This window comes from Anomaloglossus baeobatrachus, chromosome 4 (genome assembly GCF_048569485.1).
Source record: "Anomaloglossus baeobatrachus isolate aAnoBae1 chromosome 4, aAnoBae1.hap1, whole genome shotgun sequence".
NCBI classification, from domain to species: Eukaryota; Metazoa; Chordata; class Amphibia; order Anura; family Aromobatidae; genus Anomaloglossus; species Anomaloglossus baeobatrachus.
This window is the reverse complement of record NC_134356.1, coordinates 8,863,695-8,934,499: the sequence shown is the minus strand read 5'-3', so window position 1 is coordinate 8,934,499 and position 70,805 is coordinate 8,863,695. Positions and strand designations below refer to the sequence as shown.

The window sequence follows — 70,805 nt, the reverse complement described above, 5'->3', positions numbered from 1 at the left end:
ATATACAAGAATATAACTACTATAATACTGCTCCTATGTACAAGAATATAACTACTATAATACTGCCCCTATATACAAGAATATAACTACTATAATACTGCCCCCTATGTACAAGAATATAACTGCTATAATACTGCTCCTATGTACAAGAATATAACTACTATAATACTGCTCCTATGTACAAGAATATAACTACTATAATACTGCCCCTATATACAAGAATATAACTACTATAATACTGCTCCTATGTACAAGAATATAATTACTATAATACTGCTCCTATATACAAGAATATAACTACTATAATACTACCCCTATATACAAGAATATAACTACTATAATACTGCCCCTATATACAAGAATATAACTACTATAATACTGCTCCTATGTACAAGAATATAATTACTATAATACTGCCCCCTATGTACAAGAATATAACTACTATAATACTGCTCCTATGTACAAGAATATAACTACTATAATACTGCCCCTATGTACAAGAATATAACTGCTATAATACTGCCCCTATATACAAGAATATAACTACTATAATACTGCCCCCTATGTACAAGAATATAACTACTATAATACTGCTCCTATGTACAAGAATATAACTACTATAATACTGCCCCTATATACAAGAATATAACTACTATAATACTGCCCCCTATGTACAAGAAAATAACTACTATAATACTGCTCCTATATACAAGAATATAACTACTATAATACTGCTCCTATATACAAGAATATAACTACTATAATACTGCCCCTATATACAAGAATATAACTACTATAATACTGCTCCTATATACAAGAATATAACTACTATAATACTGCTCCTATATACAAGAATATAACTACTATAATACTGCCCCTATATACAAGAATATAACTACTATAATACTGCTCCTATGTACAAGAATATAATTACTATAATACTGCCCCCTATGTACAAGAATATAACTACTATAATACTGCTCCTATGTACAAGAATATAACTACTATAATACTGCCCCTATGTACAGGAATATAACTACTATAATACTGCCCCTATGTACAAGAATATAACTGCTATAATACTGCCCCTATATACAAGAATATAACTACTATAATACTGCCCCCTATATACAAGAATATAACTACTATAATACTGCCCCTATGTACAAGAATATAACTGCTATAATACTGCCCCCTATATACAAGAATATAACTATTATAATACTGCTCCTATATACAAGAATATAACTACTATAATACTGCCCCTATGTACAAGAATATAACTACTATAATACTGCTCCTATATACAAGAATATAACTACTATAATACTGCTTCCTATATACAAGAATATAACTACTATAATACTGCCCCCTATGTACAAGAATATAACTGCTATAATACTGCCCCTATGTACAAGAATATAACTACTATAATACTGCCCCTATGTACAAGAATATAACTACTATAATACTGCCCCTATGTACAAGAATATAACTACTATAATACTGCCCCTATGTACAAGAATATAACTACTATAATACTGCTTCCTATATACAAGGATATACCTATAATGCCGCCTCTCGGTGCACTGGACGTAGATGAGATAGGACACATGGATATTATATAATAAATATTGTATTTCCGGTTCTCCGCTGTGTACATGGGGCGGCGGTCTGTCAGCGGGCGGCGGTGCAGTCACCTGCTGTGTATATACAGAGCGGTGGTGTGGTGGGGTTGGCACGGGCGGGGGGCGTCAGTGCTTGTGCTCCCGCTCCGGTGTCATACAGAAGGGCTCCAGCCGCTCGTTCTCGGGCAGCATGGCGTTCAGCTTCTCCATCAGCGGCACGGTCTGGTCGATGCCCATCTGGATGCGGCGTAATATGGCGGACATCTCGTTCACCTTCTGGATCTGCTCGGCGTACTTGGCGAAGCGTTTCTGCCGCTCCTGCATGTGGCTGTAGAGCGTGTCCACCGAGCCGTCCATCTGCGGGACACAAGGTGACAGTCAGCAGGAGACGTGGCTGCGGGGGACACGGGGCCGGCCGCGCTCCACCACCTACCTCTTTGATGCGCTTCACCAGGGCGTTCTGGTCAAATGCCACGGCCTCGGCGCACTGGTGCAGGTGGTCCTGGTACCGGACGCACAGCTGCAGGACCTGGGGCGAGTCCAGTCTCTCCAGGCGGACATTGGTGGGGGAGGTCTGACCGCTGAGAAGACCTGGGGGAAGGGACAGAAGAGATGTGAACACAGAAAACTACTGCTCCCTGTTATCAGCCATTAATGCTCCATCAGAATGAGAATCCGCAGACTGCGGAGGAAGATAAAATACCAAGAGGTTGAGGGGCCGACGCTCTGCTCCCCGCCAGCACTGACGGAGTTAAACTGAAGCGCAGCCAACACTGAGGTCATCCAAACACAGGAGACGCCCCACCCCCAACTAATGGCTCCACCCCCAGGAGGGACAATGACATCACTCACACTGCAGACTGACCCCTGCACCATAAAAAACCACCCCACTCCTACATGATACACTTCAGTCACCTCCAGAGCTGCAGTCACTATTCTGCTGTCACATCGTGTCCTATCCTCCAGAGCTGCAGTCACTATTCTGCTGTCACATCGTGTCCTATCCTCCAGAGCTGCAGTCATTATTCTGCTGTCACATCGTGTCCTATCCTCCAGAGCTGCAGTCACTATTCTGCTGTCACATCGTGTCCTATCCTGCAGAGCTGCAGTCACTATTCTGCTGTCACATCGTGTCCTATCCTCCAGAGCTGCAGTCACTATTCTGCTGTCACATCGTGTCCTATCCTGCAGAGCTGCAGTCACTATTCTGCTGTCACATCGTGTCCTATCCTCCAGAGCTGCAGTCACTATTCTGCTGTCACATAGTGTCCTATCCTGCAGAGCTGCAGTCACTATTCTGCTGTCACATCGTGTCCTATCGTGCAGAGCTGCAGTCACTATTCTGCTGTCACATCGTGTCCTATCCTCCAGAGCTGCAGTCACTATTCTGCTGTCACATCGTGTCCTATCCTGCAGAGCTGCAGTCACTATTCTGCTGTCACATCGTGTCCTATCGTGCAGAGCTGCAGTCACTATTCTGCTGTCACATCGTGTCCTATCCTGCAGAGCTGCAGTCACTATTCTGCTGTCACATCGTGTCCTATCGTGCAGAGCTGCAGTCACTATTCTGCTGTCACATCGTGTCCTATCCTCCAGAGCTGCAGTCACTATTCTGCTGTCACATCGTGTCCTATCCTCCAGAGCTGCAGTCATTATTCTGCTGTCACATCGTGTCCTATCCTCCAGAGCTGCAGTCACTATTCTGCTGTCACATCGTATCCTATCCTCCAGAGCTGCAGTCACTATTCTGCTGTCACATAGTGTCCTGTCCTCCAGAGCTGCAGTCACTATTCTGCTGTCACATCGTGTCCTATCCTCCAGACCTGCACTCTATTCTGCTGTCACATCGTGTCCTATCCTCCAGAGCTGCAGTCACTATTCTGCTGTCACATCGTGTCCTATCCTCCAGAGCTGCACTCTCTATTCTGCTGTCACATCGTGTCTTATCCTCCAGAGCTGCAGTCACTATTCTGCTGTCACATCGTGTCTTATCCTCCAGAGCTGCAGTCACTATTCTGCTGTCACATCGTGTCTTATCCTCCAGAGCTGCAGTCACTATTCTGCTGTCACATAGTGTCTTATCCTCCAGAGCTGCAGTCACTGTTCTGCGGTTACATCATGTATCATCCTCCAGAGCTGCAGTCATTATTCTGCTGGTATATCAGGTCTTATCCTCAAGTCACCTCCAGAGCTGCAGTCAGATCTGTGGCTATTGCACTTCCCAGAGGTGGCGCTCGCTCTTGATGCATTGAATGTGGAGAGGTTTTGAGTCTGGTGTTTATGGCAGCAGCTCTGGATGTGACTGGAGGAGATCAGCAGCCGCCGGTGGTGAATGGCGCCGTGTCCTTGGCATCTTCCCGGCTGCACATCAAGGGGCAGAGTTGCTGCGTCCTCAGATTAGCGCTATGATCGGGTCGATCTGAAGAAAGTCGCGGCTCTGATCCATAACGTTAATTAACATCTCCGAGGAAAGACATCAGGACATCGCACCCCGGTCTGCAGGACGCGCGCCGCCACTTTAAGAGAAGTCACAGAGGAGCCAATAACAAAGGTGAAAGAAAATAACTAAGTGAACCCCCCCCCACCCCCAGGACTAAACGGCAGACAAGAGAAAAACGAGATCTCATAACATCCCTGCACATAACCCCGCCCATCACTGTAAAGAGAGCTGCAGTGTAAAGCACAGGGGACAGAGACTCGATCAGACGGGAGGTGGAATTCAGATTGCCACACACTCTGGAGCCGCTGATCATGGCGATGTCCAAATAGAGCAGAGCTGAAGTGTGCAGCAGGGGGGAGACACTGACTAAGTGACTAGGCCTCTAATGTACAATGAATAGAAATATAAAAGCAGCAGTCCTATGAAAATGCTCAGCGTAGAAAGGATTCTGACAAATCACAATGAAGTCACTGCCCAGCTATGTGAATAAGAGAAGACATGCAGGGTAAAGCATGGGGGAAGCCTTCAAGGGCTTATCTGCACTGAACAGAGACAAGTGGGGGCAATTCAGGGACAATATCAACTGTGCAGTTCGATATGTGCTATTATTCTCTGTTATCAGTTCAGGATGGGGTGCGGCCGATCATAGCACTCTTCAATAGGATAAAAGACAGGAAATGAAGACACTTTGCTGTCCCTCCCCCCCCCGTATCCCGATACCCCCCCCTCCCCCCACAATACCCCGATACCCCCCTTCCTCTACCTGGGTCTGATACCAACCACTGCTCCACTATTATAGGCTGCAGAATTCACACTTAGTGGATGTTTCTGGAGCTCTGTCGCCCCCTGCTGCTCACAGACACTATAACAAGGGAAGCCCAGAGCCTCCCACCCACCGCTCATCCTGCAGCAGCCCCCCTGTATATCCCTCTGTCATCCTGCAGCAGCCCCCTTGTATATCCCTCTCTCATCCTGCAGCAGCCCCCCTGTATATCCCTCTGTCATCCTGCAGCAGCCCCCCTGTATATCCCTCTGTCATCCTGCAGCAGCCCCCCTGTATATCCCTCTGTCATCCTGCAGGAGACCCCTGTATATCCCTCTGTCATCCTGCAGGAGACCCCTGTACAGCCCCCTCTCCCCCTGCAGCAACTCCCCTGTTTATCCTTCTGTCCTACTGCAGCAGCTCCCCTGTATACCCCCCATCCTCCTGCAGCACCCCCTGTATACCCCCCATCCTCCTGCAGCACCCCCTGTATATCCCCCTGTCCTCCTGTAGCAGCCCCCCCTGTATATCCCCCTGTCCTCCTGTAGCAGCCCCCCCTGTATATCCCCCTGTCCTCCTGTAGCAGCCCCCCCTGTCCTCCTGTAGCAGCCCCCCCCCCTGTATATCCCCCCTGTCCTCCTGTAGCAGCCCCCCCTGTATATCCCCCTGTCCTCCTGTAGCAGCCCCCCCTGTCCTCCTGTAGCAGCCCCCCCCCCCCCTGTATATCCCCCCTGTCCTCCTGTAGCAGCCCCCCTGTATATCCCCCCAGGCCTCCTGGAGCAGCCCCCCTGTATATCCCCCCCTGTCCTCCTGCAGCAGCCCCCTGTATACCCCCCATCCTACTGTAGCAGCCCCCCCTGTATATCCCCCCTGTCCTCCTGCAGCACCCCCCTATACACCCCCCTGTCCTGCAGCACCCCCCTATACACCCCCCTGTCCTGCAGCACCCCCCTATACACCCCCTGTATATCCCCCTGCAGCAGCCCCCCTGTATATCCCCCCTGTCCTTCTGCAGCAGCCCCCCCTGTATATCCCCCCTGTCCTCCTGCAGCAGCCCCCCCTGTATATCCCCCCTGTCCTCCTGCAGCACCCCCCCCTGTATATCCCCCCTGTCCTCCTGCAGCAGCCCCCCCTGTATATCCCCCCTGTCCTCCTGCAGCAGCCCCCCCTGTATATCCCCCCTGTCCTCCTGCAGCACCCCCCCCTGTATATCCCCCCTGTCCTGCAGTAGCCCCCCTATACACCCCCTGTATCGGCCGCCCCGGCACTGACCTTTCAGCAGGGGCTGGAATGTGGGGATCTCCTGCAGTTTGATCACCTCGGGGTCTTTGCTCACGTTGCGGAGACTCTGGGTCCCGGACGCCACCACCACAATGTCATCCATCCTGGCTCTCTGTTTGGCCGGGGAAGGATTCGCTGGAAGGAAACAGTAGCAGACATGACTCTCCTGCTTGCGGACGGTCTCCGGATCAGGCTGCACATACCGGGCGGCGCTCACTCACCGGAGCCGGCCTCTCCGTGCCTGACGTCCGGCTCCGAGCTCTGCTCCGCCCCCATGACTCCTGAAGATGAGTCCTCAGACGGCGCCTACAATAGAGAGAGATGAGCGGGGACACCGGGGACGTCACTGCCGGTCACATCCCGCGCCGCCTCCGGCCATTACCGCTGTACGGGGTCACACGGGCTCCGCTCCGCCGCCTCTAGTCCCGCAGCCCATCAGCCTCACATCCCATAGTCTCCGGACGTGTTACCCAGGTAACCGCCAGCACTGCCGGCTTCCGGCCGGTCACAAGTTCTATTTCCGGGTCAGCCCCGCCTACTACATTTTAACGCTGTGTGCGCTGGAAAGACAGAACAGCTCTGAGATGACAGGATATCAGAGTAATCAAAACACTATCATGGTACTGCCCCCTATAATAACACTATAATGGTACTGCCCCCCTATAATAACACTATAATGGTATTGCCCCCCTATAATAACACTATAATGGTATTGCCCCCCTATAATAACACTATAATGGTACTGCCCCCCCTATAATAACACTATAATGGTACTGCCCCCCTATAATAACACTATAATGGTATTGCCCCCCTATAATAACACTATAATGGTATTGCCCCCCTATAATAACACTATAATGGTACTGCCCCCCTATAATAACACTATAATGGTACTGCCCCCCCTATAATAACACTATAATGGTACTGCCCCCCTATAATAACACTATAATGGTACTGCCCCCCTATAATAACACTATAATGGTACTGCCCCCCCTATAATAACACTATAATGGTACTGCCCCCCTATAATAACACTATAATGGTACTGCCCCCCTATAATAACACTATAATGGTACTGCCCCCCTATAATAACACTATAATGGTACTGCCCCCCTATAATAACACTATAATGGTACTGCCCCCCTATAATAACACTATAATGGTATTGCCCCCCTATAATAACACTATAATGGTACTGCCCCCCTATAATAACACTATAATGGTATTGCCCCCCTATAATAACACTATAATGGTACTGCCCCCCTATAATAACACTATAATGGTACTGCCCCCCTATAATAACACTATAATGGTACTGCCCCCCTATAATAACACTATAATGGTATTGCCCCCCTATAATAACACTATAATGGTACTGCCCCCCTATAATAACACTATAATGGTATTGCCCCCCTATAATAACACTATAATGGTACTGCCCCCCTATAATAACACTATAATGGTATTGCCCCCCTATAATAACACTATAATGGTATTGCCCCCCTATAATAACACTATAATGGTACTTCCCCCCTATAATAACACTATAATGGTACTGCCCCCCTATAATAACACTATAATGGTACTGCGCCCCCCCTATAACAACACTATAATGGTACTGCCCCCCCCCCCTATAATAACACTATAATGGTACTGCCCCCCTATAATAACACTATAATGGTACTGCCCCCCCTATAATAACACTATAATGGTACTGCCCCCCCTATAATAACACTATAATGGTACTGCCCCCCCCCTATAACAACACTATAATGGTACTGCCCCCCCTATAATAACACTATAATGGTACTGCCCCCTATAATAACACTATAATGATACTGCCCCCCTATAATAACACTATAATGATACTGCCCCCCTATAATAACACTATAATGGTACTGCCCCCCTATAATAACACTATAATGGTACTGCCCCCCTATAATAACACTATAATGGTACTGCCCCCCTATAATAACACTATAATGATACTGCCCCCCTATAATAACACTATAATGGTACTGCCCCCCTATAATAACACTATAATGGTACTGCCCCCCTATAATAACACTATAATGGTACTGCGCCCCCCCTATAACAACACTATAATGGTACTGCCCCCCCTATAATAACACTATAATGGTACTCCCCCCCCTATAATAACACTATAATGGTACTGCCCCCCCCCCTATAACAACACTATAATGGTACTGCCCCCCCTATAATAACACTATAATGGTACTGCCCCCTATAATAACACTATAATGATACTGCCCCCCTATAATAACACTATAATGATACTGCCCCCCTATAATAACACTATAATGGTACTGCCCCCCTATAATAACACTATAATGGTACTGCCCCCCTATAATAACACTATAATGATACTGCCCCCCTATAATAACACTATAATGGTACTGCCCCCCTATAATAACACTATAATGGTACTGCCCCCCTATAATAACACTATAATGGTACCGCCCCCCCTATAATCTTCAATGACCTCACCACCCTGCAAAGCCGCCGCCCGACCACCGTGCGGAGCTGCCGGCCTACCTACACCCCACCTACTGTCTCCTCCCCATAATCCTATAGAATGTAAGCCCGCAAGGGCAGGGCCCTCTTCCCTCTGCACTAGTCTGTATACTGTAACTTGTACATGTATTCTGTATGTAACCCCTTCTCATGTACAGCACCATGGAATTAATGGTGCTCTATAAATAAATAATAATATAATAACACTATAATGGTACTGCCCCCTATAATAACACTATAATGGTACTGGCCCCCCTTTAATAAGACTGTAATGGTACTGCCCCCCTATAATAACACTATAATGGTACTGCCCCCCTATAACACTATAATGGTACTGCCCCCCTATAATTACACTATAATGGTACTGCCCCCTATAATAACACTATAATCGTACTGCCCCCCTATAATTACACTATAATGGTACTGCCCCCTATAATAACACTATAATGGTACTGCCCCCCCTATAATAACACTATAATGATACTGCCCCCCCTATAATAACACTATAATAGTACTGCCCCCCTTATAACACTATAATGGTACTGCCCCCTATAATTACACTATAATGGTACTGCCCCCTATAATAACACTATAATGGTACTGCCCCCTTTAATACCACTATAATGGTACTGTACCCCCTATAATAACACTATAATGGTACCACCACCCCCTATAATTACACTATAATGGTACTGCCCCCTATAATAACACTATAATGGTACTGCCCCACCTATAATAACACTATAATGGTACTGCCCCACCTATAATAACATTATAATGGTACTGTCCCCCCCTATAATAACACTTTAATGGTATCGCCCCCTTATAACACTATAATGGTACAGCTGTGATAGTGTGAGAGTGTATTAATGACCTATATTTACTGTGAATGCAAGATGCTCTTTTACGGTCCATGCATGCATTGTTGCTGACCACCCACAAGGGGCCGCTGTTTTGCATCTGCCTTTGACTGTTTGGTTACTATAGCAACAGCTCAACTGTTTTCGGCTGTGGACTTGGGACCCCGGAGGAGGTGCTGTATGTGAGCTGCAGGGAAAGCGAGAGGTGTGCGTAACAGAGAGGAGCCGCCGCAGAAACATTTAAGTAAATTGTGAGAGGAGTCGTGTTGGAGTTTGCTGCGGAGTACCGTAACGCCTGGGAGCAGCATCCTGTTCCGGAGACCGACATGCTTCCGGTGCTGTCTCTACTGTTTACCGGGAGAGGATCGTAAAGTCTGTATTTATGGCACCTGGACACCACAGTACCCGGGTACGGTAGGCTGTGCCCAGACAGTAATGCGGGCACGCAACACTTTGTTTTATTAGCAAAACACATATCTGTTCTGGGTAGGCCGACTATATAGACAATAAGACTTGCTGCCTCTGCACTGTCAAATTGTCACATACAGTTTAAATCCTAGAGGGACAGCGACACATGTTTGCATTGACTTTTGCTTTTCAAGATTTCCAGGACTGTGTTGCAGAGCTGTGTGGTTTGCATTCACACGGTTATCATCTGCGAGGCTTCAGCTAACAAGGGGATTCAGGGGGGTTATGGGTTTTGTCTATGTTTAGGTAGATAACTGGGAAGCTCTTGTGATGTGCCACTGGTAAGTCGTGTTCACACACACACACACACACGCACACGCACGCGCACGCACACGCACGCACGCGCACGCACGCGCACGCACGCACGCACGCACACGCACGCACGCACACACACGCACGCACACACACGCACGCACACACACGCACACGCGCGCACACACACGCACGCACACACACGCACGCACACACACACGCACACACACGCACACAATTACTGCTGCTACACAGAGGGATTACCAGGTAGTAGGCAACTGTTTAGACAACCCCTTGGTTAGGCAGAGGTTGGTGAGCAGGGGGTATAAATCGCCAGTACGAGTGGCGCAGCACAGGGGTGTAGGCTTTTGGACTTGTTAATAGATTGTTCTATTCTTTCTGTTTTATGCATGTTTTTTTTTGTTTTGGGAAAGTTAAACGATCATTTATCAACCCAACTGCTTAGAGTGCTTTTCCTAGTGCGTGGTTTTGCTGTATACTGGGGAGCCCACCCTGTACATGACTTACACAGCCCCCCTATAATAACACTATAATAGTACAGCCCTCTATAATAACAGTATAATGATACCGACCCCCCTATAATAACACTTTAATTGTACCACCCCCCTATAATAACATTATAATGGTACAGCCTCCCATAACACTATAATTGTACTGCACAACTAAAATAACAGTATAATGGTACAGCCCCCCCTATAACACTATAATGGTCTCTCCCCCCTATAATGTCGGCCCCTATACCTCTATAATCGTATGGCCCCTATATTTCCTGTCCCCTCTTTCCCCCTTTGTCTCTTTCCTGTACACGTTTTGAGGGTCTTTGGCCGATTCCTCAGGTTTTCACTTTGTAACCGAGATTGCGATCAGAGAACGAGCGCAGAACATGGAGACACTCGGTACACAACTCTGCGCCATCGCCGGCCGGCCGCAAGGGTCGAGCAGGCACGGGGCGGCCTCCGCACAGAGGATGGGTCAGGGGCGGAGACAAGGTAGCCACGCCCACTTTGTATTCATTCTTTTGTTACATTAGTAGCCATTGCATGAGGGAGGGGTGCTGGGGCTGACACCGGGCAGGGGTGTCAGGGCCATCTCCAGGGAGAGGGGTGTGCTGGGGCCATCTTCAGGGGAAAGGGGTGCCGCCTCCAGGGGGGCGGGGGTCCCGGGGCAGTCTCCAGGGGGCAGGGGTCCCGGGGCTGTCTCCAGGGGGCAGGGGTCCCGGGGCTGTCTCCAGGGGGCAGGGGTCCCGGGGCTGTCTCCAGGGGGCAGGGTTCCCGGGGCTGTCTCCAGGGGGCAGGGTTCCCGGGGCTGTCTCCAGGGGGCAGGGTGTCCGGGGCTGTCTCCAGGGGGCAGGGGTCCGGGGCAGTCTCCAGGGGGCAGGGGTCCCGGGGCAGTCTCCAGGGGGCAGGGGTCCCGGGGCCGTCTCCAGGGGGCAGGGGTCCCGGGGCCGTCTCCAGGGGGCAGGGGTCCCGGGGCCGTCTCCAGGTCGCGCTGGTGGTGACGCAGCCATGACGGGGACACTTACAGCTCGGGGAACGGACAGATTTACACTGAACACTTTATTTCGTCACACAATAAAGTTTCCGCCAACGATTCTGGGCGGCGGCTACAAAACAAATGGTAGGAGACAGGGACATCTTGGCGCACAGTCATTAATTAACTATTACCTTTCAGGAAGAGTTGTCATGTTGACGGGGAACGTATCTGAAGTACATAAATGTGGGGGAATATAAATACTCATGAGACCCCGGAGTCATCGGTGCTCCCCGTCCCGACAGCACTTGGTGCACAGTGAGTGCACACTCCACTGCTCTGAGCATGCACGACAGCGGCAGAGTCCGGAGAGCAGGAAAGTAGGCGGGCAATGAAAACATGGCGGCAGTCACTGGTCCTCGCTATATACAGATTATTATACTACAGTAATGATGGGGGAACCCGCGAGATTCCCCCGGTCAATGTCCGCTTCCTCTCCTCAGGGGATGCCGTCCTTCCTCTGGCAGCACTGCGATGGCGGCTCAGGGGATGCCGTCCTTCCTCTGGCAGCACTGCGATGGCGGCTCAGGGGATGCCGTCCTTCCTCTGGCAGCACTGCGATGGCGGCACCCCCCAGTCGTAGATGTAGGACAGCCGCAGCTTGACCTCCTCGCGGCACAGCCGCCCGTCCTTGGCCAGGCTCTGGTGCTTCTCCAGCATGTCCTCGATGCTTTGCTTGTGGGTGACCACGTACTTATTGTTGCAGCCTCTGGATTTGTATTCGGTATCAAACCGGGGGTCGTGGACCCTCCTGACGTCCAGCGGAGCCAGCCAGGCCCCCAGGGACACGTCCTCGCTCTGCCAGTGCGCCAGGTAGTCTTTGGTGAGGCTGAGGTAATGGACCAGGTCCCAGGAGAGGACGTAGCCCCCGCCCAGGGCGTAGGGCAGGTAGTAGTCACACAGGACCCAGGAGCTTTCCTTCCATTTCCCCAAAGATTTCACCCGGCCGCGGCCCGAGAAGAAGCCCCAGTAATAGCGCCGCGGCTCCTGGGCCTTCAGCTCGTCCAGTAAGATGTCCAGCCGAGCGAACGTGTCGTCATCGGCTTTCATCACAAACTTGTAGTCCACGTGGCGGTCCAGCCACGTGTACATGAGCAGCAGCTTGGCCGTCAGGTTTTCGTACGAGTCCCGGAGGTCGGGAAGGAGGAGGAGGTCGCCGTATCTCCGCTGCTCCATCTCCACCGAAGCCGCTTCCTCTTCACTCAGCCCTGCGCTCCCGATAACGAAGCGGCACCACAGCGCCCCCTTGTGCGAGGAGGCGGCGGACAGCCAGGTGCTGCGGATGATGCTGCGCCGCTCCGTGTACTTGGGCCCACTGGCAATTAGGACCGCCAAGAATGTGGAAACGCTCTTCTCCAGAACAGGGGGTCCATGGTGGCGGAAGGGAGGACCCTGCTGGTGAGGGAGACCCTGGGGAGGTCTCAGGGTCTCCGAGGTGCATTTAGCGAGGTACAGGAGTACAATAGCGAAACAGGACAGGGTGGCGAAACCCAGCGCCGTCTTATGGCGACACAGCAGCCGCAGCAGGTTCATGGCTAAGCTCGGTCACACAGGCGCCATCTGCTGCCCGTTACACTACATCACATGTTCAATGTACAAGTGGGCGGAGCTTCATTTCTGCATTATCCACCAAGCTGTATGAGTAAAGGGGCCGGACATCACTTGCTTGCAGCTCTTCAGGTGCCACTTCTCGGCCGTCGCCACCGTCCTTCTTCAGGCTGTAAGAGAAACACACGAGTGTGGGTAAAGAGGGAAGATCAACATCAGCAGAAAATGGCGACATTTAAGGAAATACGACGTTTCATTGATCGCACCGCACTGTCTGGTGTGAAGAATTAAAACTTCCCAACGTTCCATCTCTTAGTGCCCAAAACGGCCAAACTGGACCGGACCGTGCCTAAAATCCGAGCTAAAATCCGCCTCTCTCAGCTGCACAAAGCAAAGCACCAGCGCGTGCGCAATTTGCAGAGGATTCGGCTTGTGTGTGCAGGCGCCGCTCCACAGGGATGACGTCATCACTCGATGTGCAGCATCAAAGACTCCAGAGAGCGACCGAGGAGAAGAAGGAAACTGGCGCATGCGCTGCTCCTACCTGTGCCGCTGCTCCTACCCGTGCCGCTGCTCCTACCCGTGCCGCTGCTCCTACCCGTGCCGCTGCTCCTACCCGTGCCGCTGCTCCTACCCGTGCCGCTGCTCCTACCTGTGCCGCTGCTCCTACCCGTGCCGCTGCTCCTACCTGTGCCGCTGCTCCTACCTGTGCCGCTGCTCATACCTGTGTGCAGCTTGGATCTAAGCACTGCTTGGACCCGTGCCGCTGCTCCTACCCGTGCCTCTGCTCCTACGCCTGCTCCTACCTGTGCCGCTGCTCCTACCCGTGCTCCTACCTGTGCCGCTGCTCATACCTGTGTGCAGCTTGGATCTAAGCGCTGCTTGGACCCGTGCCGCTGCTCCTACCCGTGCCGCTGCTCCTACCCGTACCGCTGCTCCTACCCGTGCGTGCCGCTGCTCCTACCCCTGCTCCTACCCATGCGTGCCGCTGCTCCTACCCCTGCCGCTGCTCCTACCCCTGCTCCTACCCGTGCCGCTGCTCCTACCCCTGCTCCTACCCGTGCCGCTGCTCCTACCCCCGCTCCTACCCGTGCCGCTGCTCCTACGCCTGCTCCTACCCGTGCGTGCCGCTGCTCCTACCCCTGCCGCTGCTCCTACCCCTGCTCCTACACGTGTCACTGCTCCTACGCCTGCTCCTACCCGTGCGTGCCGCTGCTCCTACCTCTGCCGCTGCTCCTACCCGTGCCGCTGCTCCTACCCCTGCTCCTACCCCTGCTCCTACCCGTGCCGCTGCTCCTACCCCTGCTCCTACCCGTGCCGCTGCTCCTACCCCTGATCCTACCCGTGCACCTACCCGTGCCGCTGCTCCTACCCGTGCGTGCCGCTGCTCCTACCTCTGCTCCTACCCGTGCCGCTGCTCCTACCCCTGCTCCTACCCGTGCCGCTGCTCCTACCCGTGCCGCTGCTCCTACCCGTGCCGCTGCTCCTACCCGTGCCGCTGCTCCTACCTGTGCCGCTGCTCCTACCCCTGCTGCTGCAGGAAGATGGAAAAATCGAGACAAAACAAAATTACGTTTTTATTCGCTGCGTCTCCCCCCCAAAAATATAACAAAAAAAAAAAGGATCAAAACATCACACGTAATCTAGAATCACATTATATATAAATAATCTACAGCTCGGAACACAAAAACCGTCACCGCTCCAGAGAGGGGAAAAGAAAGTTACAGGTCTCTGAAAACAACAAAATCATCAGGTCACAATGACGTCTGTGGAAGGGTCCGGAATAGTATGAAGCAGATTCAGTGATCACTGGAAGAGCCGCGCCCCCAAAACTGCAGCTATCAGGAATGTAAGAAAGTGATGGATTAAGGAAACGGTGAGGAGGACGGGTGATGGCTGCAGCAGCGGTGAGGAGGACAGATGATGGTTGCAGCACTAGTGAGGAGGACGGGTGATGGCTGCAGCAGCGGTGAGGAGGACGGGTGATGGCTGCAGCAGCGGTGAGGAGGACGGGTGATGGCTGCAGCAGCGGTGAGGAGGACGGGTGATGGCTGCAGCACTAGTGAGGAGGACGGGTGATGGCTGCAGCACTGGTGAGGAGGACGGGTGATGGCTGCAGCACTGGTGAGGAGGACGGGTGATGGCTGCAGCAGCGGTGAGGAGGACGGGTGATGGCTGCAGCAGCGGTGAGGAGGACGGGTGATGGCTGCAGCACTAGTGAGGAGGACGGGTGATGGCTGCAGCACTAGTGAGGAGGACGGGTGATGGCTGCAGCACTAGTGAGGAGGACGGGTGATGGCTGCAGCACTAGTGAGGAGGACGGGTGATGGCTGCAGCACTAGTGAGGAGGACGGGTGATGGCTGCAGCACTAGTGAGGAGGACGGGTGATGGCTGCAGCAGCGGTGAGGAGGACGGGTGATGGCTGCAGCAGCGGTGAGGAGGACGGGTGATGGCTGCAGCAGCGGTGAGGAGGACGGGTGATGGCTGCAGCAGTGGTGAGGAGGACGGGTGATGGCTGCAGCACTGGTGAGGAGGACGGGTGATGGCTGCAGCACTAGTGAGGAGGACGGGTGATGGCTGCAGCACTAGTGAGGAGGACGGGTGATGGCTGCAGCACTAGTGAGGAGGACGGGTGATGGCTGCAGCACTGGTGAGGAGGACGGGTGATGGCTGCAGCACTGGTGAGGAGGACGGGTGATGGCTGCAGCACTGGTGAGGAGGACGGGTGATGGCTGCAGCACTGGTGAGGAGGACGGGTGATGGCTGCAGCACTGGTGAGGAGGACGGGTGATGGCTGCAGCACTGGTGAGGAGGACGGGTGATGGCTGCAGCACTGGTGAGGAGGACGGGTGATGGCTGCAGCACTGGTGAGGAGGACGGGTGATGGCTGCAGCACTGGTGAGGAGGACGGGTGATGGCTGCAGCACTGGTGAGGAGGACGGGTGATGGCTGCAGCACTGGTGAGGAGGACGGGTGATGGCTGCAGCACTGGTGAGGAGGACGGGTGATGGCTGCAGCACTGGTGAGGAGGACGGGTGATGGCTGCAGTTCTGGCGATCACTTGTCAGCTTTTATTTTTTTATTTTTGGAAAAAAACAAAAACAAACAAAACATCAGAGGGCGGCGTTATGAAGTGGGCGTGGCCAGCATACTGATAGTAAATGTGGCGCATTGTGTATCAGACATGCGCCATTCACTCCAGTATGAACAGGATTAATGCGGGCAATCCCCCTCCCCCATACGGCAGAGCGGCGCTGCAGGGAGGCTCCACAGCCCGGTGTGCACCGGCCGCTACAATCCCGCCCTCTGCACTGCGGCCGCTGCGGTACTTACCGGGATTCAGCAGAGAAGGAATAAAGCGCCGCTACCGGCAGCAACGTCACAGCGTCCTACATTTGAATGCGCATGCGCCGCTAGGACACATTGGTTATCAAGCAATGGGCGGGCAGTAAGCTGCACGCATGCGTACTGCGATAGGGAGAGGCCATGCTGAAGGAGCCCTGATTGTAAAAGGAGGCGGCCATCATGGGGAAGCCAAGAGCATTCTACAGAATACTGCAGGCCCTCAGTACGGGTGGAGCAGACTGCGGTGTCTCATATTCTCATATTACAGGTGGAGCAGACTGTGGTGTCTTATACTGTCACATTACAGGTGGAGCAGACTGTGGTGTCTTATACTGTCACATTACAGGTGGAGCAAACTGTGGTGTCTCATATTCTCACATCACAGGGGAGCAGACGTGGTGTTTTATAATCTCACATTACAGGTGGAGCAGACTCTGGTGTCTTATACTTTCACATTACAGGTGGAGCAGACTGTGGTGTCTTATACTTTCACATTACAGGTGGAGCAGACTGTGGTGTCTTATAGTCCCACAATACAGGTGGAGCATACTGGGGTGTCTTATAGTCCCACAATACAGGTGGAGCAGACTGTGGTGTCTTATAGTCCCACAATACAGGTGGAGCATACTGGGGTGTCTTATAGTCCCACAATACAGGTGGAGCAGACTGTGGTGTCTTATAGTCCCACAATACAGGTGGAGCATACTGGGGTGTCTTATAGTCCCACAATACAGGTGGAGCAGACTGTGGTGTCTTATAGTCCCACATTACAGGTGGAGCAGACTGTGGTGTCTTATAGTCCCACATCACAGGGGAGCAGACGTGGTGTTTTATAATCTCACATTACAGGTGGAGCAGACTCTGGTGTCTTATACTTTCACATTACAGGTGGAGCAGACTGTGGTGTCTTATACTTTCACATTACAGGTGGAGCAGACTGTGGTGTCTTATAGTCCCACAATACAGGTGGAGCATACTGGGGTGTCTTATAGTCCCACAATACAGGTGGAGCAGACTGTGGTGTCTTATAGTCCCACAATACAGGTGGAGCATACTGGGGTGTCTTATAGTCCCACAATACAGGTGGAGCAGACTGTGGTGTCTTATAGTCCCACATTACAGGTGGAGCAGACTGTGGTGTCTTATAGTCCCACATTACAGGTGGAGCAGACTGTGGTGTTTTATAGTCCCACATTACAGGTGGAGCAGACTGTGGTGTTTTATAGTCCCACATTACAGGTGGAGCAGACTGTGGTGTCTTATAGTCCCACATTACAGGTGGAGCAGACTGTGGTGTTTTATAGTCCCACATTACAGGTGGAGCAGACTGTGGTGCTTTATAGTCCCACATTACAGGTGGAGCAGACTGTGGTGTCTTATAGTCCCACATTACAGGTGGAGCAGACTGTGGTGTTTTATAGTCCCACATTACAGGTGCAGCAGACTGTGGTGTCTCATATTCTCTGATCACAGGTGGAGCAGACTGTGGTGTTTTATAGTCCCACATTACAGGTGGAGCAGAGTGTGATGTTTTATAGTCCCACATTACAGGTGGAGCAGACTGTGGTGTCTTATAGTCCCACATTACAGGTGGAGCACACAGTGGTGTCTTATACTGTCACATTACAGGTGGAGCAGACTGTGGTGTTTTATAGTCCCACATTACAGGTGGAGCAGACTGTGGTGTTTTATAGTCCCACATTACAGGTGGAGCAGACTGTGGTGCTTTATAGTCCCACATTACAGGTGGAGCAGACTGTGGTGCTTTATAGTCCCACATTACAGGTGGAGCAGACTGTGGTGCTTTATAGTCCCACATTACAGGTGGAGCAGACTGTGGTGTTTTATAGTCCCACATTACAGGTGGAGCAGACTGTGGTGCTTTATAGTCCCACATTACAGGTGGAGCAGACTGTGGTGCTTTATAGTCCCACATTACAGGTGGAGCAGACTGTGGTGTTTTATAGTCCCACATTACAGGTGGAGCAGACTGTGGTGTCTTATAGTCCCACATTACAGGTGGAGCACACAGTGGTGTCTTATACTGTCACATTACAGGTGGAGCAGACTGTGGTGTTTTATAGTCCCACATTACAGGTGGAGCAGACTGTGGTGTTTTATAGTCCCACATTACAGGTGGAGCAGACTGTGGTGCTTTATAGTCCCACATTACAGGTGGAGCAGACTGTGGTGCTTTATAGTCCCACATTACAGGTGGAGCAGACTGTGGTGTTTTATAGTCCCACATTACAGGTGGAGCAGACTGTGGTGTTTTATAGTCCCACATTACAGGTGGAGCAGACTGTGGTGTTTTATAGTCCCACATTACAGGTGGAGCATACTGGGGTGTCTTATAGTCCCACAATACAGGTGGAGCAGACTGTGGTGTCTTATAGTCCCACAATACAGGTGGAGCATACTGGGGTGTCTTATAGTCCCACAATACAGGTGGAGCAGACTGTGGTGTCTTATAGTCCCACATTACAGGTGGAGGAGACGAAGAAGAAACAGAGGACGGAAGCCGAGAGCGTTCAGCGCTTTACGCTGGTAGAGGATAGCGCTGCAGTTGTGCTGTGCCGCCGCTAGATGTCAGTGTGCGCAGGTTTCTGAGCGGTGACCGGGTGATTGTGCTGTCAGATGTCACCCGTAGAGCGATACTTCGGGGGGGAGGGGTTAACTCCATCAGGGAAACGACTCCTGCAGTAGGAATGAGACGCCGCTTTTATTCTGTGCTGCCCAGAACTACACGTGATCAACGAGCGTGAGAAAAGGAGCCCGAGGACACGACCGACCGGGAGGAGCGGGTCTTGTCCTGAGCGCGACCTTCCCTCCTGGTTTGCTGCTTCCGGTGACGCTCAGGAACATTCAGAAACCTGGAAAAAAGAAAAAAAAAAAGCAACAAAAATGAAGACACCGTCTTCAACCGCTTATTAGATGTTTATGCTCCGCCCCCTCTTCCGTCATTGGCTAGCTCTTGCTGCCAATGATGAATAAAATTAGGCAACCACGAATGAGCTGCAGGGGGCGGAGCGCAGACGTTTCATAGGGCACATGTCTTTCTCACCCAATAGAGCAGCGATGTGACAGCAGTGCTCATTTGCATGGCCGGGCTATAAATACGGCCGCTCTGGGAGGAGCAGGATCATTATTCTCTCTCCAGTGAAGAGATCTCTCCTCTCATCATGCCTGAACCCGCCAAGTCTGCGCCTGCGCCCAAGAAAGGCTCCAAGAAAGCCGTGACCAAGACTCAGAAGAAGGACGGCAAGAAGCGGAGGAGGAGCCGGAGGGAGAGCTATGCCATCTACGTGTACAAGGTGCTGAAGCAGGTGCACCCCGACACCGGCATCTCCTCCAAGGCCATGGGCATCATGAACTGCTTCGTCGGTGATATCTTCGAGCGCATCGCAGGGGAAGCCTCCCGCCTGGCGCACTACAACAAGCGCCACACCATCACCTCCCGGGAGATCCAGACCGCCGTGCGCCTGCTGCTGCCCGGAGAGCTGGCCAAGCACGCCGTGTCCGAGGGCACCAAGGCCGTCACCAAGTACACCAGCGCCAAGTGATCACCATTCACCACCACCGCTGCTCCACCCCACAAAGGCTCTTCTAAGAGCCACAACATTGTCTACAGCAGAGCTTTATACTGCATTACATGGGGGTTATACAGTATAATGTGCGGTATACAGGGGCCGCCACACTGTCTACAGCAGAGCTTTATACTGCATTACATGGGGGTTATACAGTGTAATGTGCGGTATACAGGGGCCGCCACACTGTCTACAGCAGAGCTTTATACTGCATTACATGGGGGTTATACAGTATAATGTGCGGTATACAGGGGCCGCCACACTGTCTACAGCAGAGCTTTATACTGCATTACATGGGGGTTATACAGTGTAATGTGCGGTATACAGGGGCCGCCACACTGTCTACAGCAGAGCTTTATACTGCATTACATGGGGGTTATACAGTGTAATCTGCGGTATACAGGGGCCGCCACACTGTCCACAGCAGAGCTTTATACTGATTACATGGGGGTTATACAGTATAATGTGCGGTATACAGGGGCCGCCACACTGTCTACAGCAGAGCTTTATACTGCATTACATGGGGGTTATACAGTGTAATGTGCGGTATACAGGGGCCGCCACACTGTCTACAGCAGAGCTTTATACTGATTACATGGGGGTTATACAGTGTAATGTGCGGTATACAGGGGCCGCCACACTGTCTACAGCAGAGCTTTATACTGATTACATGGGGGCTATACAGTGTAATGTGCGGTATACAGGGGCCGCCACACTGTCTACAGCAGAGCTTTATACTGATTACATGGGGGTTATACAGTATAATGTGCGGTATACAGGGGCCGCCACACTGTCTACAGCAGAGCTTTATACTGATTACATGGGGGTTATACAGTATAATGTGCGGTATACAGGGGCCGCCACACTGTCTACAGCAGAGCTTTATACTGATTACATGGGGGTTATACAGTATAATGTGCGGTATACAGGGGCCGCCACACTGTCTACAGCAGAGCTTTATACTGATTACATGGGGGTTATACAGTATAATGTGCGGTATACAGGGGCCGCCACACTGTCTACAGCAGAGCTTTATACTGCATTACATGGGGGTTATACAGTGTAATGTGCGGTATACAGGGGCCGCCACACTGTCTACAGCAGAGCTTTATACTGATTACATGGGGGTTATACAGTGTAATGTGCGGTATACAGGGGCCGCCACACTGTCTACAGCAGAGCTTTATACTGCATTACATGGGGGTTATACAGTATAATGTGCGGTATACAGGGGCCGCCACACTGTCTACAGCAGAGCTTTATACTGCATTACATGGGGGTTATACAGTGTAATGTGCGGTATACAGGGGCCGCCACACTGTCTACAGCAGAGCTTTATACTGCATTACATGGGGGTTATACAGTGTAATGTGCGGTATACAGGGGCCGCCACACTGTCTACAGCAGAGCTTTATACTGATTACATGGGGGTTATACAGTATAATGTGCGGTATACAGGGGCCGCCACACTGTCTACAGCAGAGCTTTATACTGCATTACATGGGGGTTATACAGTATAATGTGCGGTATACAGGGGCCGCCACACTGTCTACAGCAGAGCTTTATACTGCATTACATGGGGGTTATACAGTGTAATGTGTGGTATACAGGGGCCACCACACTGTCTACAGCAGAGCTTTATACTGATTACATGGGGGTTATACAGTGTAATGTGCGGTATACAGGGGCCGCCACACTGTCTACAGCAGAGCTTTATACTGATTACATGGGGGTTATACAGTATAATGTGCGGTATACAGGGGCCGCCACACTGTCTACAGCAGAGCTTTATACTGCATTACATGTGGGTTATACAGTATAATGTGCGGTATACAGGGGCCGCCACACTGTCTACAGCAGAGCTTTATACTGCATTACATGGGGATTATACAGTATAATGTGCGGTATACAGGGGCCGCCACACTGTCTACAGCAGAGCTTTATACTGATTACATGGGGGTTATACAGTGTAATGTGCGGTATACAGGGGCCGCCACACTGTCTACAGCAGAGCTTATACTGATTACATGGGGGGTTATACAGTGTAATGTGCGGTATACAGGGGCCGCCACACTGTCTACAGCAGAGCTTTATACTGATTACATGGGGGTTATACAGTGTAATGTGCGGTATACAGGGGCCGCCACACTGTCTACAGCAGAGCTTTATACTGCATTACATGGGGGTTATACAGTATAATGTGCGGTATACAGGGGCCGCCACACTGTCTACAGCAGAGCTTTATACTGATTACATGGGGGTTATACAGTGTAATGTGCGGTATACAGGGGCCGCCACACTGTCTACAGCAGAGCTTTATACTGCATTACATGGGGGTTATACAGTGTAATGTGCGGTATACAGGGGCCGCCACACTGTCTACAGCAGAGCTTTATACTGCATTACATGGGGGTTATACAGTATAATGTGCGGTATACAGGGGCCGCCACACTGTCTACAGCAGAGCTTTATACTGCATTACATGGGGGTTATACAGTGTAATGTGCGGTATACAGGTGCCACCACACTGTCTACAGCAGAGCTTTATACTGATTACATGGGGGTTATACAGTGTAATGTGCGGTATACAGGGGCCGCCACACTGTCTACAGCAGAGCTTTATACTGCATTACATGGGGGTTATACAGTGTAATGTGCGGTATACAGGGGCCGCCACACTGTCTACAGCAGAGCTTTATACTGATTACATGGGGGTTATACAGTGTAATGTGCGGTATACAGGGGCCGCCACACTGTCTACAGCAGAGCTTTATACTGCATTACATGGGGGTTATACAGTGTAATGTGCGGTATACAGGGGCCGCCACACTGTCTACAGCAGAGCTTTATACTGATTACATGGGGGTTATACAGTGTAATGTGCGGTATACAGGGGCCGCCACACTGTCTACAGCAGAGCTTTATACTGCATTACATGGGGGGTATACAGTATAATGTGCGGTATACAGGGGTCGCCACACTGTCTACAGCAGAGCTTATACTGCATTACATGGGGGTTATACAGTGTAATGTGCGGTATACAGGGGCCGCCACACTGTCTACAGCAGAGCTTTATACTGCATTACATGGGGGTTATACAGTGTAATGTGCGGTATACAGGGGCCGCCACACTGTCTACAGCAGAGCTTTATACTGCATTACATGGGGGTTATACAGTATAATGTGCGGTATACAGGGGCCGCCACACTGTCTACAGCAGAGCTTTATACTGCATTACATGGGGGTTATACAGTGTAATGTGCGGTATACAGGTGCCACCACACTGTCTACAGCAGAGCTTTATACTGATTACATGGGGGTTATACAGTGTAATGTGCGGTATACAGGGGCCGCCACACTGTCTACAGCAGAGCTTTATACTGATTACATGGGGGTTATACAGTGTAATGTGCGGTATACAGGGGCCGCCACACTGTCTACAGCAGAGCTTTATACTGATTACATGGGGGTTATACAGTGTAATGTGCGGTATACAGGGGCCGCCACACTGTCTACAGCAGAGCTTTATACTGCATTACATGGGGGTTATACAGTGTAATGTGCGGTATACAGGGGCCGCCACACTGTCTACAGCAGAGCTTTATACTGCATTACATGGGGGTTATACAGTATAATGTGCGGTATACAGGGGCCGCCACACTGTCTACAGCAGAGCTTTATACTGATTACATGGGGGTTATACAGTATAATGTGCGGTATACAGGGGCCGCCACACTGTCTACAGCAGAGCTTTATACTGATTACATGGGGGTTATACAGTGTAATGTGCGGTATACAGGGGCCGCCACACTGTCTACAGCAGAGCTTTATACTGATTACATGGGGGTTATACAGTATAATGTGCGGTATACAGGGGCCGCCACACTGTCTACAGCAGAGCTTTATACTGATTACATGGGGGTTATACAGTGTAATGTGCGGTATACAGGGGCCGCCACACTGTCTACAGCAGAGCTTATACTGATTACATGGGGGGTTATACAGTGTAATGTGCGGTATACAGGGGCCGCCACACTGTCTACAGCAGAGCTTTATACTGATTACATGGGGGTTATACAGTATAATGTGCGGTATACAGGGGCCACCACACTGTCTACAGCAGAGCTTTATACTGATTACATGGGGGTTATACAGTGTAATGTGCGGTATACAGGGGCCGCCACACTGTCTACAGCAGAGCTTTATACTGATTACATGGGGGTTATACAGTGTAATGTGCGGTATACAGGGGCCGCCACACTGTCTGCAGCAGAGCTTTATACTGCATTACATGGGGATTATACAGTGTAATGTGCGGTATACAGGGGCCGCCACACTGTCTACAGCAGAGCTTTATACTGCATTACATGGGGTTATACAGTATAATGTGCGGTATACAGGGGCCGCCACACTGTCTACAGCAGAGCTTTATACTGATTACATGGGAGTTATACAGTATAATGTGCGGTATACAGGGGCCGCCACACTGTCTACAGCAGAGCTTTATACTGATTACATGGGAGTTATACAGTATAATGTGCGGTATACAGGGGCCGCCACACTGTCTACAGCAGAGCTTTATACTGATTACATGGGGGTTATACAGTATAATGTGCGGTATACAGGGGCCGCCACACTGTCTACAGCAGAGCTTTATACTGATTACATGGGGGTTATACAGTGTAATGTGCGGTATACAGGGGCCGCCACACTGTCTACAGCAGAGCTTATACTGCATTACATGGGGGTTATACAGTGTAATGTGCGGTATACAGGGGCCGCCACACTGTCTACAGCAGAGCTTTATACTGCATTACATGGGGGTTATACAGTGTAATGTGCGGTATACAGGGGCCGCCACACTGTCTACAGCAGAGCTTTATACTGATTACATGGGGGTTATACAGTGTAATGTGCGGTATACAGGGGCCGCCACACTGTCTACAGCAGAGCTTTATACTGCATTACATGGGGGTTATACAGTGTAATGTGCGGTATACAGGGGCCGCCACACTGTCTACAGCAGAGCTTTATACTGATTACATGGGGGTTATACAGTGTAATGTGCGGTATACAGGGGCCGCCACATTGTCTACAGCAGAGCTTTATACTGCATTACATGGGGGTTATACAGTGTAATGTGCGGTATACAGGGGCCGCCACACTGTCTACAGCAGAGCTTTATACTGATTACATGGGGGTTATACAGTGTAATGTGCGGTATACAGGGGCCGCCACACTGTCTACAGCAGAGCTTATACTGCATTACATGGGGGTTATACAGTGTAATGTGCGGTATACAGGGGTCGCCACACTGTCTACAGCAGAGCTTTATACTGCATTACATGGGGGTTATACAGTATAATGTGCGGTATACAGGGGCTGCCACCCTGTCTACAGCAGAGCTTATACTGATTACATGGGGGTTATACAGTATAATGTGCGGTATACAGGGGCCGCCACACTGTCTACAGCAGAGCTTTATACTGCATTACATGGGGGTTATACAGTGTAATGTGCGGTATACAGGGGCCGCCACACTGTCTACAGCAGAGCTTATACTGATTACATGGGGGGTTATACAGTGTAATGTGCGGTATACAGGGGCCGCCACACTGTCTACACACAGAGCTTTATACTGCATTACATGGGGGGGATTGGTGGGTATACAGTGTTATAAGGATTATATTGCACTTTAATAAATTTCAAGAACAAGATGCGCTATTGTGTACACTGTTCCACTAAACTGTTTGCACTATATCGGGATATTGCACTATGTATACACCACTATGTCGGGATATAGCACCGCCTTCTGTATATTCTGCAGTCGGTCACTGTTGCTTTGTGGGTTTTGTTACCGTTTCCCCGGTTGTTTTCTAGTGATGGGGGAGGGGCTGTTTTCGGTGACATTTCTCTGGTGATGGGGGAGGGGCTGTTTTCGGTGACATTTCTCTGGTGATGGGGGAGGGGCTGTTTTCGGTGACATTTGCGCTTTGTCACTGATTTTCCTGGGATATTTCTCGTCCTGTGAACCCGGGCGGAGGCGTCTGATCAATGATCTATTTACAGGTCTGAATCCCACATTGTATCAGCGCTGGGATCTTGTGTCCTCCCCTCAGTGTAGATTGTCAGCTCTTATGAGCAGAGATGTATTTACTTGTGTCATTGTATTTTCTATATTTATATTTGAACCTCTGAATTGTGAAGCTGCGGAATGTGAGATGTGAGCACAAAGGAAGAAGCGGGAAATTCAAACTATCCAACAGCTCTGTGCTCAGCCAATCAGCAGAGGAAGGGGAGGAGTTAAAATGGAGATTTAGCAAAAATAAATAAATATCCCAGTAATCCGTTCTCCCTGCGCTTCTCTCCTTTTGTCTTTTTCTCGGATATAAATTGATGAATCGCCCGATCTGGAAACTGTGATGTCCCTGCGTGTCTCCGCTGTGATGTCCCCGTGTCTCCGCTGTGGACGCTGTGATGTCCCCGCGTGTCTCCGGTGTGGACGCTGTGGTGTCCCCGCGTGTCTCCGCTGTGGACGCTGTGATGTCCCCGTGTGTCTCCGCTGTGGACGCTGTGATGTCCCCGTGTGTCTCCGCTGTGGATGCTGTGATGTCCCCACGTGTCTCCGGTGTGGACGCTGCCACTAATCCGGAGCCTCCTGAGAGGAAAGAGACCGGCCGGCGACCCCGCGTGTCACACAGGAGGGGAAGAAGCGTGCAGATATTGAGCGGGAAGTTCAAATTCAGGTTTTAGCCAATCATCACTTTGCAACAAGTCTCTGGGCCGCCCACATGTTGCTTCGGGTTATAGGCTCCACTGTTAACCCTTTATCGGCCAAGTGATAAGACACGTATCGGGAGACATCACAGGCAGAGTATAGGGATCAGTTTACACTGCTGGAGCAGCCGATCTCGGGAGAGGAGCAGAATCTGTATAATCTCATATGACTGCATTACCCCCATTATAGCGCTGTATCCACAATCTATTCCTCATATAGTGTTTAGCAGACATGGCCGTATACGTCCTATATCCATATATTGCTTATTACTCCAGACGGTATTCTATCCTATACACTCCGCTGTGAAAAACTACACGAAGCGCCAAAACAGCGCTGAATATCCTTCCACCAGACTTCATCAGTAGTGATGAGCGAGCATGCTTGTCACTACTCGGTACTCGCACGAGTATCGCTGTACTCGGGCTGCTCGGCGGGGACCGAGTAATCTCGCGATACTCGTGCTGTACTCGTGGTCTTCATTTCTGCATGTTGGCGCTCTTTTGAGAGCCAGCCCTCATGCAGGGATTGGCTGGCAGACCACTGCAATGCCACAGCCCTGTTAGTTGTGGAATTGCAGTGATTGGCCGGCCCGCACAGTGTGACCGAGCCTTTATACCGGCGGGCGCGCTGTGCTCTGCTCACAACTATCCAGACAGTCAGTGCAGGGAGAGTGTCGCTGCTTCAGGGAAAGCTTTGCGGCCCTTTATAGTTAGTTCCGGAGCAGGGCTGCAAACAGTGTGACCAAAAGTCCTTCTCAGGACTATTCTAGTTGTATACAGGCAGGCAGGGTATAGCCAGGTCGGAGTACAGTAGCAGAGTCCTTCTCAGGACTATTGTTGCTATATACAGGCAGGGTATAGCCAGGTCGGAATACAGGCTAGTGACCAGAAGAGTCCTTGTCAGGACTATTGTAGCAGTATACAGGCAGGCAGGCAGGCAGGGTATATAGCCATTCCTAGTGGTGACCGTATACCAGCCTTCATCATATCTGGGGCTGGTGTACACAGTCTAAAACAGTCCAGATAGTGTCAGACTTCTCAGTAATTGTCGCTCCTAAAAACCAGTTAGGTTCTTATTGCGTCCGTGCTTGCATTTAAAAACCGCACGTGTGTGGCAGTCGGTGGCAGCGTCAGGCTCCATATTGTCCCTGGATAGAGACGTGCATGATGGCCTGTAAACATGAAGTGCCCATTGTAAGGAAGTGGGTCTATTGTAGTATAGCCCTTAGGCAGGGCAGCCAAAAATTTGGAGGCTCCACATTGTCCCTGGATAGAGATGTGCATGAGGGCCTCAAAACATTGTTCCCATTGCAAAGGAGCGGGTCTCCTGTCGTTGTAATGCCCATTCAGAAAGAATGGGCGAAAAAATTTACCATTGGGGGTATACCTGAAACAAAGGCCTAACTATTGTAACGGTCACCATGATGGCGCATGAGGAGAAGGAGGAGCAGTCCAGCGATTAGCCAAAGTCCAGAAGTGTGTTACCATGGGTGAGTGGAGGTACATGGCAAATTCCCGTTACAAACTTTAAATTCCGCTCTCATTTGCTGGTGGTGTGGTGAAGTCTGGCCCAATCCAACCCTTGTTCATCTTGATCAGAGTCAGCCTGTCAGCATTTTCAGTTGACAGACGGGTGCGTTTATCTGTAATGATTCCACCTGCGGCACTAAAAACACGCTCTGACAAAACGCTAGCGGCAGGGCAGGCCAGGACTTCCAAGGCGTAGAGAGCCAATTCATGCCACGTGTCCAGCTTGGATACACATTAATTGTAAGGCACAGAGGAATGTCGGAGTACAGTTGTTTGATCTGCAAGGTACTCCTTGAGCATCTGGCCAAACTTAGGATTTCTTGTGGCACTACCCCTCACCTCAGGGGCTGTGGTATGTGAGGGGCTGAGAAAACTGTCCCACATCTTAAAGACTGTTCCCCTACCTCTGGCGGATTGGACTTGTGCCCCTCTCGGCTGTACGCCTTGGTTGTCCACTGATTCCTGACCTATGCCGCTAGCGTTTTGTGAGGGGAATGCTTTGCCTACTTCCGTGACTATGGCCTTCTGGAACTGCTGCATTTTGCCTGACCTCTCCGCCTCGGGAATAAGTGACATAAAGTTCTCCTTTTAGCGTGGGTCTAACAGTGTTACCAACCAGTAATGATTGTCGGCCAAGATGTTCTTAACGCGAGGGTCACGAGACAGGCAGCTTACCATAAAGTCAGCCATGTGTGCCAGACTCTTAACAGCCAGAGGACAGGGTAGATGATGAGGAGGAGGAGGAGGAGGACAGCATGTTCAGTCATCGTGTTGGTCAGGATACTGAAGTGATTTCAGTATCCTGACCAACACGATGACTGAACATGCTGTCCTCCTCCTCCTCCTCCTCATCATCTACCCTGTCCTCTGGCCAGCCACGCTGAACCGAGGATATGACTGCATGTCATATCCTCAATTTGGCCGGAGAGTTGCTCCATGTCTTCATCCTCCTCCTCGTCATAGTCCTCCACTGCACGTTGTGATGAGACGAGGCTGGGCTGTGTGTTATCACCCACACCCACTACTGTTTCTTGCTCAAACTCATCGCGCTCCGCCTGCAATGCATCATGGTTGTTTTTTGAGCAGAGACCATTTTAGAAGGCAGAGAAGCGGTATGGTGACGCTAATAATGTCGTCATCGCCGCTCACCATCTTGGTGGAGTCCTCAAAGTTTTGGCGGATGGTGCATAGGTCGGACATCCATCTCCACTCCTCAGGTGTTATGTGTGGAGTTTGACCCATTTCCCGACGGCTTAGGTGATGCAGGTACTCAACAACTGCCCTCTTCTGCTCACATATCCTGACCAACTTGTGCAGAGTTGAATTCCAACGCGTGGGGACATCACACACCAGTCTGTGAGCCGGAAGATGCAAACGGCGTCTTAAGCCGGCAAGGCCGGCTGAAGCAGTAGGTGACTTTCGAAAATGTGCAGACAGGCGGCGAACTTTTACCAGCAGATCAGACAGCTCTGAGTATGACTTTAGAAACCGCTGAACCACGAGGTTGAGCACATGGGCCACGCATGGAACATGTGTCAGCTGGCCTCGCCTCAAAGCCGCCACCAGGTTCCGGCCATTGTCACACACGACCTTTCCTGGCTTTAGGTTCAGAGTTGTGAGCCAGTGATCTGCCTGCTGTTTCAGAGCTGTCCACACCTCTTCTGCATTGTGGGGTTTGTCACCTATGCAGATTAGCTTCAGCACTGCCTGTTGCCGCTTCGCCGAGGCAGTGCTGCAGTGCTTCTGTGTCGCCCTGGACAAGCCAGGGGCCACAGAGCACAACACTTAAACACCCCACACTCCCTGCAGGCATATCATAGTCAAAACACAAAATCCTTGTTGCCTTCCCCAGGGGCTGTTGTCCACACCAGGGGGTGGAGCCAGGCGGTTGGTCTCCACCCACCGAGGAGGAGGGAAAACACAGGCAGTGAGAGTTAAGCTAAGGAAGTGGAAGGAGGAAAGTAGTAGAGAGGAGAAAAGTGACAGCAAAGAGCCTGAAGTTGGTCCGGGTGTGTGGCCCGGACAGGACAGCAAGGTTGGCAGGATGTGGTGACCGTCTGCAGTGGAGGCCGATTGGAGTCTGCCGTAAGGACCGTGGACGGGTGGTGACCCGGCCGTACCGGACCGGTATACAAAGAGAAGCCAGCACCATTGGCAGAGGACTTTCGGATCCCGGCAAGGCTTGGTGTCGCCGTGAATTTGCCAAATCCGTTAGTGAAGGGGACCTCAGGGTTTCCAAACAGCCAAGTCCAGATAGAAGGCAACCGTCCAACCGTGAAGGGGAGACACCGCCACCGCCAAGGGCAACCGTCTCCCAGGGCCAGCGCCTGTGGGCAAAAGGGGCTCCTCCAGCCCATATCCAGGTCGGGGAGCGGGTTACCGTTGGGAAACCATCACTACCAACACTTAACTTAGGTGCAGGGAGAGACAGTCATCACTAACCTGCAGGGAGGAACAACCGCAGCCGTCCGAGGGACCCGTCCATCCAGCCACTTGTTTTACCGTGAACTGTGTCATCATCATTGGGCTGAGTGAGTACCTCCGTGCCGTGCGGCACAGCGCTGCCCCTGCGACCCTGCACCTCATCAGGCCCCGCAACCCGCCTGTCATCCATCTCTACCCCATCACCAGGCCCCGGGACAACCAACCCCCCTACCCACGGAGGGGAGAAATAACAACAAAGCTGCTCCCTGTCACAGGCTCCCGGGATCCCCGTCCAGAGCAGCGGTGGTGTCCACACAATCACCACAACCGTGGGTGGCGTCACGGACAATATCCCCAAAACCCAAACCACCCCTTTTCACTCACGGGCGAGTAGCGCCGCTCGAGTCCCCGGGATCCGGCCATCGCTCGAGCCAACGAGCAGCAGCAGCCGTAGAGCAGCGTCAGCCGGACCCGAGCAGTGGGAGAGCGCACCGTCCCCTCCTCCGCCCGCGACACTTCCAGCTTGGGACTGGTGTGGAGGGTAAAGTGGATCAGGATGCGCAGGAGGAGGAGGAGGCTGAGGAGCATGACATTCCGGAGCTGTAGAGTGTGGGTGAAACCCTGACTGAGGTAGGGCCTGCAAAACTTGGTGTGTGAAGGACGTGTTCCGTCCCTCGCTCAGACTGGGTCCCAGCTTGCACAATATTAACCCAGTGTGACGTCAACGAGATGTAGCGGCCTTGCCCACATGCACTTGTCCACGTGTCTGTGGTTAGGTGGACTTTGGCTGAAACAGCGTTGTTCAGGGCACGTGTGATGTTTTGTGACACGTGGTTATGCAATGCGGGGACGGCACACCGGGAGAAATAGTGGCGGCTGTGGACCGAGTAACGTGGGACAGCTGCCACCATCAGGTCGCGGAATGCTTCTGTCTCAACCAGCCTAAAAGGCAACATTTCCAGCGCAAGCAGTCGCGAAAAGTTAGCATTTAGAAGTGTGGCATGTGGGGCGTTGGCAGTGTATTTGCACCTGCGTTCAAAGTTTTGCTGAATGGATAACTGAACGCTGCGCTGGGACAAGGACGTGCTTGATGATGGTGTTATTTCTGCGTGGGTAACTGCAGGTGCATGGCCGGAGGAGGCTTGTTCGCAGGCAGCATGGACAGAGGATTGGCTCACATGCACAACCAGCGAAGACGTAGCAGTGACATCAGCAAGCACTGCTCCTCGACTCTGTTGTACTTCCCACAAAGTCGGGTGCTTGGCTGACATGTGCCTGATCATGCTGGTGGTGGTCAGGCTGCTAGTTTTGGTACCCCTGCTGATGCTGGCATGGCAGGTGTTGCAAATGGCCTTTTTAGAATCATCTGGAGCCAACTTAAAAAACTGCCAGTGTCAGAGTTCCGGGTTTTCCAGTTTTCTTTTGAAAGAGCTTGCCCTTTGTTAACATGGAGTTTTCTGTTCTGTTGCCCTACTTCCTGTCCATCTGTTTAAAAGCCGCCCCTAAAGCTTAGTCCAGTGCCTGAGTATACTGCTTCCTGTGTGCTCCTGCCCTGCAGCTTTTGGTTCCTGATTGTTATTCGGATCCTCTTGGAAAACAACCGACACCGACTCTGGACTTCATCTGGTATCATCTAGCTGTGCCCGGACTCCGTTTGCCGTCTTTGGTCGGCACTTCTGCCCGGTTCCTTCCGTTTAATACCACTCTGGACTCACATCACGTACGGACATTTTTGGACTTACCTATTGCCCTTTTGTGTCCCGGCTGCTGCGCATTTAGGGCTTCTGGGGTGATTGCCAGACAGTCCCTGTATAGGGATTCGCTCTTGGTGGTCTCCCTTGGGGAGTCCGGTGCGCGGTCCCGGGAATTCCCTTTCGCTCCGTCCCTGGAAGGTATTTCCTGTATTTATGTTCTACTGTGTTTTTGTTCCGTTTATGTACATATTTGCTGGTTGCATATTATAAATGTCTTGCACCAAGAACTCGTCTCTGGTTGTCATTGCCCTAACGCAATCGAAATCCTCAATACATACAATAGTATTACAGCCAGACTCGGGAAGACCTAACATTTGTACAGGCACCTTGTGTCGTCGTGTTGTTCCGGGGAACAGTTGCCTGACGTGTGCCTGTGGCCACCACTCTGCTTCTTACTGCCTGTTGGGATGCTACGCCTCCCTCCCCCTGTGCACTGCTGTCCTCGCTCTGCATATCCTCCTGCCAGGTTGGGTCAGTTACTGGATCATCCACCACGTCGTCTTCCTCTTCCGCACCCTGCTCCTCCTCCTGACTTCCTGACAATTGTGTCTCATCATCGTCCACCCCTTGTTGAGACACGTTGCCAACTTCGTGAGAACGTGGCTGCTCAAATATTTGGGCATCTGTACATACAATCTCGTCATGGCCCACTTCAACAGGAGCTGGCGAGAGGCCAGAATTTGTGAATGGAAACGTGAACGAACAGCTCTTCCGAGTGTCCAAGTGTGGGATCAGTAATGTCCGTGGACGTGTACTCGGCCTGGTGGTAGGAAGGAGGATCAGGTTCTGAAATGTGCGGTGCAGTATCACGGCTACTGACACTTGACCGTGTGGAAGACAGAGTGTTTGTGGTGGTGCCAATATGACTGGAAGCATTATCCACTATCCAACTAACAACCTGTTGACACTGGTCTTGGTTCAAGAGCGGTGTACTGCTGCGGTCCCCAAGAATTTGGGACAGGACGTGCGAGCGACTAGATGTGGCCCTTTGTTGTGGCGAAATTAGAGCTTGCACACAACCTCGGTCTCTGCCTGCACCACCATCACGTCCACTTCCTTGTTCGTTCACAACGCCCTTGCGCATTTTGCAATGCTGTGCTGATGTGTATTCACTAGACTTGTGCGTTATATCCAAGTTTGTGCAAATCGTGCACCTGTACGCTGCCACCGACAGGCACACACGTGCGGTTTTTAAATGCAAGCACGGAGGCACTAAGAACCTAACAGGTCTCTATCCAGGGACAACGTGGAGCCTCCCAATTTTTGGCTGCCCTGCCTAAGGGCTATACTACAATAGACCCACTTCCTTACAATGGGCACTTCAGGTTTACAGGCCCTCATGCACGTCTCTATCCAGGGACAACGTGGAGCCTCCCAATTTTTGGCTGCCCTGCCTAAGGGCTATACTACAATAGACCCACTTCCTTACAATGGGCACTTCAGGTTTACAGACCCTCATGCACGTCTGTATGCAGGGGCATTGGTGAACCTCACAATTTTGGACTGCCCTGGCAAAGGAAAATACTACAAAGACTCACTTCCTCAAAATGGGCACATTAGACTCAAGAGGCCTTCATGTACGTCTCTTCTCAGGGACATCGGAGTGCCACACAATGTTTTCACGTAAAATCTTTCATGTATTAATCTCAAAAAGTAACATACACCAGCTCTATCTCACTATTGGGTATGTGCCCTTAACATTTCCGCCATGAAAAATCATTTTGGGGTCATTTTGGAAGGTTTTCTGGTGAGTCCGTAAAAATGGCGTAAAACGCGGACAAAATTGTTCACAGCTGTGACTTTTCAGTGATAAATGCTTCAAGGGGTCTTCCCCATGCTGTTGCCATGTCATTTGAGCACTCTTCTGAGACTTTTGTGACATTTTTAGGGTTTCTCCATGCTGCCGGGGGGTCATTTCACAAAAATACTCGGGTCTCCCATAGGATAACATTGGGCTCGGTGCTCGGGCCGAGTACACGAGTATCTTGGGAGGCTCGGCCCGAGCTTCGAGCACCCGAGCTTTTTAGTACTCGCTCATCACTAATCAGGATGTCTTTCCTTCTGCTCTCCTCTGCTGTATTTACTGTACACATGGATATATGCACTACACAGTGCTGAAAACATTGTGCATAGTGCTTTATATACTGCACACACTGCTCTATTATTATGGACACTGTGAGGCAGTGACAGGGTTAATATTTGAAAACCGCTATGTGTCCCCCAGAATGTGTCTGGAAACCCCTGAGATTGCTATAGCTATTACTGGGAGTATAGCACAAAGGGTAACAGGGAGACAGATCCCTCCTCCCAGTCCAGGTTTTGTAGCAATCCTCATGTCCAGCATTTTAGTTTAACCCCTTCACCCCCGGCCACTAAAACACCCTAATGACCGGGCCATTTTTTGCAATTCTGACCAGTGTCACTTTGACAGGTTATAACTCTTGAACGCTTCAACGGATCCTGGCGATTCTGAGATTGTTTTTTCGTGACATATTGTACTTCATGTCAGTGGTAAATTTAGGCCGATATTTTTTGCGTTTATTTGTGAAAATTTAGGAAATTTGGCGAAAATTTTGAAAATTTCGCAATTTTCAAACTTTGAAAATTTATGCCCATAAATCTGTGAGATATGTCACACAAAATAGTTACTAAATAACATTTCCCACTTGTGTACTTTACATCAGCGCAATTTTCGAAACAAATTTTTTTTCCGTTAGGAAGTTAGAAGGGGTCAAAGGTCATCAGCAAATTCTCATTTTTCCAACAAAATTTACAAAATAATTTTTTTAGGGACCACATTACATTTGAGGTGACTTTGAGAGGCCTAGGTGACAGAAAATACCCAAAAGTGACCCCATTCTAAAAACTACACCCCTCACACTGCTCAAAACCACATCCAATAAGTTTATTAACCCTTTAGGTGCTTCACAGGAACCAAAGCAATGTGGAAGGAAAAAATGAAAATTTTACTTTTTAACACAAAAATGTTACTTTAGCCATAAAATTTTCATTTTTACAAGGGAGAAAAGAGAAAGTACACAATACAATTTATTGTGCATGTTCTCCTGAGTACGCTGATACCCCATATGTGGTAAAAATCAATTGTTTGGGCGCACGGCAGAGCTCGGAAGGGAAGGAGCGCCATTTGAATTTTTGAACGCAAAATTAGCTGCACTCATTAGCAGACGCCATGTCGGGTTTGAAGACCCCCTGAGGTGCCTAACCAATGGAGCTCCCCCACAAGTGACCCCATTTTGGAAACTAGAGCCCTCAAATAATTTTTCTAGATGTTTGGTGAGCACTTTGAACCCCTGGGGGCTTCACATAAGTTTATAGCGTTGAGCCGTGAAAAGAAAAAAAATTTTTTTTACCACAAAACGGTTGCTTCAACTAGGTAGCTTTTTTTTTCACAAGGGTAACAGGAAAAAATGCACCATAAAATGTATTGTGCATTTTCTCCTGAGTACGCAGATACCTCATATGTGGTGGAAATCAAATGTTTGGACACACAGCAGTGCTCGGAAGGCAAGGAGCGCCATTTGAATTTTTGAGTGCAAAATTAGCTGCACCTGTTAGCGGACGCCATGTCGGGTTTGAAGACCCCCTGAGGTGCCTAAACAATGGAGCTCCCCCACAAGTGACCCCATTTTGGAAACTAGAGCCCTCAAATAATTGTTCTAGATGTTTGGTGAGCACTTTGAACCCCTGGGGGCTTCACAGAAGTTTATAGCGTTGAGCCGTGAAAAGAAAAAAAATTTTTTTTACAACAAAACGGTTGCTTCAACTAGGTAGCTTTTTTTTTCACAAGGGTAACAGGAAAAAATGCACCATAAAATGTATTGTGCATTTTCTCCTGAATACGCAGATACCTCATATGTGGTGGAAATCAAATCTTTGGACACACGGCAGTGCTCGGAAGGCAAGGAGCGCCATTTGAATTTTTGAATGCAAAATTAGCTGCACTCATTAGCGGACGCCATGTCGGGTTTGAAGACCCCCTGAGGTGCCTAAACAATGGAGCTCCCCCACAAGTCACCCCATTTTGGAAACTAGAGCCCTCAAATAATTTTTCTAGATGTTTGGTGAGCACTTTGAACACTTGGGGGCTTCACAGAAGTTTATAGCGTTGAGCCGTGAAAAGAAAAAAAATTTTTTTTACCACAAAACGGTTGCTTCAACTAGGTAGCTTTTTTTTTCACAAGGCTATCAGGAAAAAATGCACCATAAAATGTATTGTGCATTTTCTCCTGAGTACGCAGATACCTCATATGTGGTGGAAAGTAATTGTTTGGGCGCATGGCGGGGCTCAGAAGAGAAGGAGCGCCATTTGACAGCAAAATTGGTTGGAATCATTAGCGGACGCCATGTCACGTTTGGAGACCCCCTATGGTGCCTAAACAGTGGAGCTCCCCCACAAGTGACACCATTTTGGAAACTAGAGCCCTCAAAAAATTTTTCTAGATGTTTGATGTGCACTTTGAACACCTGGGGGCTTCACAGAAGTTTATAGCGTTGAGCCGTGAAAAGAAAAATTTTTTTTTTTTACCACAAAACAGTTGCTTCAACTAGGTAGCTTTTTTTTTCACAAGGGTAACAGGAAAAAATGCACCATAAAATGTATTGTGCAATTTCTCCTGAGTACGCAGATACCTCATATGTGGTGGAAAGTAATTGTTTGGGCGCATGGCGGGGCTCAGAAGAGAAGGAGCGCCATTTGACAGCAAAATTGGTTTGAATCATTAGCGGACGCCATGTCACGTTTGGAGACCCCCTATGGTGCCTAAACAGTGGAGCTCCCCCACAAGTGACCCCATTTTGGAAACTAGAGCCCTCAAATAATTTTTCTAGATGTTTGATGTGCACTTTGAACACCTGGGGGCTTCACAGAAGTTTATAGCGTTGAGCCGTGAAAAGAAAAATTTTTTTTTTTTACCACAAAACGGTTGCTTCAACTAGGTAGCTTTTTTTTTCACAAGGGTAACAGGAAAAAATGCACCATAAAATGTATTGTGCATTTTCTCCTGAGTACGCAGATACCTCATATGTGGTGGAAATCAATTGTTTGAGCGCATGGCGGGGCTCAGAAGAGAAGGAGCGCCATTTGACTTTTCAAACGCACAGACGCAGTGCACTGATCGGCCGCTGCAGGACGCACGGTCGGATGCGATAAAAAAAAGCGTCGGGGATACGTAAAAAAAAAAAAAGTCACGCCAAAAATTGACCATGGATGCAGATCCGTTATGTGCATCCCTGATCAGCGCTTGGCGGGATGCACGGACGGATGCGATACAAAAAGCGTCGCAAATATGGAAAAAAGTCACGCCAAAAATTGACCATGGATGCCGATCCGTTATGTGCATCCCTGATCAGCGCTTGGCGGGACGCACGGATGGATGTGATACAAAAAGCGTCGGGGATACGGAAAAAAAAAAGTCACGCCAAAAATTGAGCAGGGATGCCGATCCGTTATCTGCATCCCTGATCAGCGCTTGGCGGGACGCACAGACGGATGCGATACAAAAAGCGTCGGGGATACGGAAAAAAAAGTCACGCCAAAAATTGAGCAGGGATGCCGATCCGTTATCTGCATCCCTGTTCAGCGCTTGGCGGGACGCACGGACGGATGCGATACAAAAAGCGTCGGGGATACGGAAAAAAAAAAAAAAGTCACGCCAAAAATTGAGCAGGGATGCCGATCCGTTATCTGCATCCCTGATCAGCGCTTGGCGGGACGCACGGACAGATGAGGTGTAAAAATGGACAGGGGATACGGAAAAAAAAAAAAAAAGTTATACTCACAGTACCCAGAGGACTAGCAGGAGGAACACTGACCAGAAGAGCTGCAGAGGAATAGATGGCAGAGAGATGGACAGCTTTACAGGAGCAGCAGGCAGATCAGCAGAATGCCCAGGAAGGACCCAGCGATGGACGCAGATGTGATCAGGCCGGTGAAGACAGGTAAGAGGACGTCGGGGGAGAGCAGAGGGGGAGAGGGGGGGGTGAGAGCAGAGGGGGGGTTGAGAGCAGAGGGGGGGGTGTGAGAGCAGAGGGGGGGGGGGTGAGAGCAGAGGGGGGGGGTGAGAGCAGAGGGGGAGACCGGAGAGGGAGCTGCAGAACAGAGATAATGGGGGAGGCAGTCAGATCGCGGGGGGAGCAGATCGGGATGTCGGGGGGGGGGGGGGGGGGTTGGGGGGAGCAGATCGCGGGGGGGGCACGGCAGGGGCTACCATGGCAGCGCGCAGGGGCACCACGGGAGCGCGCAGGGGCACCACGGGAGCGCGCACGGGCTGGCTGCAAAGTGAGCACAGTACTCACGTGCAGCAGCGGTGACAGCTAGGGCGGCGGCGGCGGCAGCAGCGGCGGTGGCGTGGTACCACAAGTACCAGCCACTGCACGCTGCAGACATGTTGGGGGAGGGCTCGCAGGCCAGCACAGGCCTGGGGAGGGCGGCCACGGGCAAATCACACCGCCCCACTGCACACTGATTGGAGCGATTGCGCGTCATAGCACGATCGCTCCAATCAGTGCTGCAGGGGCTGGGGGAGACATGTTTGAGGTCCACCTATGATATGCTGCAGCAGCTGCGGCATCTCATAGCTGGATCTCACAGGATCGCACTAATTCGGGCATTATTTTTGCCGAAATTAGTGCGATCGATGTGGTTGGCGGTTCAGATTTGAACAGCCAATCACATCGATCGTCGATAGGGGGTGGCGATGCCGCCCCCCCTAGGGTCAAGCAAAGGTCCCCTGCTGTAAGAAACAGCAGGGGACATCATTTGAAAGCCGTTGCTATGGCCACGGCAATCAAATGAAGTTTAGGCAGTAAAATTACGTCCCTGGTCGTTAAGTCACGTTAAAATAGGACGTAATTTTACTGCCCGCGGTCGTGAAGGGGTTAAATCTTACAGAGCACATCAGGGTGTGTCTCAGTTGAGAGCCAGGCTTGTTGAAGCTAACACATGCTGTGTGAGCGGAGCTGGCTCTGTGTGGAGTGAATGTGACACCCTGGACCCCAGGGATCACAGGTAATAACACCTACCACATACACACACACCCCCATCCCTTGTGAGGACACACCCATCACCCGAAAGGGAGACCTGATGCCTCCCTCAAGTCCAGTAGAGTACACCAGGTGGGTGGAGTCAGGCGGAAAGGCACGCCCACCGAGGAGACTACTGTCCTGAGGCAGGAAATACAAAGAGGGAGTTGTTAGACAGGGAGTGAAGTTTGGAGTGGTAGAGTGACAGGAGGTGTAGAGGAGCAGAGCTGTCAGGGACCCAGGTTGGAGCCTGGGATCCCCCTAACGTCAGGCAGACAAATGGTGGTGGCCGCCTGCAGGAATATCGGTATAGCGACCGGCGGAACCGTAGGGACCGGGCCAGGGTTGGAGCCCGCCGGCCCTGAACCCTAAAGCAGCTGGCCCAGTCTAGTGCTCAACTACAGCAGGCTTTTGCACAAACCAGTGCACAACAGCAACAGGCTAATGCTCAGCAGCAACAGGCTAATGCTCACCAGCAACAGGCTAATGCTCAGCAGCAACAGGCTAAGGCCCGTTTCACACGTCAGTGAAAAACACTGACGTTTTTCACTGGTGTGTAAAACATGCACATGTCCCTCCGTGTGCCATGAATTACGGCACATGTGGGTTGTCTAAGTGCAATCCGGGCTCCGTTCTCCGTGGCCTGTGATTGCACTTAGAAATCAACTCACCTGCGCCCGCTCCCACTCTCCATGGTGCTGATCGCTCCCGCGGTGCAGCATCCGGCCGGCGCTGACCCCCGCAGCAGCTTCTTCTGGGTCGGCTGTGTCGTGCATCATCAATATGCGCGACAGTAATGAGCCGGCTCCGAAGCAGCAGGCTGCACGGGCTGCAGAGAGCGCCGCTGAAGCCGGGTGAGTAAAAATGTTTTTTATTTTATATGCACGTTTTTTCTGGCACGTGTTTCACGGACCACACCACTGCGTGGTCCGTGGGACATCAGTGATGCAAGAAAAAAATGGACATGTCTCCGTGCGGCAATCACGGACACGCGTGAACGCTGCACGGAGACATGGTCAGTAAAACATCACTTCACGTGTGAGCAGACCCATTCATTATAATGGGTCTGCGTATGTCAGTGATTCTGGTACGTTTAAAAAAAAGCACAAACGTCCCAGAATCACTGACGTGTGAAAGGGGCCTAATGCTCAGCAGCAACAAGCTAATGTTCAGCAGCAACAAACCAATGCCCAGCTCCAGCGGGCGTTAGTTCAGCAACAGGAGACAAACAGCTTGCTGACTCAGCAGCTTGCAGCTCTGCGAGATGCACTCCCAGCGGTAACTCCAGGTCATCCAGCTCCTCCTTCGGCCCAGGACAGAGTAAGGGCGGCACTTACGAAGATGAGTGCAGAGGACGACCCAGAGTGCAGAGGGGAAAGATTGGGACATGTTATTGCCCTATTTAATGTTCGCTATCCGCGAGGTCCCACAATCTTCCACCGGGTTTTCGCCATTTGAGTTACTGTATGGCAGACATCCGCGGGGACTGATGGATATTGTTAAAGAAACTTGAGAACAGGAGCCCACCCCTCACAAAAGCACGGTTGAATACGTTATGGGTATGCAAGATCGTATCACGGCAGTAATGCCCATTGTTAAAGAGCATTTGCTGGATGCTCAGGCAGCCCAAAGTACTCAGTATAATAGAAAGGCCTCCATCAGGTCTTTTCAACCGGGGGATCGTGTCTTAGTCCTAATACCTACCGTAGAAAGTAAGTTCTTAGCCAAATGGCAAGGTCCCTATGAGATCCGGGAGAAGATAGGGGAAGTAAACTATAAGGTGTATCAACCAGGGAGAAGAAAACCAGAGCAAATCTACCATGTAATCCTGCTAAAGGCGTGGAAAGACAGGGAATGTATGGTGACTGACGTAACATTCGACCTAACCTCTTCAGGTGCCTTGACAACAACCAAGGAGGAGTCCCCTGATGATGAATTGGGAGTGAGGATAGGGGATTCTCTCTCAAAACAGGAGACACGGGAGTCTCGGAGGTTAGTGCAGCGGCGTGTTAGTGACGCTTAGTGCTGGCTCCCTGCACTCGTAGCCACAGTACACATCGGGTTAATAAGCAAACCTTTGCTTATTTACCCGATGTGTAATCCGGCTACGTGTGCAGGGAGCCGGCACTGGCAGCGTGAGAGCTGCGGACGCTAGTATCTAAGGTAAATATCGGGTAACCACAAAAACCGTGACTCAGCAGCGATCTCACTATGTGAGAAGTACCCCTAAGAGTGTCTTATGTAACTATATTGAGTATACAGCACTGCATGGAGGAATCGAGTGCTATAGGGGAGTATGGAATTTGTGTTCCAGCGCTATGTGGATGGTTTACAGCACAGATTAGGGGTAAAGGGCACTAGAGTATTTAGCGCTATCTGGCGATAACCAGCAGTATATGGGGGTATATTGTGCTGTGTACCTGTATAACATTCTGCAGCTCTTTATATTGAGGGGGAACTTGAACAGACAATGAAGCATCACAGAGGATCCCACAGTCTCACCAGTTACAGGAGGGACACGGATCCTGTTTTCAGGGCACAATCTAATGAAATGAGGGGCTCAATAGGTAGAACGCGCTCGTCCTGTACCGTCAGCCATAATTATAAATCAGGGATGTCTTATAAAGCTGCAGGAGCCATCATCAGCCGGGTGTAAATGCTTTTGCTGTTGGCTATTGAGTGCATGGAGGATGTGGAGACAAGAATAGGAAGAGCAGATTGTGAGGAAAGATTAGAGTTACATCAGTGAAGTGATCGTCCAGCGCGGCGCATTCCAGAAACCTGGCTCATCACGAGAGAAGTCTTGGAGGCTGAGGTGCGAGGTTTGCATTATTGAGGATGGGAGTCTTAGATCAGTTGCAAAACAGAGCATGGGTAGCGTGATGGATACTGTGCTGCCCCGAAAATAAGGCAGGGGCTTGTATTATTTTTTTTGTTTAATAAAATAGCCTAGGGCTTATTTTTAGGGGATGTCTAATATTTTCCCCATGAACAGCAACTCATATTTATATGTGATAAAGGAAATAAAAAAAAACCCATTCATTCAAATATGTTCATATTGCATTATGGAACATCAGCATAACTCTCCACACCCTGTGTGTAACTCATGTATCTATCTATATGTTATCTATCTTCCATTCACACACTGCACATAGCAGCTGATAAATTGTGAAATTTGACTCTTAACACCAGCAATTATTATTAATTATTATTATTATAGCGCCATTATTCCATGGTGTTTTACATGTGAGAAAGGAGTATACATACACAGGTACAATAATCATGAACATTTCAAGGCATAGACTGAAAGCTCGCGAGGGCTGACAGTCTACAGGGGATAAGTGAGGATATAGTAGATGAGCGTAGATCTGGTCCTGCAGTGCTATGGTGGACTGAGGGTTACCGCAGGTTGTAGGCTTGTTGAAGGAGGTGGGTCTTCGGGTTCCTTCTGAAGGTTTCCATGGTAGGAGAGAGTCTGATATGCTGGGGTAGAGCGTTCTAGGGTGTGGGGGAGGCACGGGAGAAATCTTATGTGAGATTGTGAAAGGAGGAGATAAGAGAGGAGGAGAGAAAGATCTTGTGAGGATCAAAGGTTGCGTGCAGGTAAGTATCGGGATACTAGGTCACAGATGTAAGGAGGAGACAGGTTGTGGATGGCTTTGTAGGTCATGGTTAGGGTTTTGAACTCGTTGGGCGATAGGAAGCCAATAAAGGGATTGGCAGAGAGGAGAGGTCAGGGAGTAGCGGGGGAAGAGGTGGATTAGTTGTTCAGCATATAATAGATTGTAGGGGTGCGACGCTGTTGAAGGGGAGGCCACAGAGCAGGAGGTTGCAGTAATCGAGGTGGGAGATACTAAGGTCATGGATGATTCTTGGTTAAGGAATGTGCAGCTTTGGGATATATTTTTGCTTTGGAGTCGGCAGGCGGTGGAAAGGGCTTGGATGTTCGGCTTGAAGGAGAGAGCAGCGTCCAGAGTTAGTCTGAGGCAGCGAGCACGTGGGACTGGGGAGAGTGAGCAGCCATTAACTCTGATGGATCGGTCAGGTGGGGGCTGAGACAGATGAGGGGGAAGATAATGAATTCTGTTTTTTCCATGTTCAGTTTTTGAAATTGAGCCGAAAAGAAGGATAAAATAGCAGAGAGACATTGTGGGATTGTGGTTAGTAAGGAGTAAGTATGGGCGAGCATGCTCGCAGGTACTCGGTGCTCGCCCATGCAGGAGCTGGTGAATAGTGGCACCGGGAACCAGGTGATCGGAGATCACCGTTGCTGTAGTAACCCGCTTGTTAGGCTACTATGGCAACAGTGACGTCACCGCTTACCAACCCGCAGTCTCTGCTCACTCATTGAGTGATTAGACAGCCCCGGGAGCAGAACTGTGGTTCCCCTGACATAATATAGTATCATAGTTTCTAAGGCTGAAGGGAGACCTTATGTCCATCCAGTCCGGCCTATTGTTAGTGCCGCTGTTCTGCAGGGTTGAACCCGTGGAAGGCAAAAACCCACAGAGTTTAAGCCAATTTTCTTCATAGGGAAAAAAAATATTTCCCGACTCCTAAGCTGGGTCTCCTCTCTACCTGTAATGTTATGCTATTCGTGACCTTCTATACTGTTGCTATTAAGAAAAGCCTCCGTTCCTCTTCATTCAGTGAGTGGCCATCGCCACTTCCTCAGGAGGAGACTTCCAGAGCCTCACTGCTCTTACCGGAAATTTCACCGCACTTGGATTTTTTTTCCCTTTTCCAGTACAATATGGGGCAGAATGAATGGCGTTATTCAAAAGTGCAACTCGTCCTGCAAAAATCAAGCCTCATTTGGCTGCACTGACAGAGAAAAAAAAGAGTTATGTCTCCTGGAGGAAAAAAAATGAAAATGTGAAATTGCTGGGGGCTGAGGAGTTAATATATCACCGCCAATCAAGTCCTAAGGAGCCTGGTTCTGAGACCGAAGTTGTCAAAAATATCCGGAGCCCACGTCACTTATTTATTTGTTCCTTATTGGTCCTGCTCTCACCCCCATTCTGCGTCTTTCTCAGCTCCCATTGACTTATATGGGGATCGGGGGTAAAGCTCAGGTTCTGATCTTATAGCTGCAGTCAGGCCGGACCCCGCGATCCCGCACTGCCCTGGATCCGCTCATTCCTAGAGTTCAAACGGATCACAAAACTCGGATTTCTTTTCCTTGAAAATGGCAGAAAGGAGGAAATATCGGAAAAGGAGGAGGATAATGAAGCCGCTTTTACCCCTGTGTAAGGATGTGGCCGGGGGGAATGTGGGATCCTCGGGGAATAATCAGCACAAGATACAATCACATTCACCTGAAAGTTACAGCAAATTGGGAAAGTCGGTTATAACCACTGAGCAACTTGTCTGACAACAGGCGCTGCCCGGGACATCACTGTCTCTCCAGGCTCCGTCTATAGCTTTCCCTGTCTGTCACTATTCTATTGAGTGACAAAGCCATGTGACCAATGCTCCGCCCCCTGCAGCTCATTGGTGTTTCCACAAGTCTCATTTCCATTTGTGACTTCAGATCCAGCCAATCTCAGGAAAGGAGGGCGGAGCTGCAGCTTATAAAAGACGCCGGAGCCGGCACATTCCGCACACAGGAGCTTTCTATCTACTGATACCTGAACCACAGCGATGTCTGGACGCGGCAAACAAGGCGGGAAGACCCGAGCTAAGGCCAAGACCCGCTCATCCCGGGCAGGACTGCAGTTCCCGGTCGGGCGTGTGCACAGGCTTCTCCGCAAGGGCAACTACGCCGAGAGGGTGGGCGCCGGCGCTCCGGTGTATCTGGCCGCTGTGCTGGAGTATCTGACCGCTGAGATCCTGGAATTGGCCGGTAATGCCGCCCGGGACAACAAGAAGACCCGCATCATCCCCCGGCACCTGCAGCTGGCCGTGCGCAATGACGAGGAGCTGAACAGGCTGCTGGGTGGGGTGACCATCGCCCAGGGAGGCGTCCTGCCCAACATCCAGGCCGTGCTGCTGCCCAAGAAGACGGAGAGCAGCAAGAAGGGCAAGTGACGCCGCTGACCCCGCACCCCACAACACAAAGGCTCTTCTAAGAGCCACCACCCCGTCCTCACAGGAGCTGGCCCCCGTCCTCACAGGAGCTGGCCCCCGTCCTCACAGGAGCCGCTGCCCCCGTCCTCACAGGAGCTGGCCCCCGTCCTCACAGGAGCTGGCCCCCGTCCTCACAGGAGCTGGCCCCCGTCCTCACAGGAGCTGGCCCCCGTCCTCACAGGAGCTGGCCCCCGTCCTCACAGGAGCTGGCCCCCGTCCTCACAGGAGCTGGCCCCCGTCCTCACAGGAGCCACCACCCCGTCCTCACAGGAGCTGGCCCCCGTCCTCACAGGAGCTGGCCCCCGTCCTCACAGGAGCTGGCCCCGTCCTCACAGGAGCTGACCCCCGTCCTCACAGGAGCTGACCCCGTCCTCAGGAGCTGGCCCCCGTCCTCACAGGAGCTGGCCCCCGTCCTCACAGGAGCTGGCCCCCGTCCTCACAGGCGCTGACCCCGTCCTCACAAGAGGCGGCCCCCGTCCTCACAGGAGCCGGCCCCCGTACTCACAGGAGCCGGCCCCCGTCCTCACAGGCGCTGACCCCGTCCTCACAAGAGCCGGCCCCCGTCCTCACAGGAGCTGATCCCCGTCCTCACAGGAGCTGATCCCCGTCCTCACAGGCGCTGACCCCGTCCTCACAAGAGCCGGCCCCCGTCCTCACAGGAGCTGATCCCCGTCCTCACAGGAGCTGGCCCCGTCCTCACAGGAGCTGGCCCAGTCCTCACAGGAGCCGATCCCCGTCCTCACAGGCGCTGACCCCGTCCTCACAGGAGCCGGCCCCCGTCCTCACAGGAGCTGATCCCCGTCCTCACAGGCGCTGACCCCGTCCTCACAGGCGCTGACCCCGTCCTCACAGGAGCTGGCGCCGCTCATCTATTGTGTCTGGATAATGCGCGAGTTTATGGAGGAATATAGTCAGGCCGTGTACTTTGTATTAGACGGGTGGAGCAGTGGGTAAAGGTGGCACTAATGGTTTATAACATGGTTCCTCTGCTCCGGTCCTTTATACACGATCCCCTCCCCCACCCTTCATATCTGTAGAGGGAGGCGCGGAGTCCGCCGCTGTTATGGTCTTTCTCCGGGGAGTTGGGGCAGGTGATGGGTGTCGGGCATAAGGTGGGTATAATGTGGGCAGATGCTGCTCCTCTGCCAGCGGCTCCTGATGCCCTCATTACCCATGTGCAGTGTGGCGCACGGACACTGCCGCTCACACTGGATCTATATACAATCACTGCAGACAATGTGTGATAGGAAATCCCATTACTGCATCTACACACATGAATTGTGAGCGGCGTCACTGCTGTATGGATATACGGGGGAATAATGGAGACGCTTGTGGATTCCTGAGATCCCATCAGCCACACGGCGCCTCCTGCGCTGCCCTGACCTCCTCTCTCCATACAGCAGCGGCGCCGCTCACACTTCATACACTCGGGGTTTGCAGACATCTTGGCTCTTCCAGAGGCGCTGGATTCTTCTGTGGACTGTGCGGGGATTGGACGTGTTCACACTCGCTGTATGCGGAGTCGCTGCTCAGTTCTCTTTATGCTGCACAGACCCCATTATAAGTCTCCATATAGCGCTGAATATAAAGCTACATAAGAGACATTCCCTCAGCCCCAGACCTCCCGCCTCACACCGCGGGCACCGAGAGCAGAGAGCGCGGGAAACTCAGCTACTGAGCGGGAATTTCAAATTCAGAGCTCAGCCAATCAGCGCATAGTACGATTCTGGCTCCGCCCACACAATTCTTACCACAGATGCTCGGTGTTAACACCTAAATACCCGTGATGAATCCAGTTGCCATTAGAGCAGAACAGAAATGTAAGACTGGAGGGATTACACCACTATGGAGAGAGTATAAGCGTCTCTACAGGGAGTATACAGTGGTGTATGGGAGGAGAACACAGCACTATATGGAGATATAAAGCTTTTATAGATAAGCAGAACAATATGACAGTTTACAGCAGTATATGGAAGTATACAGCACTATGGACGGTGTATAGGCACTGCATGGGGTATACTCTACTGTGTGGACGTATACACCACTATATGGAAGGATCCAATACTTTATAGATCTACAGCACATTATGGAGTATACAGTACAGCGGGGAGATTATTAGGCTGTCACATTTTAACGCATTTTTTTTCGGGGCCGCAATAGAGCTCAGCACCGCCATATAGCGCTGTATAACGTCCATACAGGGCTTTCTGCCCATCATAAAAGTGCTCTGCACCTCAATGTAATGCTATATACCTCCATATAATGCTGGATGCCCCCTAACAGTATAAATCACCATATAGTGCGGAATACAACCTATAGATTTAATCTTCACTCTGAGCCGCAGCCCTCCCGCCTGACACCGCGGATCTCACAGAACAAAGAGCGACAGAAAAGCAGCCAGTCAGGAATTATGCGATGCGCAGTTAATCAGCGCTAAGCAGGTCTCTGCCTCCGTCACCAGACCCTAACCGTTAACCCATTAGTGCCCGCGAGGTTTCCAGCCGCCCCTAAAGCAGCGCAGCCTGCAGTGATCGACCGCAGCGTTGATCTCCCGCCCCCCTCTGCAGCAGCTGTAGCTTTTTCTCAGAGACTGTGGGTGGCTCTTAAAAGAGTATAATGTGCGGTATACAGGGGCCGCCACACTGTCTACAGCAGAGCTTTATACTGATTACATGGGGGGTTATACAGTGTAATGTGCGGTATACAGGGGCCGCCACACTGTCTACAGCAGAGCTTATACTGCATTACATGGGGGTTATACAGTATAATGTGCGGTATACAGGGGCCACCACACTGTCTACAGCAGAGCTTTATACTGATTACATGGGGGTTATACAGTATAATGTGCGGTATACAGGGGCCGCCACACTGTCTACAGCAGAGCTTTATACTGATTACATGGGGGGTTATACAGTGTAATGTGCGGTATACAGGGGCCGCCACACTGTCTACAGCAGAGCTTTATACTGATTACATGGGGGTTATACAGTATAATGTGCGGTATACAGGGGCCGCCACACTGTCTACAGCAGAGCTTTATACTGCATTACATGGGGGTTATACAGTGTAATGTGCGGTATACAGGGGCCGCCACACTGTCTACAGCAGAGCTTTATACTGATTACATGGGGGGTTATACAGTGTAATGTGCGGTATACAGGGGCCGCCACACTGTCTACAGCAGAGCTTTATACTGATTACATGGGGGTTATACAGTATAATGTGCGGTATACAGGGGCCGCCACACTGTCTACAGCAGAGCTTTATACTGATTACATGGGGGTTATACAGTATAATGTGCGGTATACAGGGGCCGCCACACTGTCTACAGCAGAGCTTTATACTGATTACATGGGGGGTTATACAGTGTAATGTGCGGTATACAGGGGCCGCCACACTGTCTACAGCAGAGCTTTATACTGATTACATGGGGGTTATACAGTATAATGTGCGGTATACAGGGGCCGCCACACTGTCTACAGCAGAGCTTTATACTGATTACATGGGGGGTTATACAGTGTAATGTGCGGTATACAGGGGCCGCCACACTGTCTACAGCAGAGCTTTATACTGCATTACATGGGGGTTATACAGTATAATGTGCGGTATACAGGGGCCGCCACACTGTCTACAGCAGAGCTTTATACTGATTACATGGGGGGTTATACAGTGTAATGTGCGGTATACAGGGGCCGCCACACTGTCTACAGCAGAGCTTTATACTGATTACATGGGGGGTTATACAGTGTAATGTGCGGTATACAGGGGCCGCCACACTGTCTACAGCAGAGCTTTATACTGATTACATGGGGGGTTATACAGTGTAATGTGCGGTATACAGGGGCCGCCACACTGTCTACAGCAGAGCTTTATACTGATTACATGGGGGGTTATACAGTGTAATGTGCGGTATACAGGGGCCACCACACTGTCTACAGCAGAGCTTTATACTGATTACATGGGGGTTATACAGTGTAATGTGCGGTATACAGGGGCCACCACACTGTCTACAGCAGAGCTTTATACTGATTACATGGGGGGTATACAGTGTTAAAAGGATTATATTGCACTTCAATGAATTTCAAGAACAAGATGCGCTATTTAGTGTTAACTGTTCCACCTGGAGATGCACAGTATTGAGTACTAGTATGCACCACTATATCGGGATATAGCACTATGTATACAACATTATGTCGGGATATAGCACCGTCCCCTGTATATTCTGCTGGCGGTCACTGTTGCTTTGTGGGTTTTGTTACCGTTTCCCCGGTTGTTCTCTGGTGATGGGGGAGGGGCTGTTTTCGGTGACATTTGCGCTTTGTCGCTGATTTTCCTGGGATATTTCTCGTCCTGTGAACCCGGGCGGAGGCGTCTGATCAATGATCTATTTACAGGTCTGAATCCCACATTGTATCAGCGCTGGGATCTTGTGTCCTCCCCTCAGTGTAGATTGTCAGCTCTTATGAGCAGAGATGTCTTTACTTGTGTCATTGTATTTTCTATATTTATATTTGAACCTCTGAATTGTGAAGCTGCGGAATGTGAGATGTGAGCACAAAGGAAGAAGCGGGAAATTCAAACTATCCAACAGCTCTGTGCTCAGCCAATCAGCAGAGGAAGGGGAGGAGTTAAAATGGAGATTTAGAAAAAAAAATAAATTTCCCAGTATCCGTCCTCCCTGCGCTTCTCTCCTTTTTCTTTTTCTCGGATATAAATTGATGAATCGCCCGATCTGGAAACTGTAATGTCCCCGCGTGTCTCCGGTGTGGACCCTGTGATGTCCCCGCGTGTCTCCGGTGTGGACCCTGTGATGTCCCCGCGTGTTTCCAGTGTGGACCCTGTGATGTCCCCGCGTGTTTCCAGTGTGGACCCTGTGATGTCCCCGCGTGTTTCCAGTGTGGACGCTGTGATGTCCCCGCGTGTCTCCGGTGTGGACGCTGTGATGTCCCCGCGTGTCTCCAGTGTGGACGCTGTGATGTCCCCGCGTGTCTCCGGTGTGGACCCTGTGATGTCCCCGCGTGTCTCCGGTGTGGACGCTGCGATGTCCCCGCGTGTTTCCAGTGTGGACGCTGTGATGTCCCCGTGTGTCTCCGGTGTGGACGCTGTGATGTCCCCGCGTGTCTCCGGTGTGGACGCTGCGATGTCCCCGCGTGTTTCCAGTGTGGACGCTGTGATGTCCCCGCGTGTCTCCGCTGTGGACGCTGTGATGTCCCCGCGTGTCTCCGGTGGGGACGCTGTGATGTCCCCGCGTGTCTCCGGTGTGGACCCTGTGATGTCCCCGCGTGTCTCCGGTGGGGACGCTGTGATGTCCCCGCGTGTCTCCGGTGAGGACGCTGCCACTAATCCGGAGCCTCCTGAGAGGGAAGAGACCGGGCGGCGACCCCGCGTGTCACACAGGAGGGGGAGAAGCGCGCAGATATTGAGCGGGAAGTTCAAATTCAGGTTTTAGCCAATCATCACTTTTCAACAAGTCTCTGGCCCCGCCCACATGTTGCTTCGGGTTACAGGCTCCACTGTTAACCCTTTATCGGCCAAGTGATAAGACACGTATCGGGAGCCATCACAGGCAGAGTATAGGGATCAGTTTACACTGCTGGAGCAGCCGATCTCGGGAGAGGAGCGGGATCTGTATAATCTCATATGACTGCATTTCCCCCATTATAGCGCTCTATCTACAATCTATTCCTCATATAGTGTTTAGCAGACATGGCCGTATACGTCCTATATCCATATATTGCTTATTACTCCAGACGGTATTATAGCCTATACACCCCGCTGTGAAAAACTACAGGAAGCGCCAAAACTGCGCTGAATATCCTTCCACCAGACTTCATCAGCTCTCCTAATGAAGGCTGCCTGATGGCGCAACGCGTGGGTTTTTTCTGGGCCTCCCGACCCTTACACTGGACCCTCAGTAACTATAACCCTACTATGCTCAGGCTATGGTCTAGATTCATCTATAGCACGATTATCTGAGTACTAATGCACTCTATATAAGACACCGCCAGGTACCGACCCTTCTATATGTTTATCTACTCAATTCCTTATGCTGTGGGAGAGTTGCAGTATTTAACCCTTATTGGTGATTATAGGGACCCCTAGTTCAGAACTTTCTGTAACCATGCCGGGCTATTCAGGATGATCTTTGATTGCAAACTTATAACAAATAAAATCTTTGCACAACATAGATCCATGTCAGGTATCATTCATTTACTATATATAAGCTTGATGCCTTTTTTATGTACTATTTTCTTTGTGAACGTTGAATATCCTTCAAGTATTATTATACCTCCATACAGATCCAGATACCCTCCATCTACGAAGTGATGGTAGCCCGACAGTGACGTATATTATCCATCTAGTGCTTCTATACAGTGTTGTGCACCCTGTATAGTGCAGCTCCTCTCCATATAGCGCTGTGCACCCTGTATAGTGCAGAACCTCTCCATATAGCGCTGTGCACCCTGTATAGTGCAGAACCTCTCCATATAGCGCTGTGCACCCTGTATAGTGCAGAACCTCTCCATATAGCGCTGTGCACCCTGTATAGTGCAGAACCTCTCCATATAGCGCTGTACTCCCTCTATTCATCCGATCCGAGCCCAGCAGTCCCCAGCCCCTCCCCCGCAGCAGGAATTGCAGCTTCTCCTGAGCAGATGTGGGCGGCTCTGATAAGAGCCTTTGTGTTAGAATAGAGCGGAGCATAAGCATTAACCCCCGAAGCCGTAGAGAGTGCGGCCCTGGCGCTTCAGCGCGTACACCACGTCCATGGCGGTGACGGTCTTCCTCTTGGCCTCGGTGTAGGTGATGATGAGACTATACATTATTAGCTCCGCCCCTTCCGTGCTGATTGGCTGAGCGCAGAACTGTTAGTAATTTTGAATTTCCCGCTTATTCTCCCGATTTTTTCCAGCTTTTAACGAGATTATGTTAAATATATATATATATATTGTCACGCTCCCCGGGTCCTCATCCCCGCTCCCCGGCTCACCTGCCACGCTCCCCGCTCTCCAGCCTCCGGTGCCCGTCCTTCCCAGGCCCCCTGGTCTCCGATCCCGGCGCCCGACGGCTTCCCAGGCCCTGGCCGGCTCCCCTGCGTCCTCCTCGCAGCCTCCTTCCCTGGCTTCTGGCACCCGGGCGGCGCGCATGCGCATTAGGGCGCGCGCGCGGTCACTGACCCTTTCTTAAAGGGCCAGCGTCCATTAACAGGAAATGAGGCTAAACAGGTACAGGGTATAAAGGGGGTTATTGTCCAAGGGGGCGGGGCCTGATCTTCGTGTTTCCTAAGCTAGGAGTCAGGTCTCCTGGTGTTTCTGTGCATGTACTTACCTATCTCTCTCGTAGAGCCGTGCCTGCCTCGCCATCCAGTCCTGTCGTATCCCGAACGCTGTCCTTCTGCCATCCTGACAGTCCGCACCATCCCGGATCCCTGCGGTGACTCATCACCTCGCTCCAAAGGTTCCGGACCCCGCCTGACATCATCTTGGCTTCCGAACCAGAGCTGCGTCACCCGGACTACCACCAGTGACTCCGTGGTCCCAGGGACTTCTCCGTTATACTCCTGTGCACGGACTGTTCTGCTGTTTATAGTGCTCCAGCTACCGGACTCTTTACTACCATCTAGGAGTTCGGCCCAGTGGATCCACCTCCTGGGTCTGCCCGTCCACCTGGCCCTGACAGTAAGATCAGGCCATGGATCCCGCTGCAGCACTAGCAGCCGTACAGGAGGAACTCCAACGCCAGCGAGAGACTCAGACCCGCATGCTGCAATTTATGTCTTCTGTGGACGCCCGCCTGAACACGCTACAAGCGGCAGTCACGGCTTCAGCATCCCGGGCCTCCACTAGTCAAGCCACGGCTCCAGCTCCTGTGGCGACTTCTTCAGATACCACCAGACTTCGGTTGGCTTCACCACCCCGGTACGCCGGAGACCCCAAGACCTGCAGGGGATTCTTAAACCAATGCTCCCTCCATTTCACGCAGCTGCCGCATTTGTTTGCCTCCGACCAAGCCAAGGTCGCCTTCATCATGTCCCATCTAGAGGGTGAGGCACTGGCGTGGATGAACCCCTTGTGGGAGAAGGGGGATCCTGTGACCACGAACATCCAGGACTTCCTGCAGGCATTCCGTGGCACCTTCGATGAGCCCGGACGCGCCTCCGCGTCTGCTTCGTCTCTTCTCCGCTTACGTCAGGGGACTCTGACGGTGGGTCAATACGCGATCCGGTTTCGCACCCTGGCCTCAGAACTAGGGTGGAACAACGAGGCCCTAACCGCCGCCTTCTGGGAAGGACTCTCAGGGCGAATTAAAGACGAGCTGGCGGGTCGTGACGTACCGACCACCCTGGATGCCCTGATTGCCCTAGCGACTCGAGTGGACATTCGCTTTCAGGAGCGATCCAAGGAAGCGTCCCGTGAGAGACGTCCGGTACGGCATTCCCCTCCTCCGCAGAAACCCTCCGTACTTCAGTCATCAACAGCTGGGGCTCCCGTCCACGAGCCCATGCAGATCGACCGAGTGCGTCAGTCTGAACAACGTCGAGCAGAGCGGCTCGCCAAGGGTCTCTGCTTTTACTGCGGTGAGGGCACACACCTGCTACGCTCCTGTCCAGAGAGGCCGGGAAACTCCAAAGCCTAGGGTTGGTAGGAGAGGCCACCCTAGGTGCTGGGACTCTCTCTGACCCGGTTACATGGACAGTGCAAGTGACAACAGGAGAGACGCGGTTCACGGCTGATGCCTACCTCGATTCCGGGGCAGCAGGCAATTTCATCCAGCAGACCACGGTGGACAAGTACCGGGTGCCTGTTATTCCACTCGACAAGCCCCTAGTGATTGCCTCGGTGGATGGGAGACCCCTCTCTGACACCATCTCCTGGATCACCAGGCCGGTCGAACTGCGTATCGGTGCCCTTCACACCGAGAACATCGCTTTCTACGTCCTCCCACACATGTCCCACCAGATCCTGCTGGGACTTCCATGGTTGCGGACACACGAACCATCAGTCAGTTGGGGCACTGGCGAAATCACCCGATGGGGCTCTTCGTGTCATGAGAGGTGCCTAAAGTCCATACAACCCATCCGACGACCTCCGGTTCCAGAGAACCTACCGGGGCTGCCCTCGGCCTATTGGTCCTTTGCAGATGTTTTTGATAAAAAGGAATCCGAGGTACTGCCGCCACATCGTCCATACGATTGTGCCATCGACCTGCTCCCGGGAACAACACCACCACGAGGACGGATATATCCTTTATCTCCAGCCGAAACAAGGGCCATGTCTGCTTACATCTCAGAGAGCCTGGCAAGGGGGTTCATTCGGAGATCCTCCTCTCCTGCGGGAGCAGGCTTCTTCTTTGTCAAGAAGAAAGAGGGCGACTTACGCCCATGCATAGACTACCGGGGTTTGAATCAAATCACCGTAAAAAACAAGTACCCACTGCCGCTCATTCCCGAATTGTTTGACCGGCTTAGAGGAGCTCGTGTGTTCACCAAGCTGGATCTTCGGGGTGCTTACAATCTGGTCCGCATCCGCTCTGGTGACGAATGGAAAACCGCGTTCAATACGCGCGATGGACATTATGAATACTGCGTGATGCCCTTCGGCCTGTGTAACGCTCCTGCTGTCTTTCAAGAACTGGTGAACGACGTGTTCCGGGACCTTCTCTACATCTGTGTGGTAGTGTATCTAGATGACATCCTTGTCTTCTCTCCGGACCTCCAAACCCACAGAGAAAACGTACAGCTGGTTCTACAAAGACTGAGAGAATCGTCTGTACGCAAAGTATGAGAAGTGTGTCTTTGAGCAGTCTTCTCTCCCCTTCCTGGGGTACATCATCTCTGATACCGGACTGCAGATGGATCCCAAGAAGGTCTCCGCCATTCTCAACTGGCCTCCTCCTTCTGGACTGAAGGCAATCCAACGCTTCCTGGGATTCGCCAACTACTACCGCCAGTTTATCCCTCACTTCTCTGCCTTGACTGCTCCTCTCTCCGCCCTGACTAAGAAGGAGGCTAATCCAAAGGACTGGTCACCTGCGGCTGACGCCGCGTTTAGCTCTCTGAAGCGGGCATTTGCCTCCTCTCCTGTACTTCACCGTCCGGAGTTAAACCGCCAGTTCACCTTGGAGGTGGATGCCTCCTCCTCAGGAGCCGGAGCAGTGCTCATGCAAAAGTCCTCCTCCGGGAAGATGGTGACTTGCGGATTCTTCTCCAAGGGCTTCTCAGCGCCTGAACGCAACTACACCATCGGTGACCGAGAGCTCTTGGCAGTCAAACTGGCTTTGGAGGAATGGCGCTACCTCCTGGAAGGGGCAGTGTACCCCGTGATTATTTACACGGACCACAAGAACTTGGAATACCTGCGGTCCGCTCAGCGACTGAACCCACGGCAAGCCAGGTGGTCCCTATTCTTTGCCAGGTTTGATTTCCAGCTTCACTTCCGACCCGCGGACAAGAATGTACGTGCTGATGCCTTGTCCAGGTCTTTCATGCCCATGGAGCAGGAGGAAGAGACTACCCAACCCATCATTTGTCCTAGTAAAATCATTCCGGTGGCCCCTGTCACCCTGGCCCAGATACCGCCTGGGAAGACCTATGTCTCCGAGGTAGACAGAGAAAAAGTGTTACACTGGGGACATGCCTCGAAAACAGCCGGTCATGCTGGTCAGAAAAAGACATGGGGAGCGATTGTACGTCATTACTGGTGGCCATCCCTTCGCACGGACGTCGCTGCTTTTGTATCCGCCTGTACCTCTTGTGCCAGGAACAAGACGCCCAAACACCTCCCATATGGCCGTCTTCTGCCTCTGCCGATACCGTCAGTTCCATGGCAACACATAGCAATGGACTTTATTACGGACTTGCCATTGTCCTCCGGACACACAGTCATATGGGTCGTGGTGGACCGGTTCTCTAAAATGGCCCATTTCGTCCCTATGGCTGGACTGCCCTCTGCTCAGGAACTCGCGGACGCCTATATACAACACATCTTCCGCTTGCATGGCTTTCCATTACACATCGTATCCGACAGAGGAACTCAGTTCACCTCCCGCTTCTGGAGGGCTCTCTGTAACCATCTGGGAGTGACTCTGGACTTTTCATCTGCATACCATCCTCAGTCTAATGGCCAGGTAGAGAGGGTCAATCAAATCTTGACCTCTTTCTTACGTCACTATGTTAACGCCCATCACGACGACTGGTCCGCTCTTCTTCCCTGGGCTGAATTCTCCCACAACCACCACGTCAGTGAGTCCTCCTCCAGCTCTCCCTTCCATGTCATTTACGGACTTCAGCCTTCCATCCCATTGCCTGTATCTCCTTCTTCGGATGTCCCTGCTGCAGATACAGTAGCCCGTGACTTTGCAACTATTTGGGACTCTGTCAAAGCGTCCCTTGGGCGTGCTTCCCTGCGGATGAAAAGACACGCTGACAAGAAACGTCTGGACCCTCCGTGTTTCTCTCCTGGAGATCTCGTCTGGCTTGCTTCCCAGTACGTCCGCCTGAAGATACCATCATACAAGCTGGGTCCTCGCTACATTGGGCCGTTTAAAGTCCTCAACAAGATCAATGAGGTCTCCTACAAGCTACAGCTCCCGGCCACGATGAGGATACCCAACTCATTCCACGTCTCCCTGCTCAAGCCGGTTGTCCTTGGTCCCTTCTCCGCTGCTGCCAGTCCGGCTCCTCCACCTATTGCCGAGGACGACATCTATGCGGTAAGGGATATCGTGGCCATGAAGACCGTACGAGGTCGACAGTTCTTCCTGGTGGACTGGGAAGGGTATGGTCCTGAGGATAGGTCCTGGGAGCCCAGGGAGAACGTGGGCACTCCTCTGATCCGTGCCTTCATGTCCCGGTTGCGGGGAGGGGGGCGTGGGGGGGGGGGGGGGTACTGTCACGCTCCCCGGGTCCTCACCCCCGCTCCCCGGCTCACCTGCCACGCTCCCCGCTCTCCAGCCTCCGGTGCCCGTCCTTCCCAGGTCCCCTGGTCCCCGATCCCGGCGCCCGACTGCTTCCCAGGTCCTGGCCGGCTCCCCTGCGTCCTCCTCGCAGCCTCCTTCCCTGGCTTCTGGCACCCGGGCGGCGCGCATGCGCATTAGGGCGCGCGCGCGGTCACTGACCCTTTCTTAAAGGGCCAGCGTCCATTAACAGGAAATGAGGCTAAACAGGTACAGGGTATAAAGGGGGTTATTGTCCAAGGGGGCGGGGCCTGATCTTCGTGTTTCCTAAGCTAGGAGTCAGGTCTCCTGGTGTTTCTGTGCATGTACTTACCTATCTCTCTCGTAGAGCCGTGCCTGCCTCGCCATCCAGTCCTGTCGTATCCCGAACCCCGAACGCTGTCCATCTGCCATCCTGACAGTCCGCACCATCCCGGATCCCTGCGGTGACTCATCACCTCGCTCCAAAGGTTCCGGACCCCGCCTGACATCATCTCGGCTTCCGAACCAGAGCTGCGTCACCCGGACTACCACCAGTGACTCCGTGGTCCCAGGGACTTCTCCGCTATACTCGTGTGCACGGACTGTTCTGCTGTTTATAGTGCTCCAGCTACCGGACTCTTTACTACCATCTAGGAGTTCGGCCCAGTGGATCCACCTCCTGGGTCTGCCCGTCCACCTGGCAGTGACATATATATACACAACATTCAATACAGTAAACCCCATATACTGCTGTATGCCTCCATATAGTGCTCTATACCTTCATATAGTGCCGTATAACCCAATATTATTCTGAATATCTTCATATACTATTATATAACCCCCATATAGTACCATAAAGCTCCATATTAATGCTGTACACTCACATATGGTGCTGTATACCTCCATATACTGCTGTATACCTCCATATACTGCTGTATAGCCCAATATTATTCTGAATATCTCCTTATACTATTATATAACCCCCATATAGTGCCATAAAGCCCCATAGTAATGCTGTACACTCCCATATGGTGCTGTATACCTGCATAAAGTGGCATATACATACAACATATTGCTTTATACCCCCATATTGTGCTGTATAATCGTAATCCATAGAGTGCACTATACTTCCCATATTGTGGCGCCGGTCACTGCGGAGCGGGAGCAGAGTGCCGGGTCCCGGGTGCACGGCGCCGTGTAGGCTGCGGACCCCGGCACCAAGTAGAAGTGAGCGGAGTGTTTTTAGCCGCTGATGATGATAGAATTGGCCGCGTTTTCCTGTGATTGTTGGTGCGGATCAGAGCCGGAATATTCTCCCCACACAATGTAGCGCTGCAAGAACCTCTCCAATCATCCTCTCATACGTGTCAATGGCCAAAAAAAGAAAATGTTCTGTCTCTGGGAAGAAATCAACAGAAACAGAGACTGGAAATGTCACCAGTGATTGTTTTTTGCTTCCGGTCATTCATAGAAACGGTCATCAATTCATTATAGTAAAACTGGAGGAAAAGGGGTTAATCGCTGCCGATCTGAAGAAAGTGTGAGACCGAAGATCCGAGGAAGAACTTGTAGTTTGATGTCAGCGAGATTTGAAGTCAATGAGATACTTCTTCCGGACAAACTCCTGCCCCATACACTGCACACTGGATATAACACTGCACACTGGATATAGAGGACAGGTCGCCCCGCATCGTACAATCAGCTTCCGGCACGATACAGATTGTGGTAACGAAACCTGTGATGGTGACAGGTGCCGGGAGGAGAAGGAACGAGCTCCCGCCGCAGAAGCCCCGAGATAAGCAGATCAGGAGGACGGTGGGAGATCCGGGGCTCCTTCCTGTCGCCTCCGCCAATGACAATGACAAGGGGCGGAACTTCACGCGGCTCAAGCAGGGCCTGTGTGCAGTGTCAACCAATAAGAGATCAGGACAGTCAGCCAATCAGCGCGCAGGGTGACTGTATATATAGGAGGCGCCGAAGGCTCTGTCCTCAGTGTTCTCTCTCTAGGATATCTTATATTTTCAATACGCATTCATCACAGGATGGCAGAGACCGCGCCCGCCGCTCCTTCTCCTCCCGCCGAACCGGCCGCCAAATCCAAGAAGGCGCCAAAGAAATCCGCCGCAGGAGGCGCCAAGAAAAGCAGCAAATCCTCCGGTCCCAGCGCCTCCGATCTGCTGGTGAAAGCCGTGTCCGCCTCCAAGGAGCGCAGTGGGGTGTCTCTGGCCACCCTGAAGAAGGCTGTGGCCGCCGAAGGATACGATGTGGAGAAGAATAACAGCCGCCTGAAGCTAGCCATCAAGGCTCTGGTCACTAAGGGCACCCTGCTCCAGGTGAAGGGCAGCGGCGCCTCCGGGTCCTTCAAGCTCAACAAGGAGACTAAAGCCAAGGCAGCCACGAAGAAGCCGGCGGCCAAGCCCAAGAAGCCGGCAGCCAAGAAAGCGGCCAAATCCCCGAAGAAGCCCAAGAAGGCTCCGGCCGCCGCCAAGAAGAGCCCGAAAAAGGCCAAGAAGCCCGCAGCAGCCGCGGCCAAGAAAGCCGCAAAGAGCCCCAAGAAACCGAAGGCCGCTCCGAAGCCCAAGAAAGTGACGAAGAGTCCGGCTAAGAAGGCGGCAAAACCCAAAGCCAAGAGTCCGGCTAAGAAGGCGGCTAAAGCCAAGAAGCCCGCGTCCAAGAAATAAGCAGCAGCCGCTCTGTCCTCATAACACAAAGGCTCTTCTCAGAGCCACCACCTTGTCCTGCAGAGCTGTATGATCAGTGCCACCACCTTGTCCTGCAGAGCTGTATGATCAGTGCCACCACCTTGTCCTGCAGAGCTGTATGATCAGTGCCACCACCTTGTCCTGCAGGGCTGTATGATCAGTGCCACCACCTTGTCCTGCAGAGCTGTATGATCAGTGTCACCACCTTGTCCTGCAGAGCTGTATGATCAGTGCCACCACCTTGTCCTGCAGAGCTGTATGATCAGTGTCACACCTTGTCCTGCAGAGCTATATGATCAGTGCCACCACCTTGTCCTGCAGGGCTGTATGATCAGTGCCACCACCTTGTCCTGCAGAGCTGTATGATCAGTGTCACCACCTTGTCCTGCAGAGCTGTATGATCAGTGCCACCACCTTGTCCTGCAGAGCTGTATGATCAGTGTCACCACCTTGTCCTGCAGAGCTGTATGATCAGTGCCACCACCTTGTCCTGCAGAGCTGTATGATCAGTGTCACGCCTTGTCCTGCAGAGCTATATGATCAGTGCCACCACCTTGTCCTGCAGGGCTGTATGATCAGTGCCACCACCTTGTCCTGCAGAGCTGTATGATCAGTGTCACCACCTTGTCCTGCAGAGCTGTATGATCAGTGTCACCACCTTGTCCTGCAGAGCTGTGTGATCAGAGCCACCACCTTGTCCTGTAGAGCTGTATGATCAGTGTCACCACCTTGTCCTGCAGAGCTGTATGATCAGTGTCACCACCTCGTCCTGCAGAGCTGTATGATCAGTATCACCACCTTGTCCTGCAGAGCTGTATGATCAGTGTCACCACCTTGTCCTGCAGAGCTGTATGATCAGTGTCACCACCTCGTCCTGCAGAGCTGTATGATCAGTATCACCACCTTGTCCTGCAGAGCTGTATGATCAGTGCCACCACCTTGTCCTGCAGAGCTGTATGATCAGTGCCACCACCTTGTCCTGCAGAGCTGTATGATCAGTGCCACCACCTTGTCCTGCAGAGCTGTATGATCAGTGTTGGATTTCTCGCGACTTCTAGATTTTTGCTCTGATCTCGTGTATAGGGGGCGGTAGATGTTGATAAGCTGCGATAATGCGGGAGCTGCACTGTACAGCGCTGTGTGCGGGGAGATGCAGCTGCAGTTACATCGGTGGTGGCTGCTCCAGAGCCGCGTGTAGCCGGGATGTGACATCTGTGTATTAGAGCTGAGAGAAAACAGTGTCATTCACAGTCACGGGAGGGGACAGATGCGGGCCTACTGAGGGGGAGAAATACCGTAAGAGCGGTGTTTCAATGGGATTGGCGTTAACGAGGAGCATGGGTTGCTGAAGGGCGGAGCTTCCTCTGAAAAATGATTGGTCAGAGACATCTGATGATTATTGGGTAAAAATACTTTTTCTTTTGCGTGAAGTAACCAATGGAAAGAAGGGGCGTGTTCCTTACAGACCAATGAGGACGCGCACAGGAGGATAAATACTCTGCTCCGCCGCTCTTTCTCATCACTTCTGTTCTCTTCTATACAGAGCTATGGCCAGAACTAAGCAGACCGCCCGTAAATCCACCGGAGGGAAAGCTCCCCGCAAGCAGCTGGCCACTAAGGCCGCCAGGAAGAGCGCTCCCGCCACCGGAGGAGTGAAGAAGCCGCATCGCTACCGGCCGGGGACAGTCGCTCTCCGGGAGATCCGCCGCTACCAGAAATCCACCGAGCTGCTGATCCGGAAGCTTCCCTTCCAGCGCCTGGTGAGAGAGATCGCTCAGGACTTCAAGACCGATCTGCGCTTCCAGAGCTCGGCGGTCATGGCCCTGCAGGAGGCCAGCGAGGCTTATCTGGTGGGGCTGTTCGAGGACACCAACCTGTGCGCCATCCACGCCAAGAGGGTCACCATCATGCCCAAAGACATCCAGCTGGCCCGCAGGATCCGCGGGGAGAGGGCGTAGATCTGCCCCGGCCCCAGCACAACACAAAGGCTCTTTTCAGAGCCACCAAATCCTCCCTCAGACGAGCCTTGCCTTCAATTCTGCCTCTTTCTCCGCAGTGTTCGGGGCGCAGTCATTGCTTAATTAATATTACCCCGCCTCTATTGTATATTGTAGTTGGATGTGTGTCAAAGAATAAACGTCGAGCTGACATGTATTGCGGCAGAGGAGCCCGTCAGTTCCCTGGCTGCATCACAATATTGCCATAGCAGGCAAACCGAGGACAGCTGCTGCCCCCGGAATGCGGGAGATAAATACCAGGATATACTAAGATATGAAAAGATGGTGGTGAAACTGGTCTTTATAGGATCAATGAAGTTGCAGTTGCCGATAATATCTGACCAACACGGGGAGGACGGGTCTACAGTTTACTGTGATAAATCCCAAGCACTGTCAGATACAAGGATAATGCAAAAGTTTTTTATTTGTGGATTGTAAGAAAAAAGAACCACTACCAGTAGAGCAAAGCCAAGCCAACGTTTCGGCCTTTGTCAAGGTCTTGCTTATGTGAGAGACCAATGAGTATGGACGAATTAGACGTCCACAGATTCTATCGTAGGTAGGGCGTTTTTACTTTTCCGGCGTAGTTCGCCACAGTCGGGGAGAAGCGAGACGCTAATGGTGAGGTAGAGGAGGTGCCTTTAGGGCATCTGGCATGGGGACGGGGTCCCAGAGGAGCAGGCAGGAGGCATGTGGCCTACAGTTTAGACTAAACTGCATGGGCTGTAGTTACACCGCTGGGCGCCGTCTACACAGCACAGGCTCCACATCATTACTGTGGAAGTTTCTTCCTGTGCTCTTCTATTTGATTCATTAATAAGGCATCTCTTGCTATATATACAGTATATGGGCTCTAATTATATACTGTATATAGGCGTGCCAGGTTTGTTAGCCCTTCATTGAGATATATATATGTTTGTGTATATGTATATTTAATGTATCTATTTTTCCTGCATCATGGCGCCGCCCTCACATTTCGCCGCCCCCGGCGCAGGATCTCCGATTCCAAAAACGAATAGCCTTGTGTTTTCTGTATAGCAGTAACGCATCCACATTTCAGCCATTTGATATATGCAAACATAAAGTGCTCTATATGGAGTTACACACTCTTATATGAAAAGTAGAAAACACTACATTGCGGTATTTATCGATGGAGGGTGTGCAACTACATGGGTGTAACCAGCATTAAATAAAGATTTGTAGCACTATAGGTAAGTATATATAGCTATATATACTATAGCCTCATAGATGTAGAACTAAAGCAATCCATGGCATATAGAGCTCTATATTGAGGAATTACAGCGTATCACGAAAAAACTGACAACAAGGCAGCAAAGGGAAGTATATGGCGACTGATGCTCAACATAAACACAAGAAACACAGCCCCTATATAAATATACACACACTTTTCTCCCGGATCGCTGGCTGTTGCTGCGGCCTCCATTGTTCTGCTGGTAATGGGGGATGGGCGGTTTTCTCTCGGTTCTGAGCGGCATTTTCCGCACTGATCTGATCGTTCTGCTCGCAGCTCTCTGCACTTTCTCGCTGATTTTCCTCTCTCTTTGTTCGTTCCCGGTGGAGGCGCCTGATCGGTGATGAATTCCCGGAGATTGATGGATTTCCAGATCTGAATCTCACTCATATTTTTTAAAAAATAAGATAGAAGCGGGAAAGTAACCGTACAATGAGCGGGAAATTCAAAACCTCCAACAGGTCTATACTCAGCCAATCAGCAGAGGAGGGCGGGGCTGACCATGCAAATTTGGTTTTGCCTCCACCCCACGTAACTTTGTCCTCTCTCTGGTCCGCTCACTCTGGATATATAGGAGGACTTTGTGTCGCTCAGGCACAGTATTCAGTTGACTTCATAGAAAATGTCTGGACGCGGCAAAGGAGGGAAAGGTCTGGGGAAGGGCGGCGCCAAGCGGCACAGGAAGGTTCTCCGGGACAACATCCAGGGCATCACCAAGCCCGCCATCCGCCGTCTCGCCCGCAGAGGAGGCGTCAAGCGCATCTCCGGCCTCATCTATGAGGAGACTCGCGGCGTCCTGAAAGTCTTCCTGGAGAACGTGATCCGTGACGCCGTCACCTACACCGAGCACGCCAAGAGGAAGACCGTCACCGCCATGGACGTGGTGTACGCGCTGAAGCGCCAGGGCCGCACTCTCTACGGCTTCGGGGGTTAATGCTTCTGCTCCGCTCTATTCTAACACAAAGGCTCTTATCAGAGCCGCCCACATCTGCTCAGGAGAAGCTGCAATTCCTGCTGCGGGGGAGGGGCTGCGCTCGATTACTGCAGTCTACTGTTCTACGGGTGCTGGGAATATCGCAGGCACTGAAGAGTTAAAACTGAGCGTCTGTAGGAATAATCCTGTGGGCGGAGTCGGTTTTGTTGTGCGTTGGCAAAATCTTTGTGGAATTCCCGCACAATGGCTGAGGGGTTTTCCGTGGTGTCCGGAACATCATATATTTGGTGTTCATTCAGCACTATATGGCGGTATACTGTATTGTGTGTGGTATAAAGCGCTCCATGGAGAGTCACCACTTTATTGCTGTATTTGAAGGTTTTGCACTGTGAAATAACATTAGTATACACCCCCATATGGAGGGTATGGTGCATATAAAGCTCTATATTGCAGTATACAGTACTGAGTTTACAAGGTGATATGGGGAGTATAAGGATGAAGAATGGGCAGCACTATATGGGGCACAGAACAGTTTATAGCAGTATATGGGGGTACAGAGCTCGAGTAAGAGTGTCTTATGTAACTATATTGCGTATACAGCACTGTATGGAGGAATCGAGTGCTATAGGGAAAGAGTTAACTCAAATGGATAGAAAATCATAGAAATTCATTCTTTGCAAAGTGCACAAACAGACTTGTTTACGTAACAGACAGAGAAGATTCAAGGACCTGGAATGTTATGTCTTAAAGGGGAGAGAAAGCTTTGCTGGGAAAGAAACTGCTTTTTGTTTTGAGAATTAAAGTTATGTTGTTTTGCTGGGAAAATGTGAGTGAATTGTCCATCTCCACTTCCTCAGGAGGAGACTTCCAGAGCCTCACTGTTCTTACCGGGAATTTCACCGCACTTGGCTTTTTCCCCCTTTTCCAGTACAATATGGGGCAGAATGAATGGCGTTATTCAAAAGTGCAACTCCTCCTGCAAAAATCAAGCCTCATTTGGCTGCACTGACAGAGAAAAAAAAGAGTTATGTCTCCTGGAGGGAAAAAAATGAAAAATGTGAAATTGCCGGGGGCTGAGGAGTTAATATATCACCGCCAATCAAGTCCTATGAGGCCTGGTTCTGAGACCGAAGTTGTCAAAAATAAATAAACTTATTTATTTGTTCCTTATTGGTCCGGCTCTAACCCCCATTCTGAGTCTATTTCGGCTCCCATTGACTTATATGGGGATCGGGGGTAGAGTTCAGGTTCTGATCTTATAGCTGCAGTCAGGCCGGACCCCGCGATCCCGCACTGCCCTGGATCCGCTCATTCCTAAAGTTCAAACGGATCACAAAACTCAGATTTGTTTTCCTGGAAAATGGCAGAAAGGAGGAAATATCGGAAAAGGATGAGGATAATGAAGCCGCTTTTACCCCTGTGTAAGGATGTGGCCGGGGGAATGTGGGATCCTCGGGGAATAATCAGCACAAGATACAATCACATTCACCTGAAAGTTACAGCAAATTGGGAAAGTCGGTTATAAGCACTGACCAACTTGTCAGACAACAGGCGCTGCCCGGGACATCACTGTCTCTCCAGGCTCCGTCTATCTCTTTCCCTGTCTGTCACTATTCTATTGAGTGAGAAAGCCATGTGACCAATGCAAACGTCATAAGCTCCGCCCCCTGCAGCGCATTGGCGTTTCCACAAGTCTCATTACCATTTGTGACTTCAGATCCAGCCAATCTCAGGAGAGGAGGGCGGAGCTGCAGCTTATAAAAGACGCCGGAGCCGGCACATTCCGCACACAGGAGCTTTCTATCTACTGTTACCTGAACCACAGCGATGTCTGGACGCGGGAAACAAGGCGGGAAGACCCGAGCTAAGGCCAAGACCCGCTCATCCCGGGCAGGACTGCAGTTCCCGGTCGGTCGTGTGCACAGGCTTCTCCGCAAGGGCAACTACGCCGAGAGGGTGGGCGCCGGCGCTCCGGTCTATCTGGCCGCTGTGCTGGAGTATCTGACCGCTGAGATCCTGGAATTGGCCGGTAATGCCGCCCGGGACAACAAGAAGACCCGCATCATCCCCCGGCACCTGCAGCTGGCCGTGCGCAATGACGAGGAGCTGAACAGGCTGCTGGGTGGGGTGACCATCGCCCAGGGAGGCGTCCTGCCCAACATCCAGGCCGTGCTGCTGCCCAAGAAGACGGAGAGCAGCAAGAAGGGCAAGTGACGCCGCTGACCCCGCACCCCACAACACAAAGGCTCTTCTAAGAGCCACCACCCCGTCCTCACAGGAGCTGGCCCCCGTCCTCACAGGAGCTGGCCCCCGTCCTCACAGGAGCTGGCCCCCGTCCTCACAGGAGCTGCACCCCGTCCTCACAGGAGCTGCACCCCGTCCTCACAGGAGCTGCACCCCGTCCTCACAGGAGCTGCACCCCGTCCTCGCAGGAGCTGGCCCCCGTCCTCGCAGGAGCTGGCCCCGTCCTCACAGGAGCTGGCCCCGTCCTCACAGGAGCTGGCCCCGTCCTCACAGGAGCTGGCCCCGTCCTCAGGAGCTGGCCCCGTCCTCAGGAGCTGACCCCCGTCCTCACAGGCGCTGGCCCCCGTCCTCACAGGCGCTGACCCCGTCCTCACAAGAGCCGGCCCCCGTCCTCACAAGAGCCGGCCCCCGTCCTCACAGGAGCCGGCCCCCGTCCTCACAGGAGCCGGCCCCCGTCCTCACAGGAGCCGGCCCCCGTCCTCACAGGAGCCGGCCCCCGTCCTCACAGGAGCCGGCCCCCGTCCTCACAGGAGCCGGCCCCCGTCCTCACAGGAGCCGGCCCCCGTCCTCACAGGAGCCGGCCCCCGTCCTCACAGGAGCCGGCCCCCGTCCTCACAGGAGCCGGCCCCCGTCCTCACAGGAGCCGGCCCCCGTCCTCACAGGAGCCGGCCCCCGTCCTCACAGGCGCTGACCCCGTCCTCACAGGAGCTGATCCCCGTCCTCACAGGAGCCGGCCCCCGTCCTCACAGGAGCTGACCCCGTCCTCACAGGAGCCGGCCCCCGTCCTCACAGGAGCTGGCCCCGTCCTCACAGGAGCTGGCCCCCGTCCTCACAGGAGCTGGCCCCCGTCCTCACAGGAGCTGGCCCCCGTCCTCACAGGAGCTGATCCCCGTCCTCACAGGAGCTGGCCCAGTCCTCACAGGAGCTGGCCCCGTCCTCACAGGAGCTGGCGCCGCTCATCTATTGTGTCTGGATAATGCGCGAGTTTATGGAGGAATATAGTCAGGCAGTGTACTTTGTATTAGACGGGTGGAGCAGTGGGTAAAGGTGGCACTAATGGTTTATAACATGGTTCCTCTGCTCCGGTCCTTTATACACGATCCCCTCCCCCACCCTTCATATCTGTAGAGGGAGGCGCGGAGTCCGCCGCTGTTATGGTCTTTCTCCGGGGAGTTGGGGCAGGTGATGGGGGTCGGGCATTAGGTGGGTATAATGTGGGCAGATGCTGCTCCTCTGCCAGCGGCTCCTGATGCCCTCATTACCCATGTGCAGTGTGGCGCACGGACACTGCCGCTCACACTGGATCTATATACAATCACTGCAGACAATGTGTGATCGGAAATCCCATTACTGCATCTACACACATGAATTGTGAGCGGCGTCACTGCTGTATGGATATACGGGGTAATAATGGAGACGCTTGTGGACTCCTGAGATCCCATCAGCCACACGGCGCCTCCTGCGCTGCCCTGACCTCCTCTCCATACAGCAGCGGCGCCGCTCACACTTCATACACTCGGGGTTTGCAGACATCTTGGCTCTTCCAGAGGCGCTGGATTCTTCTGTGGACTGTGCGGGGATTGGACGTGTTCACACTCGCTGTATGCGGAGTCGCTGCTCAGTTCTCTTTATGCTGCACAGACCCCATTATAAGTCTCCATATAGCGCGGAATATAAAGCTACATAAGAGACATTCCCTCAGCCCCAGACCTCCCGCCTCACACCGCGGGCACCGAGAGCAGAGAGCGCGGGAAACTCAGCTACTGAGCGGGAATTTCAAATTCAGAGCTCAGCCAATCAGCGCATAGTACGATTGTGGCTCCGCCCACACAATTCTTTCCACAGATGCTCGGTGTTAACACCTAAATACCCGTGATGAATCCAGTTGCCATTAGAGCAGAACAGAAATGTAAGACTGGAGGGATTACACCACTATGGAGAGAGTATAAGCGTCTCTACAGGGAGTATACAGTGGTGTATGGGAGGAGAACACAGCACTATATGGAGATATAAAGCTTTTATAGATAAGCAGAATATGACAGTTTACAGCAGTATATGGAAGTATACAGCACTATGGACGGTGTATAGGCACTGCATGGGGTATACTCTACTGTGTGGACGTATACACCACTATATGGAAGGATCCAATACTTTATAGATCTACAGCACATTATGGAGTATACAGTACAGCGGGGAGATTATTAGGCTGTCACATTTTAACGCATTTTGTTTTTCGGGGCCGCAATAGAGCTCAGCACCGCCATATAGCGCTGTATAACGTCCATACAGGGCTTTCTGCCCATCATAAAAGTGCTCTGCACCTCAATGTAATGCTATATACCTCCATATAATGCTGGATGCCTCCTAACAGTATAAATCACCATATAGTGCTGAATGAGCCACCACATGGTCTACAGCAGAGCTTTATACTGATTACATGGGGGTTATACAGTGTAATGTGCGGTATACAGGGGCCACCACACTGTCTACAGCAGAGCTTTATACTGATTACATGGGGGGTTATACAGTGTAATGTGCGGTATACAGGGGCCGCCACACTGTCTACAGCAGAGCTTTATACTGATTACATGGGGGTTATACAGTGTAATGTGCGGTATACAGGGGCCACCACACTGTCTACAGCAGAGCTTTATACTGATTACATGGGGGTTATACAGTATAATGTGCGGTATACAGGGGCCGCCACACTGTCTACAGCAGAGCTTTATACTGCATTACATGGGGGTTATACAGTGTAATGTGCGGTATACAGGGGCCGCCACACTGTCTACAGCAGAGCTTTATACTGATTACATGGGGGCTATACAGTGTAATGTGCGGTATACAGGGGCCGCCACACTGTCTACAGCAGAGCTTTATACTGCATTACATGGGGGTTATACAGTGTAATGTGCGGTATACAGGGGCCGCCACACTGTCTACAGCAGAGCTTTATACTGCATTACATGGGGGTTATACAGTGTAATGTGCGGTATACAGGGGCCGCCACACTGTCTACAGCAGAGCTTTATACTGCATTACATGGGGGTTATACAGTGTAATGTGCGGTATACAGGGGCCGCCACACTGTCTACAGCAGAGCTTATACTGATTACATGGGGGTTATACAGTATAATGTGCGGTATACAGGGGCCGCCACACTGTCTACAGCAGAGCTTTATACTGCATTACATGGGGGTTATACAGTGTAATGTGCGGTATACAGGGGCCACCACACTGTCTACAGCAGAGCTTTATACTGATTACATGGGGGTTATACAGTGTAATGTGCGGTATACAGGGGCCGCCACACTGTCTACAGCAGAGCTTTATACTGATTACATGGGGGTTATACAGTATAATGTGCGGTATACAGGGGCCACCACACTGTCTACAGCAGAGCTTTATACTGATTACATGGGGGTTATACAGTATAATGTGCGGTATACAGGGGCCACCACACTGTCTACAGCAGAGCTTTATACTGATTACATGGGGGGTATACAGTGTAATGTGCGGTATACAGGGGCCGCCACACTGTCTACAGCAGAGCTTTATACTGATTACATGGGGGTTATACAGTATAATGTGCGGTATACAGGGGCCGCCACACTGTCTACAGCAGAGCTTTATACTGATTACATGGGGGGTATACAGTATAATGTGCGGTATACAGGGGCCGCCACACTGTCTACAGCAGAGCTTTATACTGCATTACATGGGGGTTATACAGTGTAATGTGCGGTATACAGGGGCCGCCACACTGTCTACAGCAGAGCTTTATACTGATTACATGGGGGGTATACAGTATAATGTGCGGTATACAGGGGCCGCCACACTGTCTACAGCAGAGCTTTATACTGATTACATGGGGGGTATACAGTATAATGTGCGGTATACAGGGGC

General features: G+C 51.5%; 7 protein-coding genes across 9 annotated transcripts; 5 read left to right on the top strand and 2 right to left on the bottom strand.

The window, feature by feature from the left end:
* Positions 1–1,618: 1,618 nt before the first annotated feature.
* On the bottom strand, positions 1,619–6,617 carry BORCS5 (BLOC-1 related complex subunit 5). 2 transcript variants are annotated; one of them, XM_075343563.1, is made up of 5 exons: positions 6,495–6,617; positions 6,334–6,418; positions 6,104–6,247; positions 2,062–2,219; positions 1,619–1,985 (listed from the first exon to the last, which is right to left on the bottom strand). In XM_075343563.1, the coding sequence occupies exons 2-5, from the start codon at positions 6,386–6,388 to the stop codon at positions 1,755–1,757; spliced, it is 588 nt and encodes a 195-aa protein (XP_075199678.1). In that variant the 5' UTR covers positions 6,389–6,418; positions 6,495–6,617; the 3' UTR covers positions 1,619–1,754. The 2 variants fall into 2 exon arrangements, with proteins under 2 accessions (XP_075199678.1, XP_075199679.1); XM_075343564.1 differs by having other exon boundaries at positions 6,334–6,617.
* A 5,172-nt stretch (positions 6,618–11,789) lies between these two features.
* On the bottom strand, positions 11,790–52,952 carry B3GALT6 (beta-1,3-galactosyltransferase 6). 2 transcript variants are annotated; one of them, XM_075341957.1, is made up of 2 exons: positions 52,846–52,952; positions 11,790–13,496 (listed from the first exon to the last, which is right to left on the bottom strand). In XM_075341957.1, exon 2 carries the CDS (start codon positions 13,309–13,311, stop codon positions 12,304–12,306), a length of 1,008 nt encoding a protein of 335 aa, XP_075198072.1. In that variant the 5' UTR covers positions 13,312–13,496; positions 52,846–52,952; the 3' UTR covers positions 11,790–12,303. The 2 variants fall into 2 exon arrangements, with proteins under 2 accessions (XP_075198072.1, XP_075198071.1); XM_075341956.1 differs by lacking the exon at positions 52,846–52,952 and adding an exon at positions 16,661–16,743.
* On the top strand, positions 19,842–20,257 carry LOC142300939 (histone H2B 1.1-like). Its single transcript, XM_075341955.1, has one exon. The coding sequence runs from the start codon at positions 19,855–19,857 to the stop codon at positions 20,233–20,235; it is 381 nt and encodes a 126-aa protein (XP_075198070.1). The 5' UTR covers positions 19,842–19,854; the 3' UTR covers positions 20,236–20,257.
* On the top strand, positions 45,424–45,884 carry LOC142300938 (histone H2A type 1). Its single transcript, XM_075341954.1, has one exon. It carries the CDS (start codon positions 45,429–45,431, stop codon positions 45,813–45,815), a length of 387 nt encoding a protein of 128 aa, XP_075198069.1. The 5' UTR covers positions 45,424–45,428; the 3' UTR covers positions 45,816–45,884.
* Positions 52,953–59,812: 6,860 nt separating the features above from the next.
* On the top strand, positions 59,813–60,451 carry LOC142300937 (histone H1.11R-like). Its single transcript, XM_075341953.1, has one exon. The coding sequence runs from the start codon at positions 59,813–59,815 to the stop codon at positions 60,449–60,451; it is 639 nt and encodes a 212-aa protein (XP_075198068.1).
* Positions 60,452–62,019: 1,568 nt separating this feature from the next.
* On the top strand, positions 62,020–62,430 carry LOC142300936 (histone H3). The gene has a single exon (XM_075341951.1). The coding sequence runs from the start codon at positions 62,020–62,022 to the stop codon at positions 62,428–62,430; it is 411 nt and encodes a 136-aa protein (XP_075198066.1).
* A 4,052-nt stretch (positions 62,431–66,482) lies between these two features.
* Positions 66,483–67,036, top strand: LOC142300935 (histone H2A type 1). The gene has a single exon (XM_075341950.1). It carries the CDS (start codon positions 66,483–66,485, stop codon positions 66,867–66,869), a length of 387 nt encoding a protein of 128 aa, XP_075198065.1. The 3' UTR covers positions 66,870–67,036.
* Positions 67,037–70,805: the final 3,769 nt, after the last annotated feature.

Excerpts from the sequence above, each read along its gene's own strand:
- BORCS5 (XM_075343564.1), bottom strand. The coding sequence starts at position 6,388 with ATGGGGGCGGAGCAGAGCTCGGAGCCGGACGTCAGGCACGGAGAGGCC. Across the intron at positions 6,248-6,333 it reads GCACGGAGAGGCCGGCTCCG|CGAATCCTTCCCCGGCCAAA; the intron begins GTGAGTGAGCGC and ends GTTTCCTTCCAG. Across the intron at positions 2,220-6,103 it reads ATTCCAGCCCCTGCTGAAAG|GTCTTCTCAGCGGTCAGACC; the intron begins GTCAGTGCCGGG and ends CCCTTCCCCCAG.
- B3GALT6 (XM_075341957.1), bottom strand. The coding sequence starts at position 13,311 with ATGAACCTGCTGCGGCTGCTGTGTCGCCATAAGACGGCGCTGGGTTTC.
- LOC142300939 (XM_075341955.1), top strand. The coding sequence starts at position 19,855 with ATGCCTGAACCCGCCAAGTCTGCGCCTGCGCCCAAGAAAGGCTCCAAG.
- LOC142300938 (XM_075341954.1), top strand. The coding sequence starts at position 45,429 with ATGTCTGGACGCGGCAAACAAGGCGGGAAGACCCGAGCTAAGGCCAAG.
- LOC142300937 (XM_075341953.1), top strand. The coding sequence starts at position 59,813 with ATGGCAGAGACCGCGCCCGCCGCTCCTTCTCCTCCCGCCGAACCGGCC.
- LOC142300936 (XM_075341951.1), top strand. The coding sequence starts at position 62,020 with ATGGCCAGAACTAAGCAGACCGCCCGTAAATCCACCGGAGGGAAAGCT.
- LOC142300935 (XM_075341950.1), top strand. The coding sequence starts at position 66,483 with ATGTCTGGACGCGGGAAACAAGGCGGGAAGACCCGAGCTAAGGCCAAG.